General features: G+C 46.2%; 2 protein-coding genes across 3 annotated transcripts; one reads left to right on the plus strand and one right to left on the minus strand.

Moving 5' to 3' along the window:
- Positions 1-19,306: 19,306 nt before the first annotated feature.
- Positions 19,307-20,257, plus strand: LOC134958855 (olfactory receptor 1C1-like). Its single transcript, XM_063941562.1, has one exon. It carries the CDS (start codon positions 19,307-19,309, stop codon positions 20,255-20,257), a length of 951 nt encoding a protein of 316 aa, XP_063797632.1.
- Positions 20,258-21,669: 1,412 nt separating this feature from the next.
- Positions 21,670-52,072, minus strand: LOC134958606 (troponin C, slow skeletal and cardiac muscles). 2 transcript variants are annotated; one of them, XM_063941313.1, is made up of 7 exons: positions 51,916-52,072; positions 33,016-33,046; positions 32,032-32,178; positions 28,945-29,059; positions 25,802-25,938; positions 22,725-23,268; positions 21,670-22,676 (listed from the first exon to the last, which is right to left on the minus strand). In XM_063941313.1, exons 1-6 carry the CDS (start codon positions 51,937-51,939, stop codon positions 23,237-23,239), a joined length of 486 nt encoding a protein of 161 aa, XP_063797383.1. In that variant the 5' UTR covers positions 51,940-52,072; the 3' UTR covers positions 21,670-22,676; positions 22,725-23,236. The 2 variants fall into 2 exon arrangements, with proteins under 2 accessions (XP_063797383.1, XP_063797382.1); XM_063941312.1 differs by having other exon boundaries at positions 22,721-23,268.
- Between the last annotated feature and the right edge of the window lie 20,017 nt (positions 52,073-72,089).

Genomic DNA, 72,089 nt, shown 5'->3' on the forward strand with positions numbered 1-72,089 from the left:
GCATACCTTATCCTCATTCACCAGGTCCCTCAGCATACCTTATTCTCATTCACCAGGTTCCTCAGCATACCTTATTCTCATTCACCAGGTTCCTCAGCATACCTTATCCTCATTCACCAGGTCCTTCAGCATACTTTATCCTCATTCACCAGGTCCCTCAGCATACCCTATTCTCATTCAGTAGGTTCCTCAGCATACCTTATTCTCATTCAGCAGGTTCCTCATCATACCCTATCCTCATTCACCAGGTTCCTCAGCATACCTTATCGTCATTCACCAGGTTTCTCAGCCTACCTTATCCTTATTCAATGGTATCCTCAGCATACCTTATCTTCATTGTCCAGGTTCCTCAGCCTACTTTATCCTTATTCACCAGGTACATCAGCCTACCTTATCCTCATTCACCAGGTTCCTCATCACACCTTGTCCTCATTAACCAAAGAGAAGGAAAGAATATATCGACTGACATAAAATATCCAACAATTGCTCACACTCTTTGTATGATGTTTCAGAGTCTTTTATTTGAGCTTCCTCTCCAGGTTAATTTTTTCTGACATGGTTAAAAATAGTCGATAGCAGGTAATAAATAGTTCAACCAAGCTTCCTAAGAGATGGTGGAGAAAATAAGAGTATCGCAAAATTGGTGCAGATTCAGGATATCTGTACCCACTTCAGGAATCCTCAGAGGATCAATTCAAAGGAATTGAAACGCGTCATTAGGATGTATTCTCTGACCTTAAATGCATTAGCACCTTCAAGATGGGACATTTCCAATAGTTAAATGAGGGTTTGCAACATGAATGCGTCTTGTAATGAACCCATATGGAAATATCAAATACAGTAGTAAATTATAGCTGACATGAGCCACTGATTACCCGAGCACTCATAATTCTTTCATTTCAGCTCTGGATCATATATTAACATACAATATAGTTAAAGAGCAAGTCTCACACTACAGTGCAAAAACAGGATCTAAAAACATCTTTACAAATTTATTAAAATAACCCTCATGCTCCTCACCCCAAACTGACTTTATCCATCGCAATTAGGGCTTCACATTGCATCTCTTTACAGATAACCAAAGTACCTCACTTTTCTGAATGATACTTAACTGCAGAGGCTGTCACTTTTACTTGTTCTTCAATGACTCCCTCAATTGGTTGTCCAGGTACTCTGTAGCCTCTGGACAATCTACCAGCATCAGTTTTTGATCTGTCCTACTTGTAGTTTAGACAAAAGATAGAAATATCAGTTTGACAAGATTGGCCTAAGTTGCAATCCACTTATGTTCTTTTGAATCCAGCTTGCAGAGGGTTACTCTCGTAAGTACTTTGAAATGGACCCCATGCAAGTGGTCATGTAACTTGCCAACCATGCTCCACTTCAGTGCCAGGAATTCAAGTGTGTGCACCGGGTGCCAGCACCTGGTTAATAAAGCAGACTGCCCTTCTTCATGATTCTGATAAAGGACTTTCCCAAGTCTTCCATGTACAATACATAGGGTTCCTCCAGGCTGGCATACACCAACACTGGTGCCCATGACAGCAGATTCTTCTCTGCTTAGAAAGCTGTTTCATAAAGCTTCATCTATTTCCACATGGTTAATTTACTTTAAATAAGTTTCTGTCATCTGTTCCAATCTTTTTCTTCTTGTGAGCCAGGTAACACTTATTGGTAATTGTAATAACCTGCGGCTTGCAGGCACTGGCGAGATCATAGTTAGTCTGGCTGATGTTTTAAAGTGGCAATCGTTTAAAGGGTAAAACCAGCTGGGATCTCGATGATGCCCTTAAGTCGCATGTTATTAAATTTACCCCTTAGAGTTGTGAGTTATCTTTCAGTATTTTAGTACAACACTCCTGAAATATCCACCGAAATAAAGGAGGGTTCTGAATTCTGCCAACATTGTTGGGCCAGATGGTCACAGTTTTATTCTTAGCAGGATCAGTGGTGATCTCTTTAGACCTTTGTCAAAAAGCTGCTTTAGCCATAAGCCAGCCTAGTGTTGTGAGCAGGGCCGGCCCGAGACCAAATTATTTGGTAATAAATACTTTGGCGCCCACCTAAGCACTTTTGCGTGTGCAAAAAATTAAGGAAGCATGGTTTCATTGTAAAAGCACAGTTGTAATGCCCCTTACACATTTGCCCACTGTATAAGTGCCCCTTACACATTTGCCCACTGTATAAGTGCCCCTTACACATTTGCACACTATATAAGTGCCCCTTACACATTTGCGCACTATATAAGTGTCCCTTACACATTTGCCCACTATATAAGTGGCCCTGACACATTTGTCCACTATTGAAGTTCCCCTTACATATTTTGCCCACTTTAATACTTCCCCTTACATTTTAATCTAATCAAAGTACTGTATCACCTGATATGCCCCCTGTGCCTGGAGACTCGCAAAGCAGTCAGTGATGTTGGCGCCTCCGCCATGCCCGGCACCGCACTATAGTACTAGAAGAATAAGAATCTCAAAATAAACTACCAGTCCTAGTAGCCGGACAGCAAGGGCTTCTGGGAGCGGTAGTTTATTTTGCATGTACAGTAATGTGAATAATCTCAAAATAAACTACTGCTCCCAGCAGCCCTTGCTGTCTGGAAGCAAGGGATTCTGGGAGCAGTAGTTTATTTTATTTTTCTTCACTATACTGTAGTGGGGTGCGCTGCCGGACATAGCGCGGCGGCACCAACATCACGGCCTGCTCGGTGAGTCTCCGGGCAGGCGCTACATATCAGAGTGTACCTGGAATGGCCAGTGTTACACATATTGCTGGTGCAGCTGAGTAGGGTGCCCTTTTCTATACTGCGCCTTACTCAGCTGCGTAACCAGTGTATGCGTAAACCGGCCCTGGCTGTGAGTAGTCTTTGGCTGTGTTCTTCAAGGTTTCAACTGAACACAATGAAATCACTGATGTACACCAGCAGTATCTGGAAGATCATGTCCAGACTCCTTTATCAATGAGCCTCTGGAACTTTGTGAGTGATGGTTGGGACACCCGCACAAGCCCTAGCCCGAGACATCATCTCAAACCGGTAGAACACCAATAGATATATGAAAGCACTCTTCTGTCACTCATCTGTATCTGCTTCTTGTTAGGTTCCTGGTGCTCAGAACAAGAGAGATGTTGCGTAGTGAGTCCTGAGCACCAGAACGTGACGCTGAAAGGAGGTGTGGTGTGGAAATAGCCCTAGCACCCTACCTCCGTTGTTTCACCCGTGTGGTCCGTTCACGCCTGAGTGACTATGGTTTCTTGGGCCCACGGCAGCCGCGTTTGAAGGGCGGATTAGGTCTGCCCAACTCCGATGCCCCCAGGTCTTAGATTGAGACAAGGCGTGAACCGAGACAGGATAATAACAAGGGGACCTCTAGCTAAAACAAACAGAAGGCTAGGGGCTACTAACAACCCTAAACCTAAATATATGTGCGGCACACCGCCAAAGGAAAAGAACAACAAAGGAAATGCTGTCCACTCGCCGACACAATACAGATGTGTACCGGCGGTGACAGCACAAGCAGAACCCTCTGCAAAACACCTGAAACAAATTATAACCAAAGAATACTGCGGCCTGAGCCGACGGACGCGGCAAAGCCGCTACTCACGGAGCCGGTACAAATACTGGCAAACGGACAGGAACCCCCAATGTAGCCGACACAGACTCTCAGAACTGGAGGACAGGCAGAATCCCAAACGACAGACCGGTGGACACCAAGAAGCCAGATATTCAACCAGGCACAGACAAAGCCACAGGACTCCTGGACAGGAACGCTTCACGGCAGGACACAGGATCAGACACTGGAATCGACACTGGAATCGACACAGGAACCGACACTCAAAGCAGCTAGACAGACACTGCTAGACAGGAGCTCAGGAACTGGCAGGGACTAGCTCAGAACTCAAGAACTCTGGAACCCAGGAAATCTGGAAATATCACCAGCGTCTGTGAATTGCACTGAGCCAGCATATAACAGAGAGTCTTTATTAATTATGTTGTGCAGCTGCCCTGCTGCACAACTGAGAGGTGCAATCAACAGACAGGTGAGGCTGAACACATGGGAACAAGCTGCAATCACACAGACTCACCACTGGCAGCAAACAAGAATCTTCTTAAACCAGAGCAACGGGAAATCCTGGCCTGCAAGACTACTTATAAACATAAAATAGGAATGAACCACTACCTGTGGTTCATAACACTTCTCAAGTCCATTTCAGAAAAACACTGACTCCGCTGTAGACAGTCTAGGCTTCAACCTATATGCTGGTATAGGTCTTTTGTTAAAGGTCTGGTAGCTAATAGATAGGCCATTAGCTGAATCGTCCCCTTAAGTTTGTGTTCTTTACTATGTGCCATATTTTTATTCTTCTGGAAAATGACATATTTGGGACAACCAGTAAGACTCCAGTTATCACCTCCCCTATGTTATTTATATAGCACTATTCTCCCAATAGGTCTCAAAGTGCTTTACATTTGCCCTTACAACACAATATACAAAATAAGCTTAACAAGAGATATCACTGAAATGTAAACAAGTAAGTCTTGAGTCTGAAGGATCCTAGAGTGGAGACCTCTCTCACTGTATAAACAATATAAAGGGACATATTTGGGTAGAAGTCAATGGACTCTGGACACACTAAAGCTGCAAAGGGCATCTTTGAGGACCTTCCACCATGACCATTTTCTTTCAGGAGCTGGAGAGTGACTATGAAATAACCAATGGACGGATAACTTTTTTCACTTAAGGTTCCAGACTGCTGGTTAATGCTTCAATTAGTGGATTCCTTCTGTTAGTGCCAATAAACTTGCTTTAATAAACATCTGATACCTTTTTTTTTTTTATTCTACACAAGCAAATCTGTGGCTAAACTGGGTTCCAGCCTAATCCAGCATCATTCTGTTTACGATGGATGGATTCAGAGATAACCCGCAACATAAGATGAGGCAAAACGAAGGGTGACGGAGAGGGGCAACTTTCCAGGGCACAAAGCTGAAGGGAAGTGCAGGATATCAGATCATTTAAATTTACTTGGTCACAATTAAGAGCAAGAGGGCACTGGTTTTGTTTTCTGCCCCAGTCATTAGCACTTTTAGTTATGACTCTTTACATAAGTTGGCCGTTTTTGCTACTATGTTTTAGTTACTCTTTTGTTATAACGTATATATGTAGGGAACAAACTGTAACAGCTGCCAGCTACTTAGTCTTGTTTAATTTATTTTAATTTCAACAAAAGGCAATAAAATGTTTCACAGATTATCCCTAAATATAACTTGTTCCACGCGTTTCATTCCCTACAGATTTTGGGTTTTATCTCTCCACGGAAGCGTAATAATTAGTTGCTGGGCTGAGGTTAATCTCAGGAGGGGTGATCTGAAGATTTAAATGCATCTGTTTCTGTATATGATGACTAAAATACAGAGCGTGACCCCAGGTATGGTATTAGAGTCACTTCTATGTGTAGTGAGTCCAAAGAATTTCACAATAATGTTTTACAGTATTCTATAGCTACAATATAATAGTACACAATACAATAGGTTAATATTTCAATTTCTCTTTACGACAAACAAAAGTGACGTCAAAGGATAAATAATTTTGGAAAATAAAGAACTTGATGAATTAGGTTTTTTTTTCTCACCTCATTAATTATAATCACTTCTTCAAATCCTTAGAATTACATCACAAAATTGCAGTTTTACTGGACAAATTGTTTGGAAATGTTGGCATTCAGAGGTGATATGTTAGTGGCAGCCATGGATTTATATTTCACTGTCATGTCTTGGAGGGGGGGCAGTTGGTTTGATGCCCCCAGTACTATCTAAAAGATACTACAATACTGTTTCTACCATGTACAGTATATGCTGTATATTTTATTTGTGGTACAGGAAGGTTTTTTTTATCCTAGTAAGGCAGGATTTCCTATGTGAAATTTGTGTTGATTTGATCACTACAAGTTTTGCATATATCAAGAGGAATTTGGTGCAAAACTGTGTGTGTCATGTAAATTCCTTTTTTGTCCATGTTCCCTTTCTGCTATATCTTAAAAGCCCCCCCTCCAAATTCACGTGTCCTTTTAAAGTTTCATCTCACTAAGGCCGAGTGGGGGAGCGTGAGGCAGCAAGGATGGGTTCAAGCCAAGAATGATTCAAGTGTTTCATTCCCACCTCGTTCTTTTATGTAAATCAGGATTTTGTTGAGCACTTTACCAATTCATCAAGGAAGGATCCACCGGACATTGGTATTATAGGACCGGTGTGTCTTCAGCAATGCTGTGTTACAGAATACAAAAAAATTTTGGTGAGAGATTAATGTATCAAAGTGTGGAGAGAGATAAACAAGAAAGCAATCAGCTCCTACCATTAATTTTTCAAACGCAGCCTGTAACATGGCAGTTAGAATGCAGATTGATTGGTACTTTATCTCTCTCTCTAATTTATCTCTCTCCAAGTTTTGATACATATTCCCTATAGAAGCATGATAATTACTGTCTATTTGTAGCACTGTCTTCATATGTGACGGATATACCCACTGGGTGTTTCACATGTTAAGAAATCTCAGCAAATGTATTTTTATTTTATAAACTGTAATTTTAGATTCCTGTTAAAGTACTTCAGTCAGTCTCCTGTTATAAAAGAAGAGGACGATGCATTCAGCACTGACATTTGATATATCGATGATATAGAAAATTTTATATATGGTAAGTAATATACATAGGATACTGTACTTCCATGTTATATTCTTTCAGTATGTTCCCAAATAGCTTTCATGATGAGTGATCTCTTAGATCGTTAACTGACATTGCCAACATTACCTGGTTACTGTTGTATATTCAAGTACAGAAATTAACCCCACTTGACACTGGTAATTGAAAGCAGCTGTGAAAATCAGGACAGTAAATCCCCCTAAGCAAACTAACAGCCAAAGACAAACAGTGCTAATGCTACATTCTGTCACATGATGATATATGTAACAGTTAATGACAGTATGCTGGCTATGATAGTAAAATATATGCCCTTATTTATCAATGAGTGATACATTTCACCATGAGTAATAAATTGCACCAGCCAATCTGCTCCTGTCATTTTTCAAACCCAGCCTGTGACATAAAAGTTAGGAGCTGATTGGCTGGTGCAATTTATCACTCACAGTGAAATGTATCACTCGTTGATAAATAAGGGCAATAGTATTTATTTATAAGAAATAAATAATTGGCAATACCACAATAATTTAAAATGAAACAAATTAGCAATAGATACAATTAACAGCATCAGGGGCGGATTGGGACGCCGGGACACCATGCCAGTTCCTGGTAGGCTGGCCCCTTTGTCCCCTCAGAGGGCTGACTTTCTCCTCCACCAGGCCGGCTACCGCGATCGGAGCTTAGCTCCGATCGGGTAGCGCTGAGAAACAGTCCCCTTTCACAGTCTGTTTAGCTGCAGGCTGTGTAGAGCTGCTCGTACTCGGTGGGCTGTCAGTGTGCAGCACTTCCTCACTGTAAGCCCCGCCCTCTTCATGACGTCGGGCGGGGCGGGATCAGCACTCTGCACAGCAATGTCTGCTTCCATTTAACTACACACTACAGAGACTTAGAGAACTATAGGAAGATGTGAGGCAGAAGAAGAAACTAGCAGTGAGTACAGTAAGCTGCAGTGCAGAAAGGTATAAGGATAAGTGAGAGTGAAGAGAGGAATGTGACTTAGGAATGACAGTGGAGGGAAAGAAAAGACTAGCCTGAGGCAGCAAAGAAAAGTAGGTGATAGAGAAAAGAAAGCTAGTGAGATGCTCTGTGTGTAGTGAGATGCTCTGTGTAGTGAGATGCTCTGTGTGTAGTGAGATGCTCTGTGTATAGTGAGATGCTCTGTGTGTAGTGATATGCTCTGTGTGTAGTGATATGCTCTGTGTGTAGTGAGATGTTCTGTGTGTAGTGAGATGCTCTGTGTAGTGATATGCTCTGTGTAGTGAGATGCTCTGTGTGTAGTGATATGCTCTGTGTGTAGTGATATGCTCTGTGTGTAGTGATATGCTCTGTGTGTAGTGAGATGTTCTGTGTGTAGTGAGATGCTCTGTGTAGTGATATGCTCTGTGTAGTGAGATGCTCTGTGTGTAGTGATATGCTCTGTGTGTAGTGATATGCTCTGTGTGTAGTGAGATGTTCTGTGTATAGTGAGATGCTCTGTGTATAGTGAGATGCTCTGTGTGTAGTGAGATGTTCTGTGTATAGTGAGATGCTCTGTGTATAGTGAGATGCTCTGTGTGTAGTGATATGCTCTGTGTGTAGTGATATGCTCTGTGTGTAGTGAGATGTTCTGTGTATAGTGAGATGCTCTGTGTATAGTGAGATGCTCTGTGTGTAGTGATATGCTCTGTGTGTAGTGATATGCTCTGTGTGTAGTGAGATGTTCTGTGTATAGTGAGATGCTCTGTGTATAGTGAGATGCTCTGTGTGTAGTGATATGCTCTGTGTGTAGTGAGATGCTCTGTGTATAGTGAGATGCTCTGTGTATAGTGAGATGCTCTGTGTGTAGTGAGATGCTCTGTGTAGTGATATGCTCTGTGTGTAGTGAGATGCTCTGTGTATAGTGAGATGCTCTGTGTGTAGTGATATGCTCTGTGTGTAGTGATATGCTCTGTGTGTAGTGAGATGCTCTGTGTATAGTGAGATGCTCTGTGTGTAGTGATATGCTCTGTGTGTAGTGATATGCTCTGTGTGTAGTGAGATGTTCTGTGTATAGTGAGATGCTCTGTGTATAGTGAGATGCTCTGTGTATAGTGATATGCTCTGTGTGTAGTGAGATGCTCTGTGTGTAGTGAGATGCTCTGTGTGTAGTGAGATGCTCTGTGTGTAGTGAGATGCTCTGTGTAGTGATATGCTCTGTGTGTAGTGAGATGCTCTGTGTATAGTGAGATGCTCTGTGTAAGAGGTTAGAAAAGAGTCAAGGTCAGTATGTTATGTGACAGATGAGAAAGGAAGAAAAGTGAGTGAGAGATGATCTAGAAAAGAAAGGGAGAGTAAATGAGAATAAAGACTAAAGAGAAAGGTGAGGCTTCAAAGAGCGTACCGAGTAAAGAAAAGGGGTATAGGCAGATTGGCATGCCGGGATGCCGGACCAGATGCCGTTTGACTGGTCCGGATGTCCCCTCAGTGACCGCCGTTATCACTCATGCTGGCCGGCTGCCGTGAGTGGTGTTTAGCTCCGATCGCGGCAGCGTTAACCTGAAGCTAACTGAGAGATGGCTGCCAGCGGAGCTGCTGCACATGTGCATATATATAAACAAATCCAGAAGCCCGGCATTCCATATATCACCATTACTTAGCTGGTTTCCCGCAGTAGAAGGATATACAGTATGCGCCAGACAGCGACACTCCACGCCGCAATAATGAACACCGCACAGGAGGTAAGTTTCAACGTTTCATTGGCTAAACATATATGATGTCCTGATGAAAATGCCATATATTATGTTAAGGCATTGAAACGTTGAAACATACCTCCTGTGTGGTGTTCATTATTGCGGCGTGGAGTGTCGCTGTCTGTCACATACTATATATATACTATATATATTTTATTATCAACGTTTCAAGGCCGAAAATAACGTGCTTTACCTGGGGCAATGCGTATAATGTGCTCTGCCTGGGGTAAAGTGTATACCATTCTCTACCTGGCACAAAGTGTAGACGTTCTCTATCTGGCGGAATTTGTATAACTTGCTCTACCTGGCGCAGTGTGTATAGGAGGTTCTATCTGGTGCAATGTGTATAAGCGGCACTACTGTGTGGTGTAATGTGAATTGTCGGTATTATGTGGCCATGCCCCTTCCCCCACGAAGCCACACCCCTAAAATTTTGCAACGCTCCTGCGGCGCGCACTCTCCGTGCTTTCTATAGTCATGCTTTCTGAGCAGTAATCCCTCCCACTCGACAGACTCCACCCCCTCAACAGCCCCCCCACCCTTTATGAGGGCTGCTTCCATAAATTTCCCTGGCTGGTTTTCAATCCCAATCCACCCCTGAACAGCATCCTTTGTATCAATGACAGTAGTATCAAAGTATTGTGTGACTGGTGTTGCAGAGGAGCAATCATTAGCTAATTACCATCCTAGACGTACACTGGACCCTGTGTCGCTCAGTAATACCCTTTTCAGACAGAAATGTCTGAAAATCCCGGCATTTACCCAGCATTCCAGTGCCGGGTTGTTTTGCTGGTCTCTGCCTGACCCCCATTCACACAGACAAGCAAATTAACTGGTCAAGAATTTCTACCTGGTCATTTGCGGATCAACACAGGTATTTTGTCTGTGTGAAAGGGTCAAACCGGATCGAAATTCCCAGGTCTCCCACCCTGGTAAATTCCTGGGTCGAAATCCCGGGGATTTCAACCTGGGTTGACCCTTTCACATGGAAAAAGGTTTTAATCGGCAAATTACCAGGTAGAACTTCTTCACCCGGGAATATGACTTTCTGTGTGAAAAGGGTATTACAGTTATGGCAGTGGGTCAGCCAAAGCCCCCACTAACTGTACACTTCCTGCTGGAATAAATAAACGATATCCAGATTGTAGGTCGACAGTCAATAGGACGTCACGACACCATATGGTTGACATGCATTAAGACATGTGCAAAATGTTGACAGATTCAAAAGGTCAACATGACAATGGTAAACACACAAATGGTCGACAGTCTTTTGTGTTTTTTTTAAATATTTTCCCAAGTTCTGCTTGATTTACTATCCATTTGGACTACGATTGGGAATAGTAACCTGTAGTGAGCTCATCAGTAGTGGAGCGAGCCACCTTGCCTAAAATATTGCAAGCAAAGCGAGCCCACTTGGTTTCACGTTTCCACTGATTGTGGTCACATATAATGAAATGGGTTGGGTTTGCTGACCGCTGGTCACCATACCAACGCCGGGATCCCGGCTGTTAGGTAGCCGCCATGGAGAGCGAGCACAACGAAGCCCCTTGCGGGTTCGCTGCGCTTGCCACAGGTTCTATTCCCACACGAGTTGGAATAGTCCCTATTGGTCGGCATGCCAACCGGCGGGCTATTGAGTGCTAGGGATCCCGGCATCGGTATTGTGACCGGCGGTCTCCCGACAGCCAGTCACACAACCGCATCCTGTCACAACTGAGGGCCTGAGCTGACGGGAGGCAGCCTCAGTTGTAGGGGCTGAGATGTACCGGAACCTGGGAGGTTGTATCAGACCCCTGGACATGTAAGTAACATGAATAATAACTGCCCGAAGGCGTGACCACGACAACTTGGATAAAAGTCAATGATGTTTATTATGACAACTCCGCAACACAGCAGCAGTAAAAGAAAACGTAAAAGTCAGCAAAGAATAAATACAGTTCCTGGGTACTACAGGATGGCAGGAGCCACAGGGCACTGGTAGTGTGAGATAGTTCTTATGATCTTCTAGATGGAAAGTCCTTACCAGGCCCGACTGTAGCAATGGAGATAACCCAGGATTGTGCCAGCTGGTGTTCCAGGAAAAGCTGGGTTGCTGAAGATAAAACAGCTGCTGTGGATACTGTCTGGAACCAGACTGTTGTTAGCACGGAGTGGATACTGGCTGGAACCAGTTAAATAATAAATGAACTTGGGAGCGATGAAATAAGAACTGAAATGTAGAACTTGAGAGCGGAGAAATAATAATACCGGTGGAGAGTGGTAAAGTGTAGAAAGGACACCGGCCCTTTAAGGGAAGCTGTACTCTGCTGGAAGCTGAGCTGGAAGCAGGTAATGTTGTAGCTGGAAACAGATGAATCCACAATGGATTGGAGAGTCAGGCTACACCGCAGGTGGAATGCTGGTGCGGGTCTCTATGGTGGAAGTCTTGAGACAGGAGCTGGAACCTGGAAGACAATCACAGGAGAGAGACAAACAGGAACTAGGTTTGACAACCAAAGCACTGACGCCTTCCTTGCTCAGGCACAGTGTATTTATACCTGCAGCAAGGAAGGGATTGGCTAGGCAATTATGCAGATTATCAATACTGAGAACAGATTGGTGGAAATGATCAGCTGACAGAATCCAAGATGGCTGCGCCCATGCAGACACTTGGAGGGAAGTTTGGTTTGTAATCCATGTGGTAATGAAAACAGTAATGGCGGCGCCGGCCACCGGAGACAGGAGGCGCCAGGCTGACAGATGCACATCCAACCACGCGGACACAGCGGAGGCCGCGGCTGACGTAATCGCCACTCAGACACTCTGCATGCAGAAGTTCAGGGACGGCGGTGGAGGCCGCGGGAGACGCCATGCCAGGTGTAATATGGCGTTTACTGTGACAGCGTCCCAGAGTGACAGGAGAGGATACAGGAATGTACACATCAGGATAACAGATGGAATCCGGTCCTGGAGCGCTGAGCCAGCCTTAGGAGGCATCTGATGGGTAAGAAATGGCGTCCAGATACCCGGATCGTGACAGCACCCCCCCCTTTAGGAGTGGCCCCAGGACACTTCTTTGGCTTTTGAGGAAACTTGGAATGGAATCTCCGGACCAAGGCAGGAGCATGGACATCAGAAGCATTGGTCCATGAACGTTCCTCAGGACCATAACCTTTCCAGTCAATAAGATATTGTAGTTGACCGTAACGGTGACGTGAGTCCAGGATCTTGGCCACTTCATACTCAACGCCTCGTTGAGTTTGGACTTTCGGAGTTGGAGGAAGTGAGGAATGAAACCGATTCAAGATCAGCGGTTTCAACAGGGAAACATGGAATGTCCTGGGTATTTTTAAGAAGGGAGGCAACTGGAGTCTGTAAGCAACAGGATTGATGACTTGTTCAATCTTGAAAGGACCGATATAGCGAGGTGCAAACTTCATACTGGGAACTCTTAACCTCAAATTCTTCGTGGATAACCATACCCGATCACCCACCTTGAGAGCAGGAACTGCTCGACGCTTCTTATCCGCAAACTTCTTGTACCTGAACGATGCCTTGAGCAGAGCTGATCGTACGCTCTTCCAGATATTGGCAAACTGATGCAAGGTGATATCCACTGCGGGGACAGAAGTTGCTGGAAGCGGTTGGAACTCAGGGACTTTAGGGTGGAATCCAAAGTTAGTGAAGAATGGTGTTGAAGCAGATGAAGAATGATACTGGTTGTTATGACAGAACTCGGCTCAGGGAAGTAATTGAACCCAGTCATCTTGAGAGGAGGACACATAGATGCGGAGGAAGGCCTCCAAGTCCTGATTCACCCTCTCGGTTTGACCATTGGTCTGAGGATGGTAAGCCGTGGAAAACTTTAGCTTGACTTGGAGGACTTGACATAAACTTCGCCAGAATTTGGCTGTGAATTGAACTCCTCGATCTGAGATAATTTCTTCAGGAAGACCGTGGAGTCGGAAGATCTCTTGTATGAATACTTGAGCCAACTTGGAAGCTGACGGAAGACCGGTGAGAGGAATGAAGTGTGCCATCTTGGTGAACCGGTCAACTACCACCCAGATGGTATTGAACTTGTTGCACATGGGTAAGTCTGTAATGAAATCCATCGACAAGTGGGTCCATGGTCGACGGGGAACGGATAGTGGAACCAGTTGCCCCGCAGGCGACTGGCGGGATACTTTATGTTGGGCACACTTTGGGCAAGATGCAATAAACTCCAAGACGTCCTTTTTCAGAGTTGGCCACCAATAGGACCTAGAGATAAACTCCAGGGTTTTTTGGATACCTGTATGTCCGGCAAAACGGGAAGCATGGGCCCAATGCATGAGCTTCTTCCTTAGCATCGGCTTCACAAAACTTTTCCCTGATGGGGGCGTAGAGTCCATCCCTACCGTGGAGAATGCCAACGGATTTATAATAGGATGCTTGTCTGAAGACTCTGACTCATTTTCTTGCTCCCATGAGCGGGAAAGGGCATCGGCCTTGCGATTCTGAGAGCCCGGACAGAACTGGAGTTTAAAGTCGAACCTGGAAAAGAAAAGTGCCCATCTGGCCTGACGAGGGTTGAGACATTGTGCGCCCTTCAGGTATAAAAGGTTCTTGTGGTCTGTAAGTATGGTGATTGAATGAGAAGCTCCCTCCAACAGATACCTCCACTCTTCTAGAGCGAGCTTGATGGCTAGCAACTCCTGGTCGCCAATGGCATAGTTGCGCTCAGCTGGGGAGAACTTCCGGGAGAAGAAACTGCAAGGGTGTAAATGGCCATCTTTAGCCCTCTGAGATAACACCGCTCCTACTCCAACGGAGGAGGCATCCACCTCTAAGATGAAAGGAGAGTCGATGTCAGGCTGTTTCAGAACAGGCGCAGAGATGAACCTTTGTTTTAAAAGATGAAATGCTTGCATGGCTTCTTCAGACCACTTGGACGGGTTAGCACCCTTCTTAGTGAAAGCAGTAATAGGCGCCACAATGGTGGAAAAGTCTCGTATAAACTTTCGGTAATAGTTGGCGAACCCTAAGAACCTCTGGACCCCTTTGAGGGTTAAGGGTACCGGCCAATTTTGGATTGCTTGTAGTTTCTCAGGATCCATCTCTAGTCCGGAACCAGACACAATGTACCCTAGAAACGGAATGGACTTGACTTCAAAGACGCATTTTCTAATTTGCAATAGAGATGATTGACACGGAGACGGGACAGAACCTCTTTAACCCAAAAACGATGTTCCTCTAAATCGTTGGCAAAAATGAGGATATCGTCTAGATAGACCACGACATGACGGTATAGAATGTCTCTGAAGATCTCATTGACAAAATGCTGGAAGACAGCTGGAGCATTGCTCAATCCGAAGGGCATGACGAGGTACTCATAATGTCCGTCACGGGTGTTAAAGGCGGTCTTCCACTCGTCACCCTCACGGATCCGGATGAGATTGTATGCACCTCGCAAGTCCAGCTTTGTAAAGATGGTAGCTCCGCTAACTCTGTCAAAGAGCTCAGTAATCAGGGGTAAAGGATAACGGTTCTTGATGGTAATGTCGTTCAAACCTCTGTAGTCGATGCACGGCCGCAGACCACCATCTTTCTTTTTTACAAAAAAGAAGCCTGCGCCGGCTGGAGAAGAAGAAGGTCGAATGAACCCCTTTGCTAGGTTCTCTTTAATATATTCCTCCATAGAATGCGTCTCAGGCAGAGACAACGGATAAGTTCGGCCTCGAGGTGGAACCTTCCCTGGAACGAGATCAATCGGACAGTCCCATTCTCTATGAGGAGGAAGGATATCAGCAGAAGCTTTACTGAACACATCCGTGAAATCTTGATATGGAGGAGGTGGAACATCAGACGACCTGGGGGAGGAAGAACAGACAGGCAATACTTTAAACAAACATGTCTCAGCACGGGAGGAACCCCATGCCAGGATTTGCTTAGTCGTCCAATCAATTGTAGGATTGTGAAGACGGAGCCATGGAAGGCCCAGGACCACAGGATGTGTGGCTCTTGGAATCACTAAAAAAGAAATAAGTTCGGAATGAAGAACTCCCACTCTCAGACGAACTGGTAGAGTCCTTAAAGAAATAACTGCATCAAAATTTTTGCTGCCATCCATGGCAGTTAAAGAAATGGACGAAGGAAGTCTCTCGGTGGGTAGGGACCACCGTTTAACATAGGCTTCGGTAATAAAGTTCCCAGCTGCTCCGGAATCAAGGAGGGCAATGACGTTCCGATAACGTTGAGCAACTTGAAGCGAGACTGGGAGATTACAATCTTGAGGAGATGGAGAGGAGATCATTACTCCTAGCCGGCCCTCTCCTTGGCGAGCTAGGATTTGGAGTTTCCCGGACGTTTGGGACAGGCATTAATGGTGTGAGACGGAGCTGCACAATAGAGACAGAGAAACTCGGAGAGACGTCTTCGGCGCTCAGCAGGAGTTAAACGGGAACGGCCAAGTTGCATGGGCTCATCTTTAGATGGTGACAGTTGACGAGGAGGAGGAGCAGAAAATTTTGGAGCAGATGATCTTCCACGCTCAGTTGCTCTCTCTCTGAAACGTAAATCAACTTTCGTGCAGAGTGAGATTAGCTCATCTAACTTAGAAGGTAAGTCTCTGGTAGCTAACTCATCTTTAATACGCTCAGATAAGCCATGCCAGAATGCAGCATACAGGGCCTCGTCGTTCCATGCCAGTTCGGATGCCAGGATCTGGAACTGTATCAGATATTGTCCTACAGTACGTGACCCCTGGCGTAAACGGAGAATCTCGGATGAAGCTGAGGTTACCCGGCCTGGCTCGTCGAAGATGCGCCTGAATGTTGACACGAAGGCAGTGTAGGAAGATAGCAGGGTGTCGGACCTCTCCCATAACGGTGATGCCCAATCAAGAAAAAGAAAAAGAGATTTTTTGCTGCGCCAATGTGTCTCAATTATCTTAATAAGATTTAAACAAAGCTAACAACTTAGAAATAAAATCACAAATGTCAGAAGTGTGTGCGCCTCTATAAGGAGTAGTGTGTTACTCCTAACTAATAAGCTGGAGAAAAAATGGGTAAAAATAGAAGCGCTCAACACTAACTGACCCTGCGATCCAGAATTAATTCACAACCAAAGTGTCAAAAGGGATTTTTTGATATATTAAAAAATATTTATTACAATACAATAAAAATTGCACAATAAACCAGATATATATCTGACATAAAAACCTTTTTCCTCACTGAAATTCTGTATCAAAGGTTGTTCTACATTCACATCAGTTACAAGTGTCAACTAGATAACTAGCAGCAATTAGGTTGTAACAATTGTTGCAGTAAAGTTACCAGGCTGTTTGTTTGACACTGTTGGATATACCCTCAAACACAATTGTTAAATGTAGAATTAAAAATGAATATGGAATACAGTCATAGGCTCTATATACAAGAGCTGTATTCTAAAACGTCTCAAAGTTCCAGGAGCCGATGACAGGTGATAATGAATAGTTAGATTACCTCTCCAATAAGGCTGAGTGGTCCCGAGCGTCCTCGGGTGAGCCCAGGAAGCCCAAATAGAACTGCAGAGTTGAAAGCACTGGCTGTGCTAGCCGGGGTCCCGCTGTTTAAGCCTGCTATCCCTGGGCGTGCACCGCCCGTTGCAGTCTGTAGGGAAAGACAGGTGTGTGGCTGCTGTGATGGAGAGCCCACTGCAGGAATATAGTGCTTAGTGGAACGCCTCGATCTCCCAGGACTGGCACCGTCCGTTGAAGATGTAGGGGAGAGAGGCTGCTGGTTAACCACTGGCGCTATACGGAGCTAGGAGTTCGGCTGTGTCCTGTCCTGGCAGCCGCACTGTTTGCTCCCGTAGGAGGTGAACCGGAGCCGTGCGGAGAGTATCAAAGATTACAACCAGTCAGTGAGGCATAAGGGGGAGGAGTCCTGACGCGTTTCGTCACGTGACCCGTGACTTTTTCAAAGATCAAGGGCTGAGCCACTGAGAAGAGAAATAATGTAGGCAATTTTTGTACGGTCACTGGGAAAATTGCCAGGTTGTAGCTCAAACTGAATCTCACACTGGTTGAGAAATCCCCTGCAGAATCTTGGAGATCCGTCAAATTTTGCTGGCGTTGGAAGATGAAGACGTGGAGCAGAAATGGGTAAGGTGGGTGGGGTTATAGCTGGAGTCACTGTGGTTGACGCACCAGACGCGCCTGATCCACGGAGAGTTGTCTGAATCCCATCCAGCCGAGTAGAGAGATCCTGGAGACAGCGGATGATGTGGCCCTGTGCAGCCTCCTGATGTTCTAGTCGGGCTGCCAGTTCTTGCATCGGCCTGGCCGCTTGATCCTGGTCTCCGGCTGGATTCATTAGGTCAGTGCTTACTGTCACAACTGAGGGCCTAAGCTGACGGGAGGCAGCCTCAGTTGTAGGGGCTGAGATGTACCGGAACCTGGGAGGTTGTATCAGACCCCTGGACATGTAAGTAACATGAATAATAACTGCCCGAAGGCGTGACCACGACAACTTGGATAAAAGTCAATGATGTTTATTATGACAACTCCGCAACACAGCAGCAGTAAAAGAAAACGTAAAAGTCAGCAAAGAATAAATACAGTTCCTGGGTACTACAGGATGGCAGGAGCCACAGGGCACTGGTAGTGTGAGATAGTTCTTATGATCTTCTAGATGGAAAGTCCTTACCAGGCCCGACTGTAGCAATGGAGATAACCCAGGATTGTGCCAGCTGGTGTTCCAGGAAAAGCTGGGTTGCTGAAGATAAAACAGCTGCTGTGGATACTGGCTGGAACCAGACTGTTGTTAGCACGGAGTGGATACTGGCTGGAACCAGTTAAATAATAAATGAACTTGGGAGCGATGAAATAAGAACTGAAATGTAGAACTTGAGAGCGGAGAAATAATAATACCGGTGGAGAGTGGTAAAGTGTAGAAAGGACACCGGCCCTTTAAGGGAAGCTGTACTCTGCTGGAAGCTGAGCTGGAAGCAGGTAATGTTGTAGCTGGAAACAGATGAATCCACAATGGATTGGAGAGTCAGGCTACACCGCAGGTGGAATGCTGGTGCGGGTCTCTATGGTGGAAGTCTTGAGACAGGAGCTGGAACCTGGAAGACAATCACAGGAGAGAGACAAACAGGAACTAGGTTTGACAACCAAAGCACTGACGCCTTCCTTGCTCAGGCACAGTGTATTTATACCTGCAGCAAGGAAGGGATTGGCTAGGCAATTATGCAGATTATCAATACTGAGAACAGATTGGTGGAAATGATCAGCTGACAGAATCCAAGATGGCTGCGCCCATGCAGACACTTGGAGGGAAGTTTGGTTTGTAATCCATGTGGTAATGAAAACAGTAATGGCGGCGCCGGCCACCGGAGACAGGAGGCGCCAGGCTGACAGATGCACATCCAACCACGCGGACACAGCGGAGGCCGCGGCTGACGTAATCGCCACTCAGACACTCTGCATGCAGAAGTTCAGGGACGGCGGCGGAGGCCGCGGGAGACGCCATGCCAGGTGTAATATGGCGTTTACTGTGACAGCGTCCCAGAGTGACAGGAGAGGATACAGGAATGTACACATCAGGATAACAGATGGAATCCGGTCCTGGAGCGCTGAGCCAGCCTTAGGAGGCATCTGATGGGTAAGAAATGGCGTCCAGATACCCGGATCGTGACACATCCCAATGAAATACCCAAAATTACACCCCAAAAAAAAGTATATATCTATGTTTATCTACAACTGAGTGTTAATGAGATTACAAAATAGAAAGAACTAAACAATATTGTAAATATGGATTCATATATTTTAAATGGCGCTGATTCAATCTGGTTAGCAAAATTAGAATTTTTTTTTGTTACATTTTCATGAAATTATTCACTGAACATCTCAAAACCTGTGACACATTTGTTTTTCCATTTCTCAGTTTTCCATGATGGAAAACCGAACTCTCTGGTCTGAGTTATTTCTGTCTGGGATGGTCGATCTTCCAAGCCTTCAGCTTCTTCTGTTTCTCCTCTTTCTCCACGTTTACATAATGACCCTGATGGGCAACTTGCTTATTGTTCTGCTAATTGCCGTTGACTCTCACCTTCATACCCCCATTTACTTCTTTCTTGCGAACCTGGCCTGTCTGGATGTGTGCTGCTCTTCCCTCACCACTCCGCGAATGCTCTTTGACCTCCGAACCAATTATAGGATAATTTCTGTGCCAGCTTGTCTGACCCAAGTCTTCTTCTTCATATGTTTTGCTACTTGCGAAATACTGTTACTTGCGGTGATGTCGTATGACCGGTATATTGCTATTTGTCAACCTCTGCACTACATCCAGGTCATGCACTGGAAGACGTGTGTCCAGCTAGCAGCGGGGGTGTGGACCCTTGGCATTATATATTCCTTGATACACTCACTTCTTATGTTGAGATTGAGTTTCTGTGACTCAAACATTGTCCATAGTTTCTTTTGTGACGTATCCAAGTTGTTGCAGATTTCTTGTACTGACACATTCGTCAACCTGTTGTCCACATATCTCCTCGGTGGTCTCCTCGGGCTATGTTCCTTACTTATGACCTGTATCCCATACGTCAGCGTATTCTCAACTGTGCTGAGGATCAATGTCAAGGACAAGAGGCTTAAAGCTTACTCCACATGCAGCTCTCACTTGACAGTGGTCTTCATCTTCTATGGAACTCTTGTTTTCAACTATTTTAGACCTAGTACAAGTTATCATCACGTCGCAGATAGAGTGGTATCAGTATTTTACACTGTGATCACACCTCTGCTAAATCCTCTGATCTACAGTTTGAGGAATCAAGAGCTAAAAGCTGCTCTGCAAAGACTTTACAAAACTTATACATTTTGCTTAAGAGAAAATACAAATATTTGAACCCTAGACTTGGAATTTATCTTGAGTCCTTCAAATATTTCCATATACCATTCCTACTGCAACCCTATATGCTGTATCCTTTAGCTAGCTGAGCGTTGGGTAAGACCTCTTTGTAGCTCTAGGAGGCTTTCTAAATTATTTTGTTGCACAAAGAGATTAGCACACGGAACTCCTTCAAACAGTGTTTATCTGCAAAGTCAGCAAAGAATAGAAAAATTCTTCATAAAACATAAAAGGGAGAGACATAAAGTAGGCACATGAGATAGTAAGGGGGTAGTGGGTGGATTTCAAGTAACAAACAAGGGGGAGATTTACCAACCAATCAGCTCATGTCATTTATCAAATACAGCCTGTAAAGTGAAAGTTGGGAGGTGATTGATTTATACTTTATCTCTCTCCAAGTTTTAATCAATCTGCCCTTTAGATACAAATGCTTTAGTTTGAACTTACTTAGAACACCTGATCCAGCCTGGATCATCCAGGTATATATACCCCATGTAGTTAACGGCATATGCCAGTATGGATAACACAAAGGGGGGTATGCAATTAGCTCCAGTAATCTCAGAGCTATTGCCTATTCAGTTGAGGCCGTTTTCACCCGTTTTTTCATGGAAATTTTCACCAATGCCTTTTCACCTTTTTTTTTGTGAAAAGGCATTGGCGAAAAATGCCTCAAAATCTGCAAAAACAGTCCATGTTTTTCACCAGCGCAGGTGATAAAACATGTGGATTCGCCAATGCACATGTCTTTCGCTCCTGCCAAATTTTTTTCCTAGGCTTTAGAAACGGCCCTGCTATTGAATAGGGTGAATCGCCATTCGCTCTAAAAATAGCAATAAGTACAGTTTTTTCACCAAGACAAAAAAAACGAACCTTATAACGTAACCTTGCCCAAAGCATGGCGATTGAAGCGAGCCATGTGAGGGGACACAGTGCATTTATTGGGGTTCCCCGTCACTCTTCGAAGAAAATGTCACAAAAAAAAAATGTTAAACTCATACCGACCTTTTGTCATGTCGACCTTGCTCGTGTCGACCTAATGCTTGTGTCGACCTACGTTGGGTGTTGACTTAGTCACTGTCGACCAATAGTGGTCAATCCTATGAACCATATCTGTTGGCCAGTACCAAAATTCGAGGCATTGATAAGGAGCTTCCATTCTTGCCATGCTCCTGTTAACTTGATTGTCAGATAATAATTCCATCAACTGGCAACGGACTACAGCATTATTGATCATTGGGGTCAATGTGGATAGTGCTGCAGAAATTGCAGCTTGTAGACAGCATTAAACATACCAGATAAATTCCAGACTAATAAATGGCGGTAATGGATGAGCTGTAACCCCAGTGGATATACTGTACCTGATTTGGATATTGAACACAACATGCACATGTCATAAAAATGAATTACACTTCATGGAAACCAGTTTATTTGCAGTTTGAACATTTTAAAACAAGGTTATAAGTTGGCAGCATTGGTGTCTGATATGAAATGTTTGGGAAATTTGAGTGGACCTTACGTATCCAAGATCTGAGATAATCACCGCTGTCAATGATGAATCCCCAACCAAGCGAATAAATGTGTATTAAAGAAATAGGAAATAGATTCATTTGGATATGGTGCATTTAGGACTTGATTAAAAAGATGCTTAAAGTCATATTATAGTCATACTACCAATCGCCTCGAATAATGGAAAACAGCGGTTCCAGAGACCACGCGATACAGACCTCAGGAATTAGGATTCTCCAATATGTGCTGTTATATCTGTACAGGGTAAAGGGGAAATCCAACTTTAGAAATGCGGTTGAACTGGTTTATTTTCCCTGTAGATGTATTGTGGGTGTTAATGAAATTTGGAAAATTACTTTATTGTGCCCTCCAAGATAAGTCAGTTACGGAGGTCAATGGAGTCTCGGTGTAAGGGTCTTGCCAGCCAACGGAGCCACGCAAATCTGTTTCTCAATATTTTTGATGAAAGTTGATAAAACAACAGTCCTTAATCAGTGGCGCACCCAGGGGGGGTTTCCGAGTACCCAGAAACCCCCCTCCACTAAAAAAAAATATTTTTTTTTTTTTTTTTTTTTTACTTTTAGCTGCATGAGTATTATTAATGACTGTCTAGCGTCCTCTGCAGCCTGCTGTCTTCCTGGTGGCACTTGCAAGTGCAATAAAAGTTTACTTTATTTTAATTATAGTACATATATATCCATGTGCCTACATATATACACATGTATATACATACATACATATAAACACACACACACACACACACATATGATATATATATATATACATGTGTATATATATGTGTACTGTATGTGTGTGTGTATATATATATATATATATATATATATGTATGCATGTTTAATATGCTATGTATATGTGTATATGGGTTCACTACGATCTCCCGGCGGCCGGCCTCCCGGCGACCAGCATACCGGCGCTGGGAGGCCGGCCGCCGGCTTACCAACAGTGTGGCGAGCGCAAATGAGCCCCTTGCGGGCTCGCTGCGCTCGCCACGCTACGCGCTCCACACTATTCTATTCTCCCTCCAGGGGGGTCGTGGACCCCCACGAGGTAGAATAAGTGTCGGTATGCCGGCGGTCAGGCTCCCGGCGCCAGTATGCTGGTCGCCGGGAGCCCGACCGCCGGCATACTGAAGACCACCCGTGTATATGTATGTGTGTATATATATATGTGTGTGTGTGTGTGTGTGTGTGTGTGTGTGTGTGTGTGTGTGTGTGTGTGTAGATATATGTATACTGTATATTTATGTGTGTATATATATATATACACACACACACACTAGTTTTACGGACCCAGCATATACTGGGTCACCTCAGTCCCCACCCCCGTGATTGGCTCCGCCCAGTTCTGGAAACCCCCCCATGCAAATCCTGCGTTTGCCACTGCTTAATCATAAACCAGTGAAGCGGTCTGGGGTCTGGGGAGGGGTGGGGAGCTTCCAGGATCTTCTGTTTATTCCACTCCTTTCATGAACTCCAGAAATTCTGCAAAGACATTAAAATAATATAATCTCTCAAAAAGACAATTTAACAGGAAACACGTTAATTTATGTTAAAAACGAATTGTGCATTTTAAGTGATTTCCTTCAATGTAAAGTGTGATCTCTGCATTGAATACAGACGGACAGATGGACAGACTAGGCAAGTGTGTGCCTATAAAAGTAGCTACTATCAAGCCAGATTACTATATTCAACCCTACAGTCCTGGAATAAAAATGTCCAAAAATATGTAACGGCCCGGGCATTAGAAGTTATTTATGAAATACAGATATTCAAATATTAAAGTCATAATTATTAATCAAAGGTGGTCATTCCGAGTTGATCGCTCGCTGCCGATTTTCGCAGCACAACGGTCAGGTAAAAAAAGTTGAAAATGTGCATGCGCATGGTACGCAGCGCGCATGCGCTAAGCACTTTCACACAAAACTTTGTACTTTTACACAAGCTCGAGCGATGTTTTTTCATCGCTTGAGTGATCGTAGTGTGATTGACAGGAAGTGGGTGTTTCTGGGCGGAAAATGGCCGTTTTCAGGGAGTGTGCTAAAAAACGCAGGCGTGCCAGGTAAAAACGCAGGAGTGGCTGGAGAAACGGGGGAGTGGCTGGCCGAACGCAGGGCGTGTTTGTGACGTCAAACCAGGAACAAAACGGACTGAGGTGATCGCAATCTAGGAGTAGGTCTGGAGCTACTCAGAAACTGCAGGGAAATATTTAGTAGCAGTTCTGCTAATCTTTCGTTCGCTATTCTGCTAAGCTAAAATACACTCCCAGAGGGCGGCGGCCTAGCAGCTAGCGAGCGAACAACTCGGAATGACCACCATTGTTTGTATGAATACTGTCTGCAGCAGTTGACACATACATGTCTGTACTTCTACTTTACCTTCTCATTTATTTTGCATGATTTCAGAATTATTTGGATTATGGGGTGTGGATCATAGGGTCGACCTCACTTACTGTAGGTCGACGGTCATTAGGTCGACGACTTTTGGTCGACAATGACTAGGTCGACACCTGAAATAGGTCGACCCGATCTTTAGGTCGACATGGAAAAAGGTCGTCATGAGGGTTTTTTTACATTTTGGGTGTCGTTTTCTTCGTAAAGTGACCGGGAACCCCAATTAGTGCACCGTGTCCCCTCACATGGCTCTCTTTGCTCGCTTTCTTCGGGCAGGTTACTATTCCCAATGGTAGTCCACGTGGATCGTAAAGTATGAAAAAGTTCAAAAAGTTTTAAAAAATTTAGAAAAAACATGTTGACCTTTTTCCATGTCGATCTAGTGCCCATGTCGACCTATAGACCATGTCGACCTAATGCTCGTCGACCAATAGTGGTCGACCTAATGCATTTCGTCCTAAGTGTGGTCGACCAAGAGACCGGATACTTGGATTATGTTAGCGTAATCCAGTTTGTGACCTGATTTATGGTCTGTATGGTACTTTTCGGGGGATGTATAAAAGCTTAGAGAAAGCTAAAGTGGAGAGAGACAAAGTACTGACCAATCAGCTCCTGACATTTTTCAAACACAGCCTGTAACATAACAGTTAGGAGCTGATTGGTTGGTGCTCTCACTTTCCAAGGTTTCATAATTCTACGACCTGGTGGGACAATAATACATGGATAGAAATTATAATAAATGCAACTTAGAGAAGTCAAAGAAATATAATTCTCTGTAATGTGTGAAATGTAACATGTACTTCTTACAATGAGGGTCGTGCGGACGTACACACTGCAGTCACATCCCCGATGGATGCAACCGCAATGTGATTGACAGCATTTTTGGTGCGGTAACGCAGCATTGGGGGGGCCGGGTGGGACAGATGGGGACGGGACGGGTCCATTTTCGGGGGAAGCTGCGTGACATCACATGCAGCCGCTCTTATAAAAAACATGGCCGCTGACTATCTGACAGCACAGCCAGGGGTCAACCCTAGATCTGACGCGTTCACAATTAGATTGTGAACACATAGGGAGGTGGCCCCACACATGCTGGGCGGCCTTGTCCTGTGGTGTGTGGCCCTCAGCACGGGCAGGGATGAACGCAAATCCGGCTGTGTATGTAGCGATCTGTGTTCATCTCTGAATAAGCCCCAATGTACGGCAACATATATATTTGTCACTTTACAAACTGTTTTATCGTTTCGGGACATCCTTGACTTTAGCTATATCGGAACATCCTTGACTTTAGCTTTATCGGAACATCCTTGACTTTAGCTTTGTCGGAACATCCTTGACTTTAGCTTTTTCGGAACATCCTTAACTTTAGCTTTTTCGGAACATCCTTAACTTTAGCTTTGTCGGAACATCCTTGACTTTAGCTTTATCAGAACATCCTTGACTTTAGCTTTGTCGGAACATCCTTGACTTTAGCTTTGTCGGAACATCCTTGACTTTAGCTTTATCGGAACATCCTTGACTTTAGCTTTATCGGAACATCCTTGACTTTGGCTATACTTATACTGTGAGATCTGTAAAATCAAATGCACATAATACCATTATATTAAAGGACGTAGAACGCCTACCGTCATAATCTATTCTGCCATCGTTATTTTTGTCTCCGTCCCTCATCAGTTCCTCGATATCATCCTCAGTTATGGTCTCCCCGGTAGCTTGTAGCATAATCTTCAACTCTTCAAGGTCAATGTATCCATCAGCATTCCTGCAGTACATATAAACCTGGTTAATGTCAGGTTTCCTCTCTATACACTTTCTTTTCAGGGTCAAGGAATCAGATTATTATCTCCACATTCTGTGTATTAAAGCTTCCTGTCTCATCATGCTTCAGTGCCTGGAGGTTTCCCTGGACCACCAGAGACTTTGGGCTTGTTATAGAGTTAGATATAAGTCCAGCTGTGGGTCACAGGGGATGTTATTCCATCTAAATAGCCGATTCTTTTATGGAGGTAGAAATATAATACCACTAGATATTCATACGAACTTCATCCCAGGTTACATTTGGGGTAAACCATTAAAGTCAGTCTCCAAGGCCATGAAGTAGCCTAATTTTGCCCATAAGGAGATAAAATGATTACGATTTCAGCAAGAAACCCTTCCTTGGGGTACAGTTGCTGCTTACATACATTTCTGATTTATTAAACTCTATTACATGGACACAAAGTGGCAGATTTTAAGAACCTGACAGACTAGTCCAAACTAGAAGAACCAGTCCAAATTGAATTATGTTCAGATTCCATATTATACTTCGGCTAATAAAGTCTCCAAAGTTATGGAAATGTTTCATCACAAACTTTCAGGAATGTGTCACATTTAGGGCCAAATGCAGAGGTGGACGCAGTGCGATGTTTGCGCAGTTAAGAGATTAGTTGCTACTATGAAAGCGGAAAAGCCCTGAAAACCCCAACAGTGCATGCACTCACCTGAGTATACCCTTTCATTATCAAGGCAATCCTTGTTTACTAACTTTAATACTCAATCACTACCTATGGGGATTCTGATAGTGCCCTGGTAACAGCCTGTAACATCCCCTTATTAGCCATGGGGCAGATGTACTGTACTAAGCCTTGGGGAGAGATAAAGTCGTGGCTATTTAAACACAGAAGAAAGGGATCAATAGGGCTCCGAGCAATTTTGTGCAAGTTCGGGATAAAACCAGCCCGCAAAGTGTACGAGATCGGGTGCTATTGCCGGCATTGAAACACCACGGCAACTTTGCATCTAATTGGATTGACCCCAAAGACTACATCATCCATGATGCATCAGGGGATTCTCACGAGCAGGCACATGTGCAGTCAGGGCCGTAACTAGGTGTGTGTGGAAGGGGCACCGCACATAGCGCTGCTGGGTAGGGGGCGCTGTTAGCAGCACTTCTCAATTACCTGTTTTAATTACTTTCACTTGCTGCTTCCCCCCTTTTTGAAGCCCAGCATCTCCTGACCACCCCTGTCTCCTACCCCCACCACTTCTGTCACTAATACCTGTACAACATTCATGAACTCCACTAAGGTAAGGTAATGCACTGTGACAACAAGAACAAAAATTACACCTACCTACTAAATGGGGTAAAATTAGGGGATTCTGTACTGGAAAAGGACTTAGGTGTCCTCATAGATAGCAAGCTAAGCAGTAGTACCCAAAGTAGGACTGCAGCAAAGAAGGCTAATAAGATATTAGCATGCATAAAACGGGGTATTGATGCTAGGGACGAGAGTATTATACTCCCGTTATATAAATCACTAGTGAGGCCACACCTTGAATACTGTGTACAATTCTGGGCACCGTACTACAAAAAGGATATCCTGGAGCTAGAAAAGGTACAGAGGAGGGCGACCAAACTAATCAAGGGTATGGAGACGATGGAATACAAGGAAAGGCTTGAAAGACTAGGCATGTTTACATTGGAAAAGCGGAGACTAAGAGGGGATATGATCAACATCTACAAATATATAAGGGGACAATACACAGAGCTTGCGCGGGACCTGTTTTTGGTTAGATCAACACAGAGGACTCGTGGACACTCGCTCAGGTTAGAGGAGAGGAGATTCCGCACAATACGGCGTAAAGGCTTTTTCACGGTAAGGACAATACGTGTTTGGAGTTGTAATGGCGGAATCTGTCAACACCTTTAAGAATGGGTTAGATAAATTCCTAATGGATAAGGATATCCAGGGGTATGGTGCATAGTCATGCATTATAGTTACTATAAATAGGGATAAAATGCAACGGCTGACAGCAGCATCAGTCAGAAATTTTAGTCAAATCATCATGCATAGGAGACCACAAATAGGTTGAACTCAATGGACAATTGTCTTTTTTCAACCTCAGATACTATGTTACTATGTTACTATGTTACTAAAGATTTCTTCTGAGTAGGGTGTTTGATTAGAATTCAACAGGTTATAGGTTTGAATCCTGGGTGGGGAAGTATATTGAAATGTGTCATGTAATAAAGTGTATTGTAACTGAATAACAATGAGCTCTCAAGTAAGGTGCATGAATGTGGTATAAAGAGGATTTGTGTCCAAATCCATTTTCTTGCAGTGCTCTATAAATGTGTGTGTATTATATTATACAAATATAAAAATGTGGGAGGGGGCATCATAGCATGGGCTTTCTCTGGGATCAATCTTGTCATGCCCCTTACCCACGAAGCATGTACCTTATGTCCCTATTGGAAAAAAGTGGAGGGGGGGCGCCAATTCTCTCTCTTGCACAGGGCACCAAAAAGTCTAGTTACGGCTCTGTGTGCAGTCCAGGAGCCCAGAAGAGGAGGTTCTTAGCCCACACTAGATGCCCACAAAAACCTAAAAAAGAACCCAGGAAGCTGGAGGGGCACAGTCTTGCCAGAATTCTGAGGGAATGGGAAGTGGTCGCCCAATACTTTTGTGCCTAGGGGTGGCCTGACCCCTAAATCTGCCCCTCTATAAACAATACCATAAAAGTAATGTGTCTTTAATTTTATCCCCATTTAACTAAGTCAGATGGGGGCGGGCCGGGTCCGTTTTCGGGGCAGCTGCGTGACATCACACGCAGCCGCTCTTATAAAACACATGGCCGCTGACCATCTGGCAGCACAGCCAGGGGTCAACCCCCATTTAACTCTGGATGTCCCTTCCACTCGATGGAGAGATAGTTCAATTCTCTGCATTCACCACCGATCCCGGTAATGTACATCAGTGACCCGCATGGCGGAGCAGCTGTCACTTACTTGTCAAACATGCGGAATATATCAGATAACTCTTCCTCTGATCTTCCTTTACTGTCATCCTTCATGCACCGAACCATCATCACCAAAAACTCATCGAAGTCTACCGTGCCGCTCCCTGCCGGGAAATAATTAAGTTAGAGATTCTGCATAGAGACCAAGAGCAAACCTTTATTCTGTCATAGAACTGCACAAAGTGTACATATAAACGTTGAATACAGCAAACTCACACACTAGAATGTCATTGAAAATGCTTACATATAAATTGGTTTTATGCATGTTTAAATGAAATATACACCCTGGGGCAGGTTCCTAACTTTATTAAGAAACTTCTTTGCATGTATATAATAACTATAGTCAGGGCCGGAACTAGGATTTTCGTCACCCTGGCAAGGCAGTAATTTGGCGCCCTCCCCCCCCCCCCTCCCCAAAAAAAGGGGATACTACTGGACAATATTCCCCTATGTGCCTCAAATGCCCCGTGTGTTACATGCCCCACGATAGTGTTCAACTACATGATCCTTTGTGTGTCCCCATACATTGCACTATATCATAACACCTCATCATTGCACTACATTCCCCTATCCACTGCACTACATCACTATAATACATAACTACACGCCCATATGCACTGTACTCCATACCATATATGCTACACTACATCACTATACTACATCTCCTACACGCTGAACTACATCACTACACTACATGCCCCTATGCACTGCACTACATACCCTATATGCTACACTACATCACTACGCTACATCCCCTTATATGCTACACCACATCAGTGCACTACATGCCCCTATATACTGCAATACATTACTACACTACATACCCTATATGGTACACTACATCACTACACTACATGCCCCTATGCACTGCACTACATACCCTATATGCTACACTGCATCACTACGCTACATCCCCTTATATGTTACACCACATCAGTGCACTACATGCCCCTATATACTGCAATACATTACTACACTACATACCCTATATGGTACACTACATCACTACACTACATGCCCCTATGCACTGCACTACATACCCTATATGCTACACTACATCACTACGCTACATCCCCTTATATGTTACACCACATCAGTGCACTACATGCCCCTATATACTGCAATACATTACTACACTACATAACCTATATGGTACACTACATCACTGTACTACACCCCCCTATAAGCTACACCAAATCCCCACATCTGGAGGCAAAGTGGAGGTTTATACTGCTAACTGGGAGCACAGTGCGCTTCTACAGCTTGTACCATGCACTGCACGCTAGTCACAGCACTGCAGAAGAGCGTTTAAGACAGAAGCCGAGAGATCCCAGGTACTGGAGCTCACCCGCGCAGCATCAGAGCCATCTGCGGGCAAACAGGTGGGTCAGATACATTGCCCTGGGAGCTGTCTGCTGTCTCACTGGAGCAGCACAGCACTGCCGGTAAAAAAAAAAAAAAAATCCTGCTTCTCTGTAACTCCTTGGCGCCCCCCTCAAATCCTGCGCCCGGGGCGCATGCCCCCTTAGACCCCCCCTAGTTACGGCCCTGCTATAGTGAGGGTTCTGCCTCTGGGATCCCCACTGTTACATAAATCCAGCGCCCAGAACATTCTACCAGACAGGAAGGCAGAGCAGAGACCACTGCCCGCAGAGATGTGGGATGAGTCACTTAAGCAGCGTATCTCCCCACTTTCCTGATTAAGGAGGGCTTGCACCAATTTGAGGGGAATGTCCCATCGTCTTGTAGATCAGAACTTCTGTCCCAATTCTGGAACAGCTGGCAGATACGTCATACTAATGGCTTCTGGGAGAGATGTAGAAAGTCTTCTAAAGAGTAGTAGACAAGTCAAAAAGTATCCAATCAGCTTTTATCTATCATTTTATGAAATGTACTTGATAAATGCTACTGAAGAAGGTCCATGAAATATTTGCTGAAATACATATATAAGATCTATGAATAATTAATTCCTTCATATCACTACCTGGAAGCTGATTGCTTGCATACTTGCCTACTCTCCTAAAAGTTGAGGGAGACTTCGACAGCAAGAGTTAGCAATTATGATTGGTTGCTATGGGCAACTTCTCCACTTGCTCACTCTTTAGTATGATACATACATCCTTAACGTCATTGCTGCCCTAGAGGTAGGGGAAGGGGTCTGAGGCCAGAACATCAGTAGATCTTGGCAATTCCCCAGGGGGGTTGTGGCATGGACCAACATGACACACCCATGTCCCTTTGTAGTGTGTCCTCACCACATTCGTGTGCACACACCACCGCTGTGAGGCTATTTGAGCCCCTACAAGTTGGGAGGTACTATTCAGTGGTCACCAAATCCACCCACAGTGATAGCAGATACCAGTGGCTGGAACACCGTAACGTTATTGGTTCCAGATTATGATATTGTGGGGACAGCATGTAATAAAAACATGGGGTTGTTGTGTTTTATATTTCTATTAATAAACATTAACTACTTTAATGTCATCCCTGTTCCCATCTAGTTTAAGCGGAGAAAATACTAGGGGGTAAATTTACTAAGATGGGAGTTCTATTTAAGATGGGATGTTGCCCATAGCAACCAATCAGATTCCAGGTATTATCTTCTAGAAGGTGCTAGATAAATAAGAAGTAGAATCTGATTGGTTGCTATGGACAACAGCCCATCTTGAATAGAACTCCAATCTTAGTAAATTTACCCCTAGGAAAGAGTAACTCTGCGGGAGAGATCATACAGGAGTAGATGTATTAAACTTTGGAACAAGATAAAGTGGAGAGAGATAAACTACCCACCAATAACCATCTAACTGTCATTTTGGCCCAGATTTATCAAGCCTTGGGGAGCGATAACGGAAATAAAGTACCAACCAATCAGCTCCTGTCATTTTTCAAACACAACCTGTAACATTGCAGTTGGAAGCTGATTGGCTGGTGCATTATTACCGTGCAATTTATCACTCTCCAAGGCTTGATAAATCTGGGCCAAAATGACAGTAAGATGGTGATTGGTGGGTAGTTTATCTCTCTCCACTTTATCTCTCTCTACAGTTTGATACATCTCCCCCTACAGAATACTCACCATCTTCATCCACCTCGTCTATCATCTCCTGCAGTTCCTCGGGGGTGGGATTCTGCCCCAACATTCTCATGACTTTCCCCAGCTCCTTTGTACTGATGCAGCCGTCCTCCGCATCTTGTACGAAGATATCAAAAGCCGCCCTGAATTCTGGTAAAAAAAAAGAAGCATAAAATGGGAATATAAATAGGATCCGTCAGCATAGGTCCAGGCAGATCTGGTGCTTATGTAGTGTAAGACCTGGCAAGGGGAAACGTATTGTATGACCCAAGTGCATGCTTAAAGGGCAGAGTAGATTGGCCAAGTGGTTCTTATCTGTCATCAAATTCTATGTTTCTATGCTTCAGAGGGAAGTGCATGAAAAAATGTATACCCATCAGTTCCTCAACACATTGGCTAATAATACTACACTGATATGTAAGGGACATGGGGGGTCATTCCGAGTTGATCGATCGCTAGCTACTTTTTGCAGCCATGCAAACGCATAGTCGCCGCCCACCGCCCACGGGGGAGTGTATTTTTGCATTGCAAGTGTGCGAACGCGAGTGCAGCCGAGCGGGACGAAAAAGTATTTTTGCAGTTTCTGAGTAGCTCTGAACTTACTCAGCCGCTGCGATCACTTCAGTCTTTTTGGTCCAGGAATTGACGTCAGACACCCGCCCTGCAAACACCTGGACACGCCTGCGTTTTTCCAACCACTCCCAGAAAACGGTCAGTTGCAACCCACAAACGCCTTCTTCCTGTCAATCTCCTTGCGATCGGCTGTGCGAATGTATTCTTCGTTAAATCCATTGCTCAGCAACGATTCGCTTTGTACCCGTACGATGTGCCTGCGCGTTGCAGTGCATACACATGCGCAGTAGTAACCTGTTCGCTGTGCTGCGAAAAACTATCAACTCGGAATGACCCCCATTGTTTTGTCCAGTCTGACTGTCAGAGGAATGAATGTTACTAGGCTGTAAAACGCGTCAGTCCGATATGAGTTACCATTCTTCTGTTCTTCTGTGAGTTGTTCAACCTGGAAAAGACAAAGCAGAGTTTATGACTTGAGAGTTTCCGAGAGGTCACACAATGGCACACATATTTACTTTGGCAACTTGGGCCAGGCCACAGTAATCATTGAGAATAACGGGGACTGCAATCTGCAGCGTTAGACCGCCTCGCCTAACACAGGAGGTATCATACGCCCTACACCGGGCATAGGCTACTTAGAAGAATAAAATCATGTTGGAACTAGTGATGTGCACCGGACATTTTTCGGGTTTTGTGTTTTGGTTTTGGATTCGGTTCCGCGGCCGTGTTTTGGATTCGGACGCGTTTTGGCAAAACCTCACCGAAAATTATTTGTCGGATTCGGGTGTGTTTTAGATTCGGGTGTTTTTTACAAAAAACCATAAAAAACAGCTTAAATCATAGAATTTGGGGGTCATTTTGATCCCATAGTATTATTAACCTCAATTACCATAATTTCCACTCATTTCCAGTCTATTCTGAACATCTCACACCTCACAATATTATTTTTAGTCCTACAATTTGCACCGAGGTCGCTGGATGGCTAAGCTAAGCGACACAAGTGGCCGACACAAACACCTGGCCCATCTAGGAGTGGCACTGCAGTGTCAGGCAGGATGGCACTTCCAAAAAATTGTCCCCAAACAGCACATGATGCAAAGAAAAAAAGAGGCGCACCAAGGTCGCTGTGTGACTAAGCTAAGCGACACAAGTGGCCGACACAAACACCTGGCCCATCTAGGAGTGGCACTGCAGTGTCAGGCAGGATGGCACTTCAAAAAAATTGTCCCCAAACAGCACATGATGCAAAGAAAAATGAAATAAAAAAGAGGTGCAAGATGGAATTGTCCTTGGGCCCTCCCCACCCTTATGTTGTATAAACAGGACATGCACACTTTAACGAACCCATCATTTCAGCGACAGGGTCTGCCACACGACTGTGACTGAAATGACTGGTTGGTTTGGGCCCCCACCAAAAAAAGAAGCAATCAATCTCTCCTTGCACAAACTGGCTCTACAGAGGCAAGATGTCCACCTCATCATCATCCTCCGATTCCTCACCCCTTTCACTGTGTACATCCCCCTCCTCACATATTATTAATTCGTCCCCACTGGAATCCACCATCTCAGGTCCCTGTGTACTTTCTGGAGGCAATTGCTGCTGGTGAATGTCTCCACGGAGGAATTGATTATAATTCATTTTAATGAACATCATCTTCTCCACATTTTCTGGAAGTAACCTCGTACGCCGATTGCTGACAAGGTGAGCGGCTGCACTAAACACTCTTTCGGAGTACACACTGGAGGGAGGGCAACTTAGGTAGAATAAAGCCAGTTTCTGCAAGGGCCTCCAAATTGCCTCTTTTTCCTGCCAGTATACGTACGGACTGTCTGACGTGCCTACTTGGATGCGGTCACTCATATAATCCTCCACCATTCTTTCCATGGTGAGAGAATCATATGCAGTGACAGTAGACGACATGTCAGTAATCATTGGCAGGTCCTTCAGTCCGGACCAGATGTCAGCACTCGCTCCAGACTGCCCTGCATCACCGCCAGCGGGTGGGCTCGGAATTCTTAGCCTTTTCCTCGCACCCCCAGTTGCGGGAGAATGTGAAGGAGGAGATGTTGACAGGTCACGTTCCGCTTGACTTGACAATTTTCTCACCAGCAGGTCTTTGAACCTCTGCAGACTTGTGTCTGCCGGAAAGAGAGATCCAACGTAGGTTTTAAATCTAGGATCGAGCATGGTGGCCAAAATGTAGTGCTCTGATTTCAACAGATTGACCACCCGTGAATCCTTGTTAAGCGAATGAAGGGCTCCATCCACAAGTCCCACATGCCTAGCAGAATCGCTCTGTTTTAGCTCCTCCTTCAATGTCTCCAGCATCTTCTGCAAAAGCCTGATGAGGGGAATGACCTGACTCAGGCTGGCAGTGTCTGAACTGACTTCCCGTGTGGCAAGTTCAAAGGGTTGCAGAACCTTGCACAACGTTGAAATCATTCTCCACTGCGCTTGAGTCAGGTGCATTCCCCCTCCTTTGCCTATATCGTGGGCAGATGTATAGGCTTGAATAGCCTTTTGCTGCTCCTCCATCCTCTGAAGCATATAGAGGGTTGAATTCCACCTCGTTACCACCTCTTGCTTCAGATGATGGCAGGGCAGGTTCAGGAATGTTTGGTGGTGCTCCAGTCTACTGTACGTGGTGCCTGTACGCCGAAAGTGGCCCGCAATTCTTCGGGCCACCGACAGCATCTCTTGCACGCCCCTGTCGTTTTTTAAATAATTCTGCACCACCAAATTCAAGGTATGTGCAAAACATGGGACGTGCTGGAATTTGCCCAGATGTAATGCACGCACAATATTGCTGGCGTTGTCCGATGTCACAAATCCCCAGGAGAGTCCAATTGGGGTAAGCCATTCTGCGATGATCTTCCTCAGTTGCTGTAAGAGGTTGTCAGCTGTGTGCGTATTCTGGAAACCGGTGATACAAAGCGTAGCCTGCCTAGGAACGAGATGGCGTTTGCGAGATGCTGCTACGGGTGCCGCCGCTGCTGTTCTTGCGGCGGGAGTCCATACATCTACCCAGTGGGCTGTCACAGTCATATAGTCCTGAGTCTGCCCTGCTCCACTTGTCCACATGTCCGTGGTTAAGTGGACATTGGGTACAACTGCATTTTTTAGGACACTGGTGAGTCTTTTTCTGAGGTCTGTGTACATTTTCGGTATCGCCTGCCTAGAGAAATGGAACCTAGATGGTATTTGGTACCGGGGACACAGTACCTCAATCAAGTCTATAGTTGCCTCTGAATTAACGATGGATACCGGAACCACGTTTCTCACCGCCCAGGCTGCCAAGGCCTCAGTTATCTGCTTTGCAGTAGGATGACTGCTGTGATATTTCATCTTCCTTGCAAAGGACTGTTGGACAGTCAATTGCTTACTGGAAGTAGTACAAGTGGTCTTCCGACTTCCCCTCTGGGATGACGATCGACTCCCAGCAGCAACAACAGCAGCGCCAGCAGCAGTAGGCGTTACACTCAAGGATGCATCGGAGGAATCCCAGGCAGGAGAGGACTCGTCAGACTTGACAGTGACATGGCCTGCAGGACTATTGGCTTTCCTGGGTAAGGAGGAAATTGACACTGAGGGAGTTGGTAGTGTGGTTTGCAGGAGCTTGGTTACAAGAGGAAGGGATTTAGTGGTCAGTGGACTGCTTCCGCTGTCACCCAAAGTTTTTGAACTTGTCACTGACTTATGATGAATGCGCTGCAGGTGACGTATAAGGGAGGATGTTCCGAGGTGGTTAACGTCCTTACCCCTACTTATTACAGCTTGACAAATGCAACACATGGCTTGACACCTGTTGTCCGCATTTGTGTTGAAATAATTCCACACCGAAGAGCTGATTTTTTTTGTATTTTGACCAGGAATGTCAATGGCCATATTCGTCCCACGGACAACAGGTGTCTCCCCGGGTGCCTGACTTAAACAAACCACCTCACCATCAGAATCCTCCTTGTCAATTTCCTCCCCAGCGCCAGCAACACCTATATCCTCATCCTGGTGTACTTCAACAGTGACATCTTCAATTTGACTATCAGGAACTGGACTGCGGGTGCTCCTTCCAGCACTTGCAGGGGGCGTGCAAATGGTGGAAGGCGCAAGCTCTTCCCGTCCAGTGTTGGGAAGGTCAGGCATCGCAACCGACACAATTGGACTCTCCTTGGGTATTTGTGATTTAGAAGAACGCACAGTTCTTTGCTGTGCTTTTGCCAGCTTAAGTCTTTTCATTTTTCTAGCGAGAGGATGAGTGCTTCCATCCTCATGTGAAGCTGAACCACTAGCCATGAACATAGGCCAGGGCCTCAGCCGTTCCTTGCCACTCCGTGTCGTAAATGGCATATTGGCAAGTTTACGCTTCTCCTCAGACGATTTTAATTTTGATTTTTGGGTCATTTTACTGAACTTTTGTTTTTTGGATTTTACAAGCTCTCTACTATGACATTGGGCATCGGCCTTGGCAGACGACGTTGATGGCATTTCATCGTCTCGGCCATGACTAGTGGCAGCAGCTTCAGCACGAGGTGGAAGTGGATCTTGATCTTTCCCTATTTTAACCTCCACATTTTTGTTCTCCATTTTTTAATGTGTGGAATTATATGCCAGTATCAATAGCAATGGCCTACTACTATATTTACTGCGCACAACTGAAATGCACCACAGGTATGGATGGATAGTATACTTGACGACACAGAGGTAGGTACAGCAGTGGCCTACCGTACTGCTATATATAGTATACTGGTGGTCACTGTGTCAGCAAACTGCAAAACTAAAATGCACCACAGGTATAGAATGTAGATGGATAGTATACTTAATGGATGACGACACAGAGGTAGGTACAGCAGTGGCCTACCGTACTGCTATATATAGTATACTGGTGGTCACTGTGTCAGCAAACTGCAAAACTGAAATGCACCACAGGTATAGAATGTAGATGGATAGTATACTTAATGGATGACGACACAGAGATAGGTGCAGCAGTGGCCTACCGTACTGCTATATATAATATACTGGTGGTCACTGTGTCAGCAAACTGCAAAACTAAAATGCACCACAGGTATAGAATGTAGATGGATAGTATACTTAATGGATGATGACACAGAGGTAGGTGCAGCAGTGGCCTACCGTACTGCTATATATAGTATACTGGTGGTCACTGTGTCAGCAAACTGCAAAACTAAAATGCACCACATGTATAGAATGTAGATGGATAGTATACTTAATGGATGACGACACAGAGGTAGGTACAGCAGTGGCCTACCGTACTGCTATATATAGTATACTGGTGGTCACTGTGTCAGCAAACTGCAAAACTAAAATGCACCACAGGTATAGAATGTAGATGGATAGTAAACTTAATGGATGACGACACAGAGGTAGGTACAGCAGTGGCCTACCGTACTGCTATATATAGTATACTGGTGGTCACTGTGTCAGCAAACTGCAAAACTAAAATGCACCACAGGTATAGAATGTAGATGGATAGTATACTTAATGGATGACGGCACAGAGGTAGGTACAGCAGTGGCCTACCGTACTGCTATATATAGTATACTGGTGGTCACTGTGTCAGCAAACTGCAAAACTAAAATGCACCACAGGTATAGAATGTAGATGGATAGTATACTTAATGGATGACGACACAGAGGTAGGTACAGCAGTGGTCTACCGTACTGCTATATATAGTATACTGGTGGTCACTGTGTCAGCAAACTGCAAAACTAAAATGCACCACAGGTATAGAATGTAGATGGATAGTATACTTAATGGATGACGACACAGAGGTAGGTACAGCAAAAACAACAAAAAAAACTCGGCACTGTACTCCTCCTATATAATATTAATTATACTGGTGGTCCCCACAATAAAGCAGCACACTGAGCACAGATATGGAGTGTTTTTCAGGCAGACAACGTATACTGGTGGTCACTGTCAGCAAAACTCTGCACTGTACTCCTGCTATATAATACAGCTGCTCCCCAGTCCCCACAATTAAGCAGTGTGAGCACTCAGCACAGATATATTATGCAGCACACTGAGCACAGATATGGTATGGAGCGTTTTTTTCAGGCAGAGAACGGATAAAAACTGGTGGTCACTGATCAGCAAAACTCTGCACTGTACTCCTCCTAACAGCTGCTCCCCAGTCCTCCCCACAATTAAGCAATAAAGCAATCAACTTCAACAATAAACGGAGAGGACGCCAGCCACGTCCTCTCCCTATCATCTCCAATGCACGAGTGAAAATGGCGGCGACGCGCGGCTGCTTATATAGAATCCGAATCTCGCGAGAATCCGACAGCGGGATGATGACGTTCGGGCGCGCTCGGGTTAGCCGAGCAAGGCGGGAAGGTTCGTACCTGCCTCGGACCCGTGTAAAAAGGGTGAAGTTCGGGGGGGTTCGGTTTCTGAGAAACCGAACCCGCTCATCACTAGTTGGAACTGACTTTTCTGCAAGGCTTTCCTGAGGAAGGACCTTGATAAACAGGTCAATAACTAAATCATTACAAAGACACTAATTATAATCACAAGATAAACATTAATTAGTTTAATACTAACAATAGTTTGTATAAAAAGGTATAATTTGTGATATGTAAAACTCTTATTACTAATAATATTCCCAACCTACCACTGTTTAGAAGTCATTTTTATTTAACATACTATGGGGAACATTTACTAAGCAGTGATAAGAGCGGAGAAGTGAGCCAGTGGAGAAGTTGCCCCATCAACCAATCAGCAGCTCTGTATAATTTTATGGTATGCAAATTATAGATGTTACTTCAGTGATGATTGGTTGCCATGGGCAACTTCTCCACTGGCTCACTTCTCCGCTCTTATCACTGCTTAGTAAATGTCCCCCTAAGTGAGATGTATCAAGACTTGGTGAGTGATGAAGTGGAGCCGTTACGCAAAGTATCAAATCAGCTTCTGTCATTCATCTAGCACAGCCTATGAAATAACAGGTAGCTGCTGATTGGTTGAAACTTCTCCATTGTATCTCTCAAAGGTTCGATGCATCTCACCCTATAAATAATATTAAAACAGGATTGTATTGATCTGTGGGCTCGCAATAAGCGCTCGTGCGAATCCTAGTGAAAAATGTTTTTTTTTTAAATGCTTCAATATAAGCATAAGGATCAAAACAACATAAGCGTCAGCAAATATAAAGTCTGCTTATTTCAAGGAGAACACATAGGCAATGGCATAGAGGAACCCATAGATAACTTAGTAACTATGGGGGTCATTCCAAGTTGTTCGCTCGCTAGCAGTTTTTAGCAGCCGTGCAAACGCTATGCCGCCGCCCACTGGGAGTGTATTTTAGCTTAGCAGAAGTGCGAACGAAAGGATCGCAGAGCGGCTACAAAATAATTTTGTGCAGTTTCAGAGTAGCTTCAGACCTACTCAGCGCTTGCGATCACTTCAGACTGTTCAGTTCCTGTTTTGATGTCACGAACACGCCCTGCGTTCACCCAGCCACGCCTGTGTATTTCCTGGCACGCCTGCGTTTTTCCGAACACTCACAGAAAACGGTCAGTTGACGCCCAGAAACACCCACTTCCTGTCAATCACTCTGCGGCCAGCAGTGCGACTGAAAAGCTTCGCTAGACCTTGTGTGAAACTACATCAGCCGTTGTGAAAGTACGTCGCGCGTGCGCATTGCGCCACATACGCATGCGCAGAATTGCCTTTTTTTGCATCACTACTGCGCAGCGAACATTTTCAGCTAGCGATCAACTCGGAATGACCCCCTATATTGGGAATAGTAAAGCAAAGACTACAACTAATGCACAGAACGTGGGAACATAAATAAACACAGAAACAAGATCGTAATAATAAGGTCTGATATAAAATGAATTGCGGTATTATAATGAACAGAAGGAGAGTGCTATTATGTAGTGTTATCAGGGAGCTGAGATACTGCTGCACATCTAGGTGCGGACAGGCTACTGAGGGGTTAAACAGGCCGGTCAGCGAGAGCAATGCCCTGAGCACCCAGGATGAGTACAAACAGCCTGTCACAGCCAGTATAGTGTCCTCCCCGTGTAGCTCTGAATCCCTGTTTCATGTGTTCTATTCCTGGCCCAGAGATACAGGAGAGACAGCACAAAGCTCCCAGGAGCTCTGACATCTATCCTCATATCTCCTCCGACCACTCATGCCTGGCACCAGGAATGGAACCAAATATAGCTCTATGTTCCCATCACTGTATAAAGATATGAGGGTGCCGGGGAGACAGACATGAGGGTGCCGGAGAGACAGACATGAGGGTGCCGGGGAGACAGACATGAGGGTGCCGGGGAGACAGACATGAGGGTGCCGGGGAGACAGACATGAGGGTGTCGGGGATACAGACATGAGGGTGCCGGGGAGACAGACATGAGGGTGCCGGAGAGACAGACATGAGGGTGCCGGGGAGACAGACATGAGGGTGCCGGGGAGACAGACATGAGGGTGCCGGGGATACAGACATGAGGGTGCCGGGGAGACAGACATGAGGGTGCCGGGGAGACAGACATGAGGGTGCCGGGGAGACAGACATGAGGGTGCCGGGGAGACAGACATGAGGGTGCCGGGGATACAGACATGAGGGTGCCGGAGAGACAGACATGAGGGTGCCGGGGAGACAGACATGAGGGTGCCGGGGATACAGACATGAGGGTGCCGGAGAGACAGACATGAGGGTGCCGGGGAGACAGACATGAGGGTGCCGGGGAGACAGACATGAGGGTGCCGGGGATACAGACATGAGGGTGCCGGGGATACAGACATGAGGGTGACGGGGAGACAGACATGAGGGTGCCGGGGATACAGACATGAGGGTGCCGGGGAGACAGACATGAGGGTGCCGGGGAGACAGACATGAGGGTGCCGGGGATACAGACATAAGGGTGCCGGAGATACAGGCATGAAGGTGTCGGGGATACAGACATGAGGGTGCCGGGGATACAGACATGAGGGTGCCGGGGAGACAGACATGAGGGTGCCGGAGATACAGACATGAGGGTGCCGGAGATACAGGCATGAAGGTGTCGGGGATACAGACATGAGGGTGCCGGAGATACAGACATGAGGATGCTGGGGATACAGACATGAGGGTGCCGGGGAGACAGACATGAGGGTGCCGGGGATACAGACATGAGGGTGCCGGAGATACAGGCATGAAGGTGTCGGGGATACAGACATGAGGGTGCCGGGGATACAGACATGAGGGTGCCGGGGAGACAGACATGAGGGTGCCGGGGATACAGACATGAGGGTGCCGGAGATACAGGCATGAGGGTGCCGGTGATACAGACATGAGGGTGCCGGGGATACAGATATGAGGGTGATGGGGATACAGACATGAGGGTACCAGGGATACAGACATGAGGGTGCCGGGGATACAGACATGAGGGTGCCGGGGATACAGGCATGAGGGTGCCGGGGATACAGACATGAGGGTGCCGGGGATACAGGCATGAGGGTGCCGGGGATACAGACATGAGGGTGCCGGGGATACAGACATGAGGGTACCGGGGATACAGACATGAGGGTACCGGGGATACAGACATGAGGGTGCCGGGGAGACAGACATGAGGGTGCCGGGGATACAGACATGAGGGTGCCGGAGATACAGGCATGAGGGTGCCGTGGATACAGACATGAGGGTGCCGGGGATACAGACATGTGGGTGCCGGAGATACAGACATGAGGGTGCCGGAGATACAGACATTAGGGTGCCGGAGATACAGACATGAGGGTGCTGGGGATACAGACATGTGGGTGCCGGAGATACAGACATGAATGTGCCGGAGATACAGACATGAGGGTGCCGCCGGAGATACAGACATGAGGGTGCCGGGGATACAGATATGAGGGTGCCGGAGATACAGACATGAGGGTGCCGGGGATACAGACATGAGGGTGCCGGGGGTACAGACATGAGGGTGCCGGGGATACAGACATGAGGGTGCCGGGGATACAGGCATGAGGGTGCCGGGGATACAGACATGAGGGTGCCGGGGATACAGACATGAGGGTACCAGGGATACAGACATGAGGGTACCGGGGATACAGACATGAGGGTACCGGGGATACAGACATGAGGGTGCCGGGGAGACAGACATGAGGGTGCCGGGGATACAGACATGAGGGTGCCGGAGATACAGGCATGAGGGTGCCGTGGATACAGACATGAGGGTGCCGGGGATACAGACATGTGGGTGCCGGAGATACAGACATGAGGGTGCCGGAGATACAGACATTAGGGTGCCGGAGATACAGACATGAGGGTGCTGGGGATACAGACATGTGGGTGCCGGAGATACAGACATGAATGTGCCGGAGATACAGACATTAGGGTGCCGGAGATACAGACATGAGGGTGCCGCCGGAGATACAGACATGAGGGTGCCGGGGATACAGATATGAGGGTGCCGGAGATACAGACATGAGGGTGCCGGGGATACAGACATGAGGGTGCCGGGGGTACAGACATGAGGGTGCCGGGGATACAGACATGTGGGTGCCGGAGATACAGACATGAGGGTGCCGGAGATACAGACATTAGGGTGCCGGGGATACAGATATGAGTGTGACGGGGATACAGATATGACAGTGCTGGGGATGCGAGTGAAGTGAGCCATGTGAGGGGACACAGTGCACTAATTGGGGTCACTCTACGAAGAAAACGACACCCAAAAAATTTAAAAAAAAGTCAGGTTGACCTTTTTCCATGTCGACCTTGTCCGTGTCGACTTAATGACTGTGTTGGCCTATTTCAGGTGTCAACCTAGTCACTGTAGACTAATAGTGGTCGACCTAATGACTGTCGACCCTATGATCCACACCTATGTAGACAATTAGGGTGCTGATCTCATCTCTTGGTGTACTGTAACTGGGAGGCTTCTGGGATTCTCTTGCTCCTCATGTGAATGGATTGGGGAACAGACAATGGGGGTCATTCCGAGTTGTTCGCTCGTTGCCGATTTTCGCAACGGAGCGATTAAGGCAAAAATGCGCATGGTTCGCAGTGCGCATGCGGTTAGTATTTTAACACAAAACTTAGTAGATTTACTCACACCCGAACGAAGATTTTTCATCGTTGAAGTGATCGGAGTGTGATTGACAGGAAGTGGGTGTTTCTGGGCGGAAACTGGCCGTTTTCTGGGAGTGTGCGGAAAAACGCAGGCGTGTCAGGGAAAAACGCAGGAGTGTCTGGAGAAACGGGGGAGTGGCGTGTGTGTGACGTCAAACCAGGAACGAAACTGACTGAACTGATCGCAGTGTAGGAGTAAGTGTGGAGCTACTCAGAAACTGCTAAGAAATTTCTATTCGCAATTCTGCTAATCTTTCGTTCGCACTTCTGCTAAGCTAAGATACACTCCCAGAGGGCGGCGGCTTAGCGTGTGCAATGCTGCTAAAAGTAGCTAGCGAGCGAACAACTCGGAATCACCCCCAATGGGCGGTAATTCAGATCTGATCGCTGGGCTGCGTTTTTTGCTGTTCTGCGATCAGATAGACGCCGCCTACGGGGGGAGTGTTTTTTCACCGTGCAAGTGTGCGATCCTATGTATAGCAGAGCTGCTCAAAATCAGTTTGTGCAGTCTCTGCGCAGCCCAGGACTTACTCTTCCAGTGTGATTGATTCCTGCTGATCGGGGCCGGAGCTGACGTCAGATACCCTGCCTCAAAACACTTGAGCCCGCCTGTGTTTTACCGGACACTCCTGGAAAACGGTCAGTCACCACCCACAAACTGCCTCTTCTTGTCAATCACCTTGCGAACTCCCGTGAGAATGGATCCTTCGCACCATTCCGTCGCTGACCGCTGGTGCCCGTTGTAGTCGTCCGACGCGCCTGCGCAATGCGGCTCAGACGCATGCGCAGTTCGGATTTGATCGCCCACTGTGCAAAATCGCACAGCAGCAATCGTATCTGAATGACCCCTAATGTTATGTAGCTCGCTGTAATGTTTCCTGCCACAGTTTAAAGATAAAACTCTCAGAAATAAAACCGTCGCTGACTGTTTGCTGCGATAATAGATAGGGCTGGAAGTTACTGCCTTAGAATACATTTCTTTTTGTTGCAGAATATCCATCCACGTAATCCACAGAGGGCTAACAGCTGTGGTCAAAGCTCCTCCATTGTGAAATCAAAGCTTACAGAACGTATTTTGAAGTGTGAGTCTTATTCTAAGCCCAGATCACAGTGTTCCCTGGATAATAGCTAAAGCAGGTGTATGATAATCCGCAGCGCCATTGTCTGTGCTGATGTGACTATATATAGTGCGAGGATTCATGTCCCCGCAAGTCGCGCATCTCCCCACACTAGGAACTCTCAGACATCTAAAGTCCAAATGTTATATTGCGGGTATGGCATAAAAACCCTAATTATAATAGCTCAGTCTAATATACGTAATATTAAATTGGAGCCATCGCCTATAACCAGACATTAATAACAGTATAATGCTCCTGTATTAATGAATCAGCCTATCAATTTACTAGGAACTAACGTTATCACTGAGGCATGAGGCACAATGCTGCAATTAGGCTCTGAGCGATGTAAAACACAGTTCAGAAACTCAAATCTCCTCATTAACCCGACATGACATTAGTGTAAAAGTTACACTGCACAGGAGACTGTCACTTTGAAAAAGATAAAGGGCCTAATTCAGACCTGATCGTAGCCGTGCAAAATTTTGCACGGCTGCGATCAGCCATCCTGACATGCGGGGGGACGCCCGGCACAGGGCTAGTCCGCCCCGCATGGCTAGTCCTCCCCCCGTGCATGGGTGCGATAGCATCGCAAGGCAGTGATGCTAGCGCACCCGGCGAGTAAGTCCCTACCTGCGCAGCATTGCTGCCATGGTAGGAGACTTTTCACCGCGACACACCCCCTGAATGGTCCGGGCACGTCTGTGTTGCCCAGACCGTGCCCCCAAAATGGAGGCCGGACTCCGCCCGCCTGCCCCCTCCCGCCCAGCCAACGGGTGTGGTTCATCAAATCGACAGTGTCTAGGTCGACAATGTTTAGGTCGACCACTATAGGTCGACAGTCACTAGGTCGACATGGATGGGAGGTCGACCGGGTTTCTAGGTCGACATGTGCTAGGTCGACAGGTCTAAAGGTCGACATGAGGATTTTTAAAAAAAATTTTGTCGTTTTCTTCGTAGAGTGACCGGGATCCCAAATTAGTGCACCGCGTCCCCTCGCATGGCTCGCTTCGCTCGCTATGCTTCGGGCATGGTGCCTTCGCTCCGCTACCGCTTCGCTCGGCACACTTTACCGTTCCAATCGTAGTCCACGTGGATCGTTAAGTATGAAAAAATTCAAAAAAAGAAAAAAAATGTGAAAAACTCATGTCGACCTTTAGACCTGTCGACCTAGCACATGTCGACCTAGAAACCCTGTCGACCTTCCATCCATGTCGACCTAGTGACTGTCGACCTATAGTGGTCGACCTAAACATTGTCGACCTAGACACTGTCGATCTTCAGACCGGATCCCCCAGCCAACACCTCTGCCTGTCAATCAGGCAGAGGCGATCGCTGGGCTGAGATGTCGATAGTATCTCTGGCATGCACGTGCGCACTGCGGCACAAGCGCATGCGCAGTTCAGACCTAGTCGACCGCTGTGCAAAAACGCAGAGCGGCGATCAGGTCTGAATTAGCCCCAAAGTGGGGATGTTCTCCATCGCAACCATGCAACGTGTGTCCTTTTATAGATGAATGCTAGTTAGAATTAGAGATGTGCACCCCATGTTTGTGTTTTGGACAATTTTTTGGAAGGACTACCTTTGATCACTAATGAGGAGGTTGATGATGAGGGAGTTAATTACATTATAATCTTGTACAATAAATTTTATGAAATCGCCACAAATGACGTAACATGGAGGAGTTGCCTAGAAGGCTAACATCCCTTCCTCTACTAACTTTGGCCTCACACATGGAGCAGATCCCTTCACAAACATTTCAGGATTTGTGTAAAAATAATCCCACAACCAAGAGGTGGCTTTTTTGGTTTTATGTCCAGGCATCAGAATGGCTTTCGTTTTGTCACGGCCAAAAACTGCAGCCACTGGTGGCTGACTTACACAAACAACATCATCATCAACATCCTCAGTGTCAGATAGTAGTACACACATATCCCCCTCATCCAATCCCACTTCCACACACGAATCCTCAATTTCTATTATGCCCTCATCATCACCATCTTTACTTGTACTGCTCCCCACAAGTGCAGATGGTGCAGAAATGGTGGAAGGAGGTGAAAGAAGCTTCTCTATGAGGGCAGTGTAAGAAATGTCAGACTCACACATAGCTAACGTGGACATCCCTAAACGTTCCTCAGGAATGTGTGACGATTCAGAACGCACAGTTTGTTCTACTGCCTTAGTGATATTTATTTTTTACATATCTGCTAGACAGTTGCCTCACTGACAGTTACATAACCACCACTTAAAGGCCAAGACCTGAGTCTTTACTTGCCACTTTCATGTTTCTCTGCAGCTAACATTCCTTTTGATGTTTTTTTCTTTACCACTGTAAAATTAAATTGCTGCTTGGATTTTACATGCCCTGGCTTAAGCCCTCTATGCCCTGGGGAATCGGCCTTAGTAGATGATGGTGACGGATTTGTATCGTCATGACTGGTGGCATCACCTGCAGCACTAGTATGTGCTTCCTGCTCTTCTCTCAATTCTTCGTACTTGTACTCCATATCTATCAACAAACACAGAGTAGGGTACAGCACATACCTCAATTTGTTTAAAAAAAAAGTACCATCTGCAGTGTCACTCAATACGTGTAAGTTTAATTTCACCTACAGTGTCACAACATATGTGTATGAGTCAGAAATAGTAATCTAAAACTACGGTTTAATTTCACTTACAGTGTCACACAATGGGGTAAATTTACTAAGATGGGAGTTCTATTTAAGAGGGGATGTTGCCCATAGCAACTAATCAGATTCCAGGTATTATCTTCTAGAAGGTGCCAGATAAATGAGAAGTAGAATCTGATTGTTGCTATGGGCAACATCCCATCTTAAATAGAACTCCCATCTTAGTTAATTTACCCCAATAGGTGTATGAGTCAGAAATAGTAATCTAACACTACGGTTTAATTTCACCTACAGTGTCACCAATTCAATACATGTATGATTATACACTGCAGTCTGACCGGCAGTGTCACAGAAAAATAATAGTATAGTAATCTGTTGTTATAGCAACAAAAAAATATATATATTTTAAAGCACACCCCTAGATTGTCAGAGGACCCCTTTATGTACAACAAAGGATGGACCACCTCAGTGTCACTCACAATATGTGTATGAATATAATACACTGTATGATTATACAGCAGCCCATCTATGGATGGAGAGAGTACCACTGGAGGACACAGGTACCCCTTTAGTAGCCCAAGTTCCCTGATGGACAAAACTGGACAACAGAGCACCCCTGGAGCAACCCTGGATGGACACCGGATGGACACGATCATTCAATACAAGCTCCGCAGCCAAATTAAAATGGTGTGATCGCCGGGGGCTTTATATAAAACCCGTGACAATCTGCCAGCAGGAGAATGACATTTTGCCACAATCTGGGATCCAAGTGAGGTGAAAAATCCTGAGTTGGACTCGAAACCCAGCTCAGATCGCAATGTTTGGGTGGGCCCAGTTCTCAGAGAATTGGACGTGCTTATTTCTAGTTAGAATCCGATTGGTTGCTACGGGCAGCTTCTACAATGTGGCTCCCCTATTTGAATTTTGGATATTGCTGCAGCCCCACCTCTGGAGCCACCACTGACACCTGACACAATATTTGCATAAAAGGAAACCTTTGTCTACTGCACCTGTCCAACTATTTACACCATACGGTACAGAGCACCAGTCACACAGAGGGGGCGGCCATTTTGTAGGCTGAACCAAGGATCCCGGGAGGTGTGATGGCCTAGAGGAGCTTTTCTGAATTTTGACCCAGAAAGATGATTATAATTAACTTATTATGTTCAATTATTGTCAGAAACCTGCTGTATAGAGAAGATGCTTGACAATGATTCCACATTCTGGTCAAAGAGGTGAGCCCTGTTTTCCTGTCAGGCAGCAGGTGGTCCATGTCATGCCGGCATACAGGGGGCTCATGAGGGACAACAACGGCCCACAAACTAGGACTGTTCTGGAGGGATGTATCTGGTCTATGGATGGGTTGTTGCCAGTTCTCTGACTTGTCTGCCCCCCAACCACCTATTTATCATTCCATTATACTCATATGGTGGGGTGCTTTCTGAGTTGGGCCTAGTGGGGGTTTCCTCAATATGTTGGTGGGCCAGTCCAACTCTGGAGGGTGTAACAGAAAACACTGACAGAGTGCTCATATCAGGCCACAGAAATTGTGAGGTTTAGTAGTTACCTACGGCTCAAAGCTATGGTCTTGCATACATGGGCGTGAGTTATTCAAGTCTCACCAATAAACCCTGCTAAATGCCCATTGGACCTCAGACGTTTCTCCACAGACATTAAATGGACATTTCTAGATGGCAACTGGGTGACAACAATGCTAACACCGGCAAGAGTACTGTCTCATAGGTGGCCCATAGGCCTGCACCCGGCAAGGGGTAGCTGAAAGAGCCAATAATAGCGATGACGCCTGCTTTTGCTTATGGAGGAGCTGCGAATGCATAGATGCTCATACATTAGGACGGGCGTATAGTCACATTAGCATTACATGTGCAGTCCATTACCATCCAGACCTGCGTGTGACTTATTATAATCAGACCCATTATAGTTGTGCAAAGAGCAGTTTGCTCACTGAGTATAACAGGGGTCAGGGTACATGTCTGCAGGAAGACGCACAATAAATACTAGTGCAGAACTAGATCAATAACAGCAACGGTGCCACATCTTTCACAGAAAAGTCCTTATATATTATAACACAGCGTACAGAGGGGGTCATTCAGACCCGATTGCACGCTAGCTTTTTTCGCTGCGCTGGGATCAGGTTAGAACTGCGCATGCGTATGCACCGCAATGCACAGGCACGTCGCACAGGTACAAGGCGGATCGTTGCTGAGCGATGGATTTAACGAAGAATCCATTTGCAGAGCAGATCGCAAGGAGATTGACAGGAAGAAGGCGTTTGTGGGTGGCAACTGACCGTTTTCTGGGAGTGTTTGGAAAAACGCAGGCGTGTCTAAGCGTTTGAAGGACGGGTGTCTGACGTCAATTCCGGACCCGGACAGTCTGATGTGATCGCAGCGGCTGAGTAAGTTCTGGGTAACTCAGAAACTTCACAAAGTACCGCTCGGCTGCACATGCGATCGCACACTTGCAAAGCAAAAATACACTCGCTATGGGCGGCGACTATCTGCTTGCAGCTGCAAAAAATAGCTAGCGAGTGATCAGGTCTGAATTAGGCCCAATGTCATTCAGATATTTCCTTTTTTGTGTCTTATTTCTTTAATTATAAGTATTAAAATTATGAAATGATTTTATTATCTATGACAAATAGGCACTACAGTTAATTCAGATGTACACTATAGAATTATAATTGTGTCAATAACAGCTACACAAACTGCGTAATGTGCATATCCTGGTAACGGGTGAACCCTGGACCCCTGTACATGTCAGATAGGTGTACTGTAAGTGAACATTTCCAGTAATAAAAAAGATAGCACTTTTCTAAATCGGTATATGGCTGCGGATGTGTTAGGGTAAAGCAGGGTGAGAGGTTACATTACACACAGTTTTATTCCAGTGTAGGGAGCAGTAATAGCAGAAACTACTGATCCCTACCCTGCTCCCTACTCTAAATCAAACCTTCTATGCTCAGAAATCACTTATGAGGTTCCAGTATATACAGGTTGAGTATCCCATATCCAAATATCCGAAATACGGAATATTCCGAAATACGGACTTTTTTGAGCGAGAGTGAGATAGTGAAACTTTTGTTTTCTGATGGCTCAATGTACACAAACTTTGTTTCATACACACGGGCCCTCATTCCGAGTTGTTCGCTCGCAAGCGGATTTTAGCAGATTTGCTCATGCTAAGCCGCCACCTACTGGGAGTGAATCTTAGCATCTTAAAATTGCGAACGATGTATTCGCAATATTGCGATTACACACCTCGTAGCAGTTTCTGAGTAGCTTCAGACTTACTCGGCATCTGCGATCATTTCACTGCTTGTCGTTCCTGGTTTGACGTCACAAACACACCCAGCGTTCGCCCAGACACTCCCCCGTTTCTCCGGCCACTCCTGCGTTTTTTCCGGAAACGGTAGCGTTTTTTCCCACACGCCCATAAAACGGCCTGTTTCCGCCCAGTAACACCCATTTCCTGTCAATCACATTACGATCGCCAGAACGATGAAAAAGCCGTGAGTAAAATTCCTAACTGCATAGCAAATTTACTTGGCGCAGTCGCAGTGCGGACATTGCGCATGCGCATTAAGCGGAAAATCGCTGCGATGCGAAGATTTTTACCGAGCGAACAACTCGGAATGAGGGCCACAGTTATTAAAAATATTGTATTAAATGACCTTCAGGCTGTGTGTATAAGGTGCATATAAAACCTAAATGAATTGTGTAAATGTAGACACACTTTGTTTAATGCACAAAGTTATAAAAAATATTGGCTAAAATGACCTTCAGGCTGTGTGTATAAGGTGCATATAAAACATAAATGCATTCTGTGCTTAGACTTAGGTCCCATTGCCATGATATCTCATTATGGTATGCAATTATTCCGAAATACGGAAAAATCCGATATCCAAAATACCTCTGGTCCCAAGCATTTTGGATAAGGGATACTCAACCTGTACTTATATTTTGTTATTTCTATTGTATATCATTTCAAATCTGTTATCATCTCAAGTCTTCTCAGTATTTGTGACTTTTAATTTTGAGCCACAAGAGGTACAAGTTCACACAGTTACTCGATTGCATTCAGTCATAAACAAAAGGCAATCTGTAGTTCTCCAGCGGCTATGGAACTACAAGCCCCAGCATGCCCTGGCAGTGAAATCCTCAGATCTACAACACAATGAATACTTGATGACTCATGCTGAGACTTGTAGTTCTACAACAGCTGACGTAATAAACGATGTATCGGGCTCCTCACATCTTAACGCTACAAGTAATTGTGATACATTATGTCAGAAGGCGTCCATGTTTCATACATTAAAAACCAAAAATCCCACTTGTGAACTATATAATACAATAAAATAATATAATATGGTCTATTATAATAGTTATCAAGCACAAGTTTGCGCTAATACTAAAGATTTAGCATTTCACGGTGTACTAAGATATATGTTAAATTGACGTCACTTACTGCGGCCTTATATATGTCATCCATGGTGGGGGAGATTGCAGAGCGGGATCAGCAGTGGTCTGTGCAGCTGGGATAACAATAGACAGCTCAGCTTATAAAGTGTCTCTCTGGTCACACACTGATGTCACATAACAATAACTGGCCCACCCTTTTTGGGAAAACTAGACAACTGAAGAGCTCAGCGCCCTATTTATACCCTCAGCCCCGGCCCGAGCTGGCACAAAGATTTATTTTCTGCATTTTTCCGAGCTGAGCTGCATTTACTAGAACACATAAGTCAGTGATAGGATCTGTGTCACAGACGTTACCATAGACAACACTTTAGTGCAGCCACCGCTGAAGTATAATTCCCCTATACCGCTGTATGGAATAAAGGAGACATGTAAGGTTTGTTCTAGCAGCACTCGGGGCGATAGCTTATATAAGACACAGCTACAAACCTCACAGAGCATTACAGCTGGTAAATAATACTGTATGTGCTATCACCATTGTCCCCTTTCACTTGTGCACTTTGGAATCATTTCAATGAAAAACTGAGAATATTAGGCGATCAAATCCATTCTACAGGGTTGCACTGAGCTGCATATTTATACATGACCCCGTAGAGGTAACGGCCCTCATTCCGAGTTGTTCGCTCGCAAGCTGCTTTTAGCAGCTTTACACACGCTAAGCCGCCGCCTACTGGGAGTGAATCTTAGCTTCTTAAAATTGCGAACGAAAGATTCTCAAAATTGCGATTACACACCTCTTAGCAGTTTCTGAGTAGCTTCAACCTTACTCGGCATCTGCGATCAGTTCAGCGCTTGTCGTTCCTGGTTTGACGTCACAAACACACCCAGCGTTCGCCCAGACACTCCTCCGTTTCTCCAGCCACTCCCGCGTTTTTCCCAGAAACGGTAGCGTTTTTTCGCACACACCCATAAAACGGCCAGTTTCCGCCCAGAAACACCCACTTCCTGTCAATCACATTACGATCACCAGAACGAAGAAAAAACCGTGAGTAAAATTCCTAACTGCATAGCAAATTTACTTGGCGCAGTCGCACTACGGACATTGCGCATGCGCACTAAGCGGAAAATCGCTGCGATGCGAAAAAATTTACCGAGCGAACAACTCGGAATGAGGGCCAACGTCCAGATGTCACCCTGCCCCCCCTGCCCAGCCCGCCACTGCGTCCAGAACAGACTGTTAGAAATTTCCATTCACCAAGAATGGGTGATAGATAGACATCCAAGAATATGAGCCCTGAGGATGAAAAGCTGGGAGATTATACCCCAGGACAAGCTCCTATACATTCAGGACATGAAGTGCACAGGATGAGAAAAGGCACTAAGGGCTATATATTTATACATCAATATTTGTGGGTTATCCCTCACAAATACTAAGTATCCCCCAAATATATGTATCGGAGACTGCAGCAAATATTGGGTTATCTGCTGCAATCCCGCATATTAGATCACAAAAACAGCCCCCATAGGAAACTGGGGGCTGCTTGTTTGTCAAATTCACCAAGCTCCGAATGCTCCACATTCCAGATGGCTGTCCCCAGATAGCATTAGCCATTGTAGCCTTTAGGCAACTTCTGTAAAAAGCTCTAGAGAGGGATCTGTAGGATTCCCTCCCCCCATGGAATTCTCTACTAGCGCTTGCGTGGGCAGCAGACTGCGCAGTAGTACACTTGGCTCCTGAAGGAGAAGTGAAGTGATTGCTAATGCTCTCAGAGCCCCATTTGGGTGATCTTTAATTTCAATACATGACAGTAAGAAATTATAATGAAAGGGTCTAGAACCCAATAATTAATAAATATGCCCATAAAACTGCTAAATAATAATGAGACAACATGAGACCTTGCCACAAGATTTTAAATACTCACTTTTTAAGTTTAGTAAATTGTAATTTACTCGTTATGCCGGCATCATTTGCATCAGCTATATCAGGGCAAGACAACTGGTGCTTTGGAGAAGGTCAGTCAGGTACAGGATGTCAGTGCTGGTGCTGGGCAGAAGGTCAGTCTTCAGCATCAGGTACAGGATGTCAGTGCTGATGATGGGCAGAAGGTCAGTCTTCAGCATCTGGTACAATATGTCAGTGATGGTGATGGGAAGAAGGTTAGTCTTCAGCATCAGGTACAGGATGTCAGTGCTGATGATGGGCAGAAGGTTAGTCTTCAGCATCTGGTACAATATGTCAGTGATGGTGATGGGAAGAAGGTTAGTCTTCAACATCAGGTACAGGATGCCAGTGCTGGTGATGGGCAGAAGGTTAGTCTTCAGCATCAGGTACAGTGTGTCAGTGCTGGTGATGGGCAGAAGGTCAGTCTTCAACATCAGGTACAGGTACTCAGTGCTGGTGATAGGCAGAAGGTTAGTCTTCAGCATCAGGTACAGGTACTCAGTGCTGGTGATAGGCAGAAGGTTAGTCTTCAGCATCAGGTACAGGATGTTATTGCTGGTGATGGGCAGAAGGTTAGTCTTCAAAATCAGCTACAGGATGCCAGTGCTGATGATGGGAAGAAGGTCAGTCTTCAACATCAGGTACAGGATGTCAGTGCTGGTGATGGGCAGAAGGTCAGTCTTCAACATCAGGTACAGGATGCCAGTGCTGGTGATGGGCAGGAGGTTAGTCTTCAGCATCAGGTCACGGATGTTATTGCTGGTGATGGGCAGGTTAGTCTTCAACATGGGCAGGTTAGTCTTCAGGATGCCAGTGCTGGTGATGGGCAGAAGGTTAGTCTTCAGCATCAGGTACAGGTACTCAGTGCTGGTGATGGGCAGAAGGTTAGTCTTCAACATCAGGTACAGGATGTCAGTGCTGGTGATGGTCAGAAGGTTAGTCTTCAGCATCAGGTACAGGATGTCAGTGCTGGTGATGGGCGGAAGGTTAGTCTTCAGCATCAGGTACCGGATGTCAGTAGTGGTGATGGTCAGAAGGTTAGTCTTCAGCATCAGGTACAGGATGTCAGTGCTGGTGATGGGCAGAAGGTTAGTCTTCAGCATCAGGTACCGGATGTCAGTAGTGGTGATGGTCAGAAGGTTAGTCTTCAGCATCAGGTACAGGATGTCAGTGCCGGTGATGGGCAGAAGGTTAGTCTTCAGCATCAGGTACCGGATGTCAGTAGTGGTGATGGGCAGAAGGTTAGTCTTCAGCATCAGGTACCGGATGTCAGTAGTGGTGATGGTCAGAAGGTTAGTCTTCAGCATCAGGTACAGGATGTCAGTGCTGGTGATGGGCAAAAGGCCAATCAGGTACAGGAAATCAGTGCTGGGCAGGAGGTCAGTCTTCAGCATCAGGTTCAGGATATTAATATGATAATGTTTTGGGGTTTTTTTGTTTGTTAGTTTGTTTGTTTTTTCAAAATACCTTCTGCCCATCACCAGCACTGCCATCCTAATGCGCAAGACTAACCTTCTGCCCATCACCATCACTGACATCCTGTACCTGATACTGAAGACTAGCTATCTGCCCAGCACCAGCACTAACATCCTGTACCTGATACTGAAGACTAACCTTCTGCCCATCGCCAGCACTGACATCCTGTACCTGATGCTGAAGACTAACCTTCTGCCCATCGCCAGCACTGACATCCTGTACCTGATGCTGAAGACTAACCTTCTGCCCATCGCCAGCACTGACATCCTGTACCTGATACTGAAGACTAACCTTCTGCCCATCGCCAGCATTGACATCCTGTACCTGATGCTGAAGACTAACCTTCTGCCCATCGCCAGCACTGACATCCTGTACCTGATGCTGAAGACTAACCTTCTGCCCATCGCCAGCACTGACATCCTGTACCCGATGCTGAAGACTAACCTTCTGCCCATCGCCAGCACTGACATCCTGTACCCGATGCTGAAGACTAACCTTCTGCCCATCGCCAGCACTGACATCCTGTACCCGATGCTGAAGACTAACCTTCTGCCCATCGCCAGCACTGGCTTCATGTACCTGAAGCTGTAGACTAACCTTCTGCCCAGCATCAGTACTGACATCCTGTACCCGATGCTGAAGACTAACCTTCTGCCCAGCATCAGTACTGACATCCTGTACCCGATGCTGAAGACTAACCTTCTGCCCAGCACCAGCACTGACATCCTGTACCCGATGCTGAAGACTAACCTTCTGCCCAGCATCAGTACTGACATCCTGTACCCGATGCTGAAGACTAACCTTCTGCCCAGCACCAGCACTGACATCCTGTACCCGATGCTGAAGACTAACCTTCTGCCCATCACCAGCACTGGCATCCTGCAACTAAAGCTGAAGACTAACCTTCTGCCCATCACCAGCACTGGCATCCTAAATGAACTCCAAAATCTCATACATTGCTATGATTAGGATCCAGAAGACAACTTGTAGAAACCAGAAGAAAACATCCAAAGCTCTGGAAATACTGAGAGAATATTTGGAGTCTCAAATTTGGAGAAACCCAACCAGGTACAATCCATAGGAATTTGTTGAGTGGAGAGAATACAGTTAGGAATTCCAGGTCACCTCCACCCACCAGAGGCATCCACTTCTCCTTTATCCAAGACATCTGGTACTATTACTACCTCGCAATGATCCATCATGGTCCGATGATATAATAATTGCTTAATATTGTGTTTGCTCTGATGATTCCTGGGGGTGCGGTTCATTAGGTCGACATGAGTTAGGTCGACGTACATTGGGTCGACGTACATTTGGTCGACATGCATTAGGTCGACATGAATACTAGGTCGACATGGTCATTGTGTCGACATGTGCTAGGTCGACATGGAAAAAGGTTGACATGAGTTGTTGTTTTTTACTTTTTTTGGTGTCGTTTTCTTTGAAAAGTGAGGGGAACCCCAATTAGTGCACCGTGACCCCTCGCATGGCTCGCTTCGCTCACTATGCTTTGGTTACTATTCCCAATCGTAGTCCACGTGGATCATAAAGTATGAAAAAGGTCAAAAATTTAGAAACTTATGAAAAACTCATGTCGACCTTTTTCAATGTCGACCTAATGACCATGTCAAGCTAGTGATCATGTCGACCTAATGCATGTTGACCAAATGTGGTCGACACAATGTATGAACTCATGTCAACCTAATGACCGCCATCCGATTCCTGGATATCACTGGATTTCTGAATAGCCTCTCTCTGATTTTTCCCCATCTCCGCACCCTGTGTACAGACCTAGCTTGTGACTAGTTTCCGTACTCATTTGGCCAACGGTCCGCAGTCAGACAAACCAGTACCACATGACAGCCGGCCCATGTCGGCAGTTCAGATGATAATGACACTTGTGAATCACTGACTTCACTTTTATCAAACAAAGACACATCAGCCTATTCAGGAATAACTGTAATATATAGAGTAGCTCTGAAGGGATTTATGTGCTCACAACACTTGGGGCCACTGAGACATCAGACGGGCCCCTGTGGAATGGGGTTGTGTCCAATTTTGAGTAGAAGTCATGTCTCTTCAGTATGTCCGGCACTGATACAAAGTCACAAACCACCACAAATGCATCATTCTCCATCCAGGTCACAGCTGTATCCTGATTTTGCAATTAAACAAACTATATAACCCCTTACGCTATTAAACTTAATTAGAGGCAACAGGACATGAATACACTCGATAAAGTAATTGTAAGATAGTTTTAATATCTATAAAATCAATCATATAAGAACACAGAAAATTCATCAAAGAATGAAATAATTAATATGTGCATATAAATAAAACCAAATCAATAATTAAATAATAAAACTACTAATTGAGCATAAGAGGTGGATCATATCGAGTGTATTCATGTCCTGTTGCCTCTAATTAAGTTTATTAGCGCAAGGGGTTATATAGTTTGTTCAAGTTTACATCTGGTTCTAATCAGGTGGGATTGTGTTGGCTATATCCACAGGCCACTATACCTTTGTTGCTGCTGTATAGATTTTACGAGCTATAAGAAATAATAATATTGGATTGTATCCTAGATACTTGTGCGGAGTGGGTGTGATTGTGGATACAGGCACCCATCCGCAATTGTATATAAAAAATAGCGCCAGACATTAGTAGTGATTTTGCAATTAAACCAGTTTTGCTGCTAAAAAAAAGTTCTGATGCTATATAATGAATGACCACTAGGTGGTAGTATTATCCTAATTTTATTTTATGAGCGCTTATATATTGCAAATGGGTGATATTTTCTAAATTGATCCTTGAAATATACAGTATGCCTCATACACAAAAATGTTAACGATATTTGACTGAAGTGCGGAATCACAAAGTAAAAATGATACTTATAGACTGTATCCTCTGAATTTTGCAGTACTGTTCCAGAGAGAAAATAATTTGAAATACATTTTGCAGAGAGATGTCGCTCATCCCTAGTATTTATCTATTATTAGAGAATTGGAGCCTGATTCAAATCAGGTCATCACACATAAAGCGTGATGACCAAATTGCGACTGTGGCACATGCAGGCCACACCTAACAGGAATGGCGTGTGCCCCAGCACCCACTATGCATGCTGTGCACACACGTGCTGGGATGTGATGAGCACACGTGTGCAGGGAGAGAAGATAACCGGGAATGGAGGAGAATAAGTATTAGTAACGGGATGAGAGGAGGTGGGAAGCGGGATGGGAGAAGGACGGAGAGCGGAAAGGAGTGGACGGAAAGCGCGGGGCAGAGGGGAGAGAGTGGGCGGAGAGTGGGAGGGATGTTCATCTGCGTCAGCAGACAGAGTAACTGAAGAACATACATGTGCCAACCATGTGGCATGCCTGCATAACATACCTCCCAAGTGTCCTCTTTTTGGTGGGATATTCCCAATTTTGGAGCACTGTCCCAGTAGGAGATATAGCATAATGTGACAGGAATTATTTCTTTAGGCAGGACAGCACAGGAGGAGTCTCTTAGTGTAGCAGTGCAGGTTTACATCAGCATACATTCATAGTAGCACAGGGTCAGATCAGTAGCGGCTCACAGCAGCACAGGAACACATCAGTACAGTACAGTGGCCCTGACATCTCCACACCCCCTTCTGGACACTAGCCACCATCAGAAGCCCTCTCTCTGTGTGCGCTGAACGCATACTTAAAGGCAGATTACAGGTGCTGTTAATTAATTAGCCTAGCTTCTGGCTGCTAGGCAAAACCTGGACTGGATCCTTCAGTCCTGCTGCTGCTGCTCTGCTAAACCTGGGAAATCCTGATATTCCACATTAACTCCACGTGGAACTATGCTGACCCTGACACTAGTATCCTAGTCTGTTACATACAGCATAGTTATACTTGCCAATGCTGATGATGAGCGGGCACTGTACCAGTTGGCGTGGCACATTTTACAGGCTGTTGTTCTGTGCAGGCTCAGATGGCAAAAGCAAGTATATTGTGCTGTGCACACAGGGCTGGATTAAGCCATTGAGGGGGTATGGGGCACTAACAGTATATCCTGCCCCTTCCCTTCAGACACTCGCCCTCTTGTCGGCACAGCTCCCACCCCCCAGTTATCATCTGTCCTACCCACACTCATCATCCAGCCCGCCAACATTCACCAACAGGCCCGCCCCCACTCAGAGGCGTAGCTAGGGTTTTTGGAGCCCAGGGCAAGATGGAAAACGGCGCCCCCCCCCCGAAAAAAAAACCCACCAAAAGAAGCATGTGTGCGCTCCGAAGGCGCGCGCGCCTAAAAATGGGAGTGGCCACATACCAGAAGGGGTGTGGCCACGCACCAGAAGGGGTGTGGCCACTGAAAATGGCCCACAGTGCCAGATACATTGCCCCACAGTGCCAGTTACATTGCCCCACAGTGCCGGATACATGCCCCACAGTGCCGGATACATGTCCCACAGTGCCAGTTACATTGCCCCACAGTGCCGGATACATGTCCCACAGTGCCAGTTACATTGCCAGACACATTGTCCCACAGTGCCAGTTACATTGCCCCACTGTGCCAGATACATTGCCCTACTGTGCCAGATACATTGCCCCACTGTGCCAGATACATTGCCCTACTGTGCCAGATACATTGCCCCACAGTGCCAGTTACATTGCCCCACTGTGCCAGATACATTGCCCTACTGTGCCAGATACATGTCCCACTGTGCCAGATACATTGCCCCACAGTGCCGGATACATGTCCCACAGTGCCGGATACATGTCCCACAGTGCCGGATACATGTCCCACAGTGCCAGTTACATTGCCCCACAGTGCCGGATACATGTCCCACAGTGCCAGTTACATTGCCCCACAGTGCCGGATACATGCCCCACAGTGCCGGATACATGTCCCACAGTGCCAGTTACATTGCCAGATACATTGTCCCACTGTGCCAGTTACATTGCCTCACTGTGCCAGATACATTGCCCTACTGTGCCAGATACATTGCCCCACTGTTCCAGATACATGCCCCACTGTGCCAGATACAATGCCCCACTGCGCCAGATACATGCCCCACTGTGCCAGATACATTGCCCTACTGTGCCAGATACATTGCCCCACTGTGCCAGATACATGCCCCACTGTGCTTCCCCGAGTCCCCCCCCCCCCCCGCCCCGCCGGTCACTCACCGCCTGTTGTGTCTATGTGAGGGGAGGAGAGCGCAGCGCATCTCTTTCCCCTCACCGCTCCAGGTCTCCGGCGGCTGTGTGGCGCCGGTTCGCCAGCCAATCAGAGCTCGCAAACCGGCAGCCAATCAGGAGCCGGTCCGCAAGCTCTGATTGGCTAAAGCCAGAGACCGGACATACGCAGCGCTGCTAGTGCTGGCAGCGGCGGTGAGGGGAGAGAGAGACGCTGCGCTCTCCTCCCCTCACATTTCGGCGTGACGGGGCGAGTGGGGCATGATGCCCTGGCCGCTGGCGGCGCCCCCCTCTCCTGGGCCTGCCAAGGTGCCCAGGGCACGTGCCCCACTCGCCCTACCCTAGTTACGCCTCTGCGCCCCACTACAGGACAGCACAGTGCAGCAGAGCGATCCAGACAGAGGGGGGTGCTCCTGAGAGCATCCGGCCCACCCCCAGTCATCATTTGGCCCACCATGTAGAGTGAGTGGGAAGAATTCTGTCCCTCCTGCACATAACTCTGACCATTACCCTGGTCCAGATTCACTGACTGCAGGAAAGAGAGGAGTCACCGCGCTTCCTCCTGCAATTACTACGTCCAGAGCGCAGTCAGTGACTGGGGTGTCTGGGGAGGGGAAGGAGACAGTCCAGGAGCAATAGTCCAGGTGAGACTCCAGTATGGAGCCATCTGAGCAGCGCCCCAAGGGACCAGTGGCCTGGATTGGAAGCTCACTGTCTATCTTCCTGACTTGTATACAGTATTTATATCCCATTCTCTGCTCAGCCGCTGAATCCCCAGCATGGAACCAGACCCGGCACAGGGGCGGCAGAAGGAAATAATCACCCACTTCTCTTCTTACAGACCCTGCATGTAATTACCGGCTGGATAACTGGTCTCAGCTGTGCACTCATAGACCAGAGATCCTGTGTAACTAATACACTGTACAGCCCCAGACTAACCCCTCAGCCAACAGACTACTTCACTGGTGCAATACATTTTACATAGCTTTAATGGAAGGTAGATACAGGGGTAGGATGCATACTCTATAATAAAAGGCTTCTATGGGGGAATTCAAATGTTTTGCACGCTGGTGGCCAATAGATGGTGTCTGACGGAGCAATTGAAGTGTTGCTCCGTTCCGGCGTGCATGTTATGTTGTTCCATCATTTTGATGGGCTGGTGACTATAAATAATGTGTGCAAAATGATTGGCCCTCGGAGGAGGGTTAGAGATAGACTCTGGGAGGGTTAGGATGCGGGGAGGGGGGGGGGGGGTTAGTGTTAGAAACTTGGGCTGCAGGACGGGAGGTTTAGTGTTAGACTGCGGGACAGGTGGGTTAGGGTCAGGCACTAGGGGGAGGGTTAGGGTTAGGCACTAGGGGGAGGGTTAGGGTCAGGCACGAGGGGGAGGGTTAGGGTCAGGCACTAGGGGGAGGGTTATGGTTAGGCACTAGGGGGAGGGTTAGGGTCAGGCACTAGGGGGAGGGTTAGGGTCAGGCACTGGGGGGGTTAGGGTCAAGCACTAGGGGGAGGGTTAGGGTCAGGCACTAAGAGGAGGGTTAGAGTTAGGCTCTGGGAGGGTTAGGCTGCGGGGAGGGGAGGTTAGTGTTAGACTGCGGGACAGGTGGGTTAGGGTCAGGCACTAGGGGGAGGGGTTAGGGTCAGGCACTAGGGGGAGGGGTTAGGGTCAGGCACTAGGGGGAGGGGTTAGGGTCAGGCACTAGGGGGAGGGGTTAGGGTCAAGCACTAGGGGGAGGGTTAGGGTCAGGCACTAGGGGGAGGGTTAGGGTCAGGCACTAGGGGAAGGGTTAGGGTTAGGCACTAGGGGGAGGGTTAGGGTCAGGCACTAAGAGGAGGGTTAGAGTTAGGCTCTGGGAGGGGAGGGTTAGTCTGCAGGAGGGGAGGTTTAGTGTTAGACTGTGGGACAGGCGGGTTAGGGTCAGGCACTAGGGGGAGGGTTATGGTCAGGCACTAGGGGGAGGGTTAGGGTCAGGCACTAGGGGGAGGGTTAGGTTCAAGCACTAGGGGGAGGGTTAGGGTCAGGCACTAGGGGGTGGGTTAGGGTCAGGCACTAGGGGGAGGGTTATGGTCAGGCACTAGGGGGAGGGTTAGGGTCAGGCACTAGGAGGAGGGTTAGGGTCAGGCACTATGGGGAGGGTTAGGGTCAGGCACTAGGGGGAGGGTTAGGGTCAGGCACTAGGGGGTGGGTTAGGGTCAGGCACTAGTGGGTGGGTTAGGGTCAGGCAACTAGGGGGAGGGTTATGGTCAGGCACTAGAGGGAGGGTTAGGGTCAGGCACTAGGGGGAGGGTTAGGGTCAGGCACTAGGGGGAGGGTTAGGGTCAGGCACTAGGGGGAGGGTTAGGGTTAGGCACTAGGGGATGGGTTAGGGTCAGGCACTAAGAGGAGGGTTAGGGTTAGGCTGTAGGACGGGAGGGTTAGTTTTATGTCTCTATATACAGTATTAACATAAGGACTGGGACTTGCAGGGTATCCAATTAGCCCCAATCTGTTTTCGCCCGATAAAAACGGGCAGATATCGCAATTAATGAACGATGGTCATTATTGCGGTATCTTATTACAGACTTTTTTCATTGGGCGAAAACAGACTGGTGATCGCGCAATAACACATGGGATCCAGGAAAAGTCCCCGATCCCATGTGTTATTGCGGCTACAGCAGCCCGCTTATTGCGGATTATGATAAAAGAATAGTCCCTGGCGATACAATTACCGGCGGTCATTGACCACGTGTAATAGGATACCCCCCTTCAGTATTGATGGGTTCTCCTGAGATACTGTATGTGTGAGAAGTGGCCAGACCTGTTTGCAGTCCTCAAGTCCAGCTCTGTAGACTCTGTGTAATCTAGGCACAGCAGGCGGTGGGCTCACTTTTCTGCCTCTTGCTGACAGTCTTTGATCTGGCTCCTCCTTGGGGCTGGGCACCACCCACTGGGTAGAATCACTGGCCCAACCCACTTCTAATCAAGGCGCCGGCACCTCATCAACCTAAAGTGTCAACGCTGCTTTCGGGGAGGGACTGAGATCAGCTGCCTCTGCCGACACCTTCCCGGCAGCTCTCTCTTCCTCCACTGAGCTCCGCCTCAGGCCCCAGGGCCGGCTCCAGGCATGTTCGAATAGAGCGGCCGCGCAGGGTGCCACCCTTAATGGGTGCCGTGCGCTGGCGCTGCCATATTCGAAGCTGGAGCCGGCCCTGTGCAGCGTTGGGCCGGCCGTGACCTCTTGTGTGCGCGCTGCGCTGTGCCGGTGTCTTAAGTCAGACGGCGGCGCCGCACAGCGCGCATAGCGCACACAAGCGCCTTGGAGGCCGCACGCCAGTCCGTCCGCCTGCACTCCCGCATCGCTCGCCCGTCCGCATGCACGCCCGTCCGCCCGCACCTGGACCCGGACCCGCACTAGCCCGCCTGCCCGCCCGCCCGCAATCGGACAGCAGTACTCCTCCCCCTCTCAGCGCCGTAGGTATTTGGGGGGGGGGGGGGTGAGGCACATTTATGGATGGCACTGTGGGGGCATATCTGGCACTGTGAGGTCACATCTGCACTGTGGGGGCATTTATCTGGCACTGTGGGGGCATTTATCTGGCACTGTGGGGGCATATCTGCACTGTGGGGGCAATTATCTGGCACTGTGGGGGCATATCTGCACTGTGGGGGCATTTATCTGGCACTGTGGGGGCATATCTGCACTGTGGGGGCATATCTGGCACTGTGGGGACATTTCTGTATCTGGCACTGTGGGGGCATTTCTGTATCTGGCACTGTAGGGGCATTTCTGTATCTGGCACTGTAGGGGCATTTATGTATCTGGCACTGTGGGGGCATATCTGGCACTGTAGGGACATATCTGGCACTGTGGGGGCATTTCTGTATCTGGCACTGTGGGGGCATATCTGGCACTGTAGGGGCATATCTGGCACTGTGGGGGCATTTCTGTATCTGGCACTGTGGGGGCATTTCTGGCACTGTGGGGGCATTTATCTGGCACTGTGGGGGCATTTATCTGGCACTGTGGGGGCATATCTGCACTGTGGGGGCATTTATCTGGCACTGTGGGGGCATATCTGGCACTGTGGGGGCATTTATGTATCTGGAACTGTGGGGACATATCTGGCACTGTGGGGGCATTTATGTATCTGGCACTGTGGGGGCATTTATGTATCTGGCACTGTGGGGGCATTTATGGCACTGTGGGGGCATATCTGCACTGTGGGGGCATTTATCTGGTACTGTGGGGGCATATCTGCACTGTGGGGGCATATCTAGCACTGTGGGGGCATTTCTGTATCTGGCACTGTTGGGGCATTTCTGTATCTGGCACTGTAGGGGCATTTATGTATCTGGCACTGTGGGTGCATTCCTGGCACTGTGGGGGCTTTTATGTATCTGGCACTGTAGGGACATATCTGGCACTGTGGGGGCATTTCTGTATCTGGCACTGTGGGGGCATTTCTGGCACTGTGGGGGCATTTATCTGGCACTGTGGGGGCATATCTGCACTGTGGGGGCATATCTGCACTGTGGGGGCATTTATCTGGCACTGTGGTGGCATATCTGGCACTGTGGGGGCATTTATGTATCTGGAACTGTGGGGACATATCTGGCACTGTGGGGGCATTTATGTATCTGGCACTGTGGGGGCATTTATGTATCTGGCACTGTGGGGGCATTTATGGCACTGTGGGGGCATACCTGAACTGTGGGGGCATTTATCTGGCACTGTGGGGGCATATCTGCACCGTGGGGGCATTTATCTGGCACTGTTGCGGCATATCTGCACTGTGGGGACATATCTGGCACTGTGGGGGCATTTCTGTATCTGGCACTGTTGGGGCATTTCTGTATCTGGCACTGTGGGGGCATTTCTGTATCTGGCACTGTAGGGACATTTATGTATCTGGCACTGTGGGGGCATTCCTGGCACTGTGGGGGCATTTCTGTATCTGGCACTGTGGGGGCATATCTGGTACTGTGGGGGCATATCTGGCACTGTGGGGGCATTTATCTGGCACTGTGAGGGCATATCTGCACTGTGGGGGCATATCTGCACTGTGGGGGCATTTATCTGGCACTGTGGGGGCATATCTGCACTGTGGGGGCATTTATCTGGCACTGTGGGGGCATATCTGGCACTGTGGGGGCATTTCTGTATCTGGCACTGTAGGGGCATTTATGTATCTGGAACTGTGGGGACATATCTGGCACTGTGGGGGCATTTATGTATCTGGCACTGTGGGGGCATTTATGTATCTGGCACTGTGGGGGCATTTATGGCACTGTGGGGGCATTTCTGTATCTGGCACTGCTGGGGGGCATGTCATGTGTAGCTGGCACGGCTGGAGAGCATATCATGTAGTGTTCCCGCTAGGCATCTGTGGCTAGGCAATGAGTCTCACTGCTCTGCCTGGCGCAAAGTGTCTAACGCACTCTGCCTGGCGCAAAGTGTCTAACGTGCTCTGACTGGCGCAAAGTGTCTAACGTGCTCTGCCTGGCGCAAAGTGTCTAGGAGGTTCTACCTGGTGCAATGTGTATTAGCTGCACTACTGTGTGGTGTAATGCGAATTGCCACTATTATGTGGCCACGCACCTTTCCCACAAAGCAAAGCCCCTAAATTTTTGCTGCGCGCCTTCGCCGCGCACTGTCCATGCTTTACCATGTAGGTAGATGAGCACCAAGCATTACAGTATGTACATCATTTTGCCCTCCTAACTTAAAAATGTGCCCTCCCTGTGATCAGCACCCTGCCCTAAAAAGTGAACACTATCGTGTGTAGCTGGCACTGCTGGGGGATATATTGTGTGTAGCTGGCACTGCTGGGGGGCATGTCATGTCTATCTGGCACTGCACATTATGTGTATCTGGCACTGTACTGGAGACATTGGGGTATATTTACTAAGGTCTCGATTTTGACCGAGATGCCGTTTTTTCATCAAAGTGTCATCTCGGGAATTTACTAAACTCAAATCACGGCAGTGATGAGGGCATTTGTATTTTTTTGTAACTCAAAGAAAAAAATTACGAATGAATACACCATCGGTCAAACGCGGCTGAATAAATATAGAACACGGTCATTTACTAAGCATTCGTATTTGTATTTTAGACCGTGAAAATGGTTTTGCGTTCGTAAACTTTTACTCATCGTAAAAAATTCCTAAAAAAAAGTAGACCTGCTTTTGAGAAGCGTGTTTACATGTGTTGTCAATTATTCATTACTCACACCTGACGTTTTGGACCTTTAAAAGGGGCTACAACACATTTCTCCACACTCTCAATCTGAAATGGCTGCTACTGTGTGTCGTACTGCTGTATTGTTTGCTGTGGGATACTTGTCACTGCTTCCTGATGCTACAATAAAACCAAGGCAGGAAAAACAACAGGGTCTGCAGGTTGTATATGTTCCGAGTAGACTGGCCCTGCTTTTTTTTTTATATTGTCCGTTTAAACTTTAAAAAACTTGATGATGACCATGTTATACAGATGGTCACACTAAATGTTATAACTGATTTTACTCTGTATGATTTGGTCAAACTGACCCTAGACCCTGACACAGCACGCTCTCGCCCTGTCTCAATACTCATCTGGCCCTATACACTAATGTTTGTTTTGTTTGGTTGTTGCTAATTAAGCAATACACATATTTTGGAATCACAATTTATTGTAAACAACAGACCAATGTAGTCATAACACATATGTGATAATTTGAAATGCCCACCATATTATGGGCACTACATATTATTTTCTTTTTTTTTGGGTGCTGGGTGCAGAGGCTTGTGGGTGCTCGTGGGTGCGGCTTCGACTTGATCGTCGAACTGGTGATTGTACTGGTGTTTGGCTAGGGGTTGTTGTGCCTGAGCTTGAGGTCACATGTTGTTGGCCCATTGCACTTAAATTTTGGCTCAAAATATTTAAACTGGCCGTAAGCTGTGTATATGCGGCAGTATTGTTGGCAATGATTCTAGACAGATTGTCATTTATAACTTGATTGTGCTGTATAATCTGGATCAGTGTTTGGTGTTGCCGCTGTTGATCCTCCATGATGCGCTGATGGTTTGCCTGCATTTGTGAGTTGTCTGCCCTCATCTGCTCCATTGTGTTTGCTATCCGCCCCACCTGCACGATGAATCTGGCAGAGTTGCGACTAACTTTTGGCAAATGATGGGGCAGACTAGACAGGTGTTGTGTTTGGGTGGTGAGGCACGCGGAGTGGTGTGCCTGGTGTGATGCCCAACCTGACCAAAACTCTGGATCCGTTTGTATTGGCCCTGGTGTTGAGCTCATTTGTTGACTTTGCGAAGCTTGCGGTTGTTGTTGAATGTCCTGAGCCATGTTTGCCTGTGTTGGGTCGATGGGCTGCAGGTGTAGTGTATAAGTCTCCTGGGCACGGGCCTGCTGGCCATCGTCGCCCATGATGGCTGGATCTGTATGGGGTGAAACACAGGCAATATTTAGTACATATGTAGCATTGGTCTTACAATACTTTTTCTGCAACATGCATTACTTCATAATATTAATGTAATGGTTAAATGGATTATTTCTTAAACGTAACTATGTTGGTTACCTTTTAGTTAATTGATGTGGCTCAAAATGTAGAATACTCATTTGTGTTTTTCTTGTGCCAATTGTAGGATTCAGAGTCATAATTACTGTATACATTCCATGTACTCTTACAAAATGTTTAACTTTAAGTTTTTTTGGCATTCTGAAGGTTCCTTTGGGCCAACACACAAAATTCTATCAATGTTTTCAACAATACAATCAGACATTGGTCATGTAAGTCAGTGGATTTATTAAAGAAGTTTACTAATATCGTGGTCTAAAATGTACAACTTAACAAGGTTATTTAATGTTGTAATGTGCCCTATGTATAGAAGTGGATTTTAGGGCCAAGTTTGTTATTTGTTATAGTGTTTTTGTTTTTTTGGATGATTTTAGTGTTGTTGTGCTGAATTTTTAGTCTAAATGTGTGTATATGGACATCCTATAATTTTGCAAATAACATCATAACATTACACTAACAGCATCTGCTTGCAGTAGATTATTAAATCAAGTTTGAGTGGTCCTTTTTATTTTTGATTTTACAAGACTAACAGTGGTGCAGATGTTTAAACCTGGAGAAGGCCTAAGTCAGTGAGAAACCAGTGCTATGTGCAAGGTGATAATGGCACAAGGCAAGCATCTCCAAAATGTTGCTTCACAATTTATGTAATTTTTGTACTGCTTCCTTTATCATCTTCCACATAACAGCGTTTTGTCACTTCCTTATGCCTTCACCTGGTTATTTAATAAACTACACTGTTTTTTAACAAAGAAATTTAATGAATTAAAACATTACTCACCAGACACCTGTGGGGATTGCGGATCTACACTTTGGGGGCTTGCCAAAAGTGCCAGTGGTGGCACGGAAGCCACTGCAGAGATGCGCCTTTGGGGGGGTGATGCTGGTGCAGGAGCGGGAGTAGGAGCCTGTACACGGGGCCTCTTGGGTGGCCTTGTAGCCACAGTAACGCTGGCCTGTGATTGGCGCCTTAGTGGCCGCGGAACAGACGAAGAACCTGTGTGATAGTATCCTCATTAGATTTCATATGTAAAATGTGTTTGGATAAGATGTGGTTACAGAAAAAACTTACCAGCATTCCCACCATCATCAGCTCTAGGCAGGGTTGGCTGTGGCCTGGATGTGCTACTTCTCTGGCGTACTGTAGAAAGAAGAAGAATGTCGATATGAACATAGTCTTTTTTTTTATTTAAATTTTTTGGGTTAGCAAAAAAAAACATGTGTTAGCTGCTGTGACTTAAAGTATGCGATGCGTAGCCTTGCATGCATGACTACATTGGCTGTGTATACTTTAATTGTCATAATTTCTTAACATTAAATTCAAGCAAAAAAATGATAAAAAAATAACAATATTATACTACTTAAAACACATACGTCGTAGCTTTACCAAGACACAATATTGCATGCTATTTTAAAATTAAAAATTATCCTAAAATGTTTTAACAAACACAAATAGCTGGTTGAAAAAAATCAAATTTAAACATACTAATGCATGCAAAAACACAATAACAAAACAACAACAACAAAAACACAACACCAAAAAAAAAAACCAGGCCAAAAGAAAATTAAAAAAAAAAAAAAACGTCATCACACTTCATTAATAAACTCAAAATAACATTAACTTTGTAAAGCAGACAGCTGAAAATGAACAACACAAAAAAAAAAACTGAGTACATAATGCCTAAATAAACATAATTAATACACACAATACACCAAGCCGCCACAACCTGTGTCTCTCCAGATGTAGTGCAACTACACATCCCAGCATGTCCACTAACACATTTGACATTCACTAAGTACAAAAATGTTGAAAGGCATGATGGGACTTGTAGTTTGACAACAGCTGGAGAAACACAGGGTGGCCTGGCCTGCACTACATCACCAACCCATTTGGGGGTCAACACACAGCAAAAAAAATAAAAAAAAATAAGGACAAAGCACAGATGATAAAAATAAAGACTGAATTATTATAAACTCACCATCCGCCCTTGGGCGGTCCGAATCACGGACATGAAGTGCAGAAACCACCTCGGGCGGAATCAGCGAACGAATTGGCTCCTCCCAATCTTTATAAGACGCTCGGAAGGGGTGTCCACCCCCGGTTTGCCGGGCAGATTTTGCCTCCTTAGCCATCTTGGCCTTCACACGGCGCTTGATGTCATAGAAGCGTTTCCTACAGGTGTCCTCGGTCCGCCTCACCACACCCTCACTGTTCACAGCAGCAACAACCTTCCCCCATAGGACAGTCTTCCTGCGGGTCGACACCTTAGCTGCATCAGACCCAAACAACTGGCGATGATGCCTCATCAGCTCCCGCACCAGAGCCATGTTTTCTGAGTAGAAGGAAAAGAAAATGGACAGCGCACTTGGGGATGGGGATGCCAGGAGGGGGGCAGGGATGGGGGTAGGTGGGGAGACGGGGAAAAAAGATGCAGTGTTCTGCTTCTACGTAATTTGAATGATGGATGTAGATCTTGTATGTGTAATAATGAGGTGAGACGCAATGAATTGTATTTATTTGTTTAATGTTAGGGTTTGTGTACAACCCTCTCCAGTTTGGTAGTATAGGATAAGGATACCCTTATTGGATGTACCCTCCTGAGCGGTGCACTATTGCCCAGATGTGGGTGGTCAAATAGTCTAGAATACCACTATCAGGTGTGTCATAGCAGACTACCCTTTATTTGTATACCCTCCCAATGGTATACCCTGTTCAGAGTAAACCCCCGCTGGGTTCAATGTCAGGTGTGCCCTGGTAAGGGGTCACCTTTACCATAGGTGTGGTCTGCCTATGTATCTCTGATTGTTCTCCGTGGGTTTAACATTAAACAAATAAATACAATTCATTGTGTCTCACCTCATTATTACACATACAAGATCTACATCCATCATTCAAATTACGTAGAAGCAGAACACTGCATCTTTTTTCCCCGTCTCCCCACCTACCCCCATCCCTGCCCCCCTCCTGGCATCCCCATCCCCAAGTGCGCTGTCCATTTTCTTTTCCTTCTACAATTATCAAGGAGGCAGGACACCTCCAGGTCTAGCGGCACTCATCCCATTCTCCCTCAGTGAGCGCTCTCTCTCCCGAATACGAAACATGTTTTCTGAGTAGCTAAACTTCACATTGTGGCCCGTCCTTGTAGTGGTACGTGGCTGCGGAGCCACAACACCATCACTATCACTATCACTTGAAAGCGCAGCCGCAACCTCACCCTCCTCCTCACTAACCTCCTCCCTCTCACTCACCTCCTCCACCTCACTCACCTCCTCCCTCTCACTCACCTCCTCCCTCTCACTCACCTCCTCCACCTCACTCACCTCCTCCATCTCACTCACCTCCTCCACCACACTCACCTCTGACATAATCAGAAGAAACCACAAAAAACACAGAGAAAAAAAAAAAAAACACACTCCTCCACTACCACTACACACCACACACACACACACACACACACACACACACAAACACTCACTCACAAACAATGACTATAGACGTAACTAAAATACAAAATACAAAAAAATAGACAGACTTTTAAAAAACTCCACAATAAGTATGACAAGACTACTTACACACACAGTACAGCACTCACCAATCACAAAACTCCGCCTCAAAACCTCCACAAACTCCACAAAACACTCCAACTCCAACAACACCTTCCTCTCTCCTCACCACTAGCTAAACCCACGAGGTGCGGCCGGTTTGGGGCGTTTTTTTATACTAATGTGCACAGACACTTCTCCACCACAAATCCAACCAATCACGGCCGAGTGACAAAAACGAAACTTAGGAAAAAAACGCGCCATTGAACGGACAAACACTGCCGTAACAGAAATGTGACGCATTCGTAAAAAACCCACAGAACACGGCCGTAAAACCTCAAAATCGGCCGCATTATACCTTACAAAAACATGAATGACATCGACATCGGAAAACAAAAAAAATACAAATACGACAGCTTAGTAAATTCGTCGTAAACAATTCAAAAAGTTGCAAAATTACACTTTCGATGTCATTCGTGTTGATTCTCACTCAAAATCGGGAAGAATACGAATCTTAGTAAATTTACCCCATTGTGTGTA

The sequence above is a fragment of the Pseudophryne corroboree genome, chromosome 9, assembly GCF_028390025.1.
Source record: "Pseudophryne corroboree isolate aPseCor3 chromosome 9, aPseCor3.hap2, whole genome shotgun sequence".
Classification (NCBI taxonomy): Eukaryota; Metazoa; Chordata; class Amphibia; order Anura; family Myobatrachidae; genus Pseudophryne; species Pseudophryne corroboree.

Excerpts from the sequence above, each read along its gene's own strand:
- LOC134958855 (XM_063941562.1), top strand. The coding sequence starts at position 19,307 with ATGGAAAACCGAACTCTCTGGTCTGAGTTATTTCTGTCTGGGATGGTC.
- LOC134958606 (XM_063941313.1), bottom strand. The coding sequence starts at position 51,939 with ATGGATGACATATATAAGGCCGCA. Across the intron at positions 33,047-51,915 it reads ATGACATATATAAGGCCGCA|GTTGAACAACTCACAGAAGA; the intron begins GTAAGTGACGTC and ends TGTCTTTTCCAG. Across the intron at positions 32,179-33,015 it reads CACAGAAGAACAGAAGAATG|AATTCAGGGCGGCTTTTGAT; the intron begins GTAACTCATATC and ends TTTTTTTACCAG.